The following is a 60948-nucleotide window of genomic DNA, read 5'->3' as shown; positions in this document are numbered from 1 at the left end:
AGATGTTTTAGCAATCCGACATGAGAATGAGATTCTCAAGGCCGTCCTGAATACAAATATCTTTTAAGGCAACAACGTTTTAACTAAGGGTAGGTTATGACAGGTAGTTTTTATACATATACATGTATATCCATTTAGGTATATATGCCGTGCCCAATTCCTGGAATTGACCATTCTCTGGGTTAGAGCAAGAGTGTTGCCCAATGCCCGTGAATGGCTGGTAGCTGGCTGGTTGGCCAGGTAATCCCAGGGAGGGGGTAGTGTGAACGACTGCTCATCCCTTGGGACTGGATGATTGTTGTGCTGTTAATTTTGTTATATATTTGTCATTTATTTTACAATAACTGCAGACCATGGAGCAAAAAAAGCAATATTTGACAATTTGGTGAAAACAAACACCTTCTCAGTCATTTTCAAAGAAGACTACAACAAATAAGTAGAAGATTAACTTTTAACTACCTAAATGTTTGGATGTGTTCCATTGTATCAATATACTGCTTTGCCATCATGATGTCTCTCGTTTGGATTATCTTTTATTCCCCGTCCATTCTCTGAGATTGTGCAAACTGAATAATGAATTGCCCCGTTCCCGGAAATGGGGTAGAGCGGTTGCCCAAACCCAGGGAATGAGCAATTCCGGGAATTGGGCACGACAAATACATCATTTGGGCTGTTGGGACTTCCACGAACAAAGACGTGTTACCGTTTTCGGGACGGTGTCATCCTCCGGCATATCCTGCTGGATGTAGTAAGCGGTGCAGGTGGGTGCGTCCTCGTTGATGTCGGTGATGGAGACGGTGACGGTGGAAGACACGGGTGTTGTTCCGTCGATTGCCGTCACCTCGAGGCCGTAGAGGGGGTTAGTTTCGAAATCTAGGGCTGATTTTAAAACAAATGATAACAGTTTGATGACGGTTTACGTTCGGATTAAATATCTTCTCTGAATTATTTTAATTACATCTGCCATTAACGTAAACCATATGGGGCAATATGAACGTTGCATTTCTACTACCAACGTAAGTTTAGATCAGTACATCCAGAGGAAGTTGAGTAGTCAAGCGACATTCCACGATTGCATTGCGGGAATGTAAACATTGCGAACGTTACCGTGTCGCTGAAAACTTGTTAGTCGAAATGACACATTTTAACCGTCGTAAAACATAAACGTAATGTTTCCACCAGTGATGTCAGCTGCGTGAAGCAACAGCAAACCAAGAAACGGGATGCAATGGTGTAGTTTACTGTAGGAGGCCGTACGAGGCGATGACAACTGACATGCATCGTGACGTCGCTTACATTGTGACGTAAATGTAAAATGGTTCGATTACGAGGGGGCACACTAGAATGGCGCAGTGACGGGATAACGTCATTCAATTGTTACGTCATCAAAAAACTATACCTTTATTGTCTGATAATGTATTTTTTTTTCGATTGTTCTAACCGCTAGGCATCTAAGAAATTTGGATACAAAACTTAATGATAATAACTTACGAGAAATACAGATGTTTTAGCAATCCGACATGAGAATGAGATTCTCAAGGCCGTCCTGAATACAAATATCTTTAAGGCAACAACGTTTTAACTAAGGGTAGGTTATGACAGGTAGTTTTTATACATATACATGTATATCCATTTAGGTATATATGCCGTGCCCAATTCCTGGAATTGACCATTCTCTGGGTTAGAGCAAGAGTGTTGCCCAATGCCCGTGAATGGCTGGTAGCTGGCTGGTTGGCCAGGTAATCCCAGGAGGGGGGGTAGTGTGAACGACTGCTCATCCCTTGGGACTGGATGATTGTTGTGCTGTTAATTTTGTTATATATTTGTCATTTATTTTACAATAACTGCAGACCATGGAGCAAAAAAGTAATATTTGACAATTTGGTGAAAACAAACACCTTCTCAGTCATTTTCAAAGAAGACTACAACAAATAAGTAGAAGATTAACTTTTAACTACCTAAATGTTTGGATGTGTTCCATTGTATCAATATACTGCTTTGCCATCATGATGTCTCTCGTTTGGATTATCTTTTTATTCCCCGTCCATTCTCTGAGATTGTGCAAACTGAATAATGAATTGCCCCGTTCCCGGAAATGGGGTAGAGCGGTTGCCCAAACCCAGGAATATGAGCAATTCCGGGAATTGGGCACGACAAATACATCATTTGGGCTGTTGGGACTTCCACGAACAAAGACGTGTTACCGTTTTCGGGACGGTGTCATCCTCCGGCATATCCTGCTGGATGTAGTAAGCGGTGCAGGTGGGTGCGTCCTCGTTGATGTCGGTGATGGAGACGGTGACGGTGGAAGACACGGGTGTTGTTCCGTCGATTGCCGTCACCTCGAGGCCGTAGAGGGGGTTAGTTTCGAAATCTAGGGCTGATTTTGTTCGAATCTCGCCTGTAGCAGAGTCGATGGCGAAGGCTGATCCAGTGTTGCCATCTGAGAGGTACATTTTGAAATATGACACAGAGACTAAGAATTCACGATGTCTCCATACACGCTTCTAACAATGAAAGTAATCAAGCGATAATTTATTGCATATGATTCCGAGCCATTTGATTGGCTATCTTAGAAAACTGTTTAACAACCGAGTTGATTTAAGCTGCACTCACGAACTCCTGAGCATTGTATAACAATAGTAATGGTATTAGTGAAATATGTCCATAAGTACTGGTTCCTTCAACGACAATTCTAATTCAGCTTAGTATGTAACACGAGTTCTGATTGGTCAATGCTATAAATTTCCGACCGTATAATCATTACGGTCGCAATCTTTAAAACCAATTCACCAAAACCTTTGAATATATTCCTACACTATTGAGGTAACGCTGTGTTTCAGGGCATTGTCATTTGCAGAAGCCCTAGGTCAATTGACTCCCCTATCCAGCTAAAATGGGTGAAATCTGTGTTAAAAAAAGACAAAACAGTATCATAAATTAATTTTAAGTTCAAACAACTTACTCGCAAAGGGCTTTTGACCAAACACTGTTTAGATCATGAAACAAGTTTTATGACGTCATTATGGAGCGTGACGTCACCTGCTGTGACGTCATTTGACAACAGAACTGATAATGGTCCGTAGTTGAGGAATCAGCGGGCCGCTCATTCCTGAGGTGAGGTGAAGTGAGGTGAGGTGAAATTGGGTTTTACGTCGTGCTTGAGAATATTTCGCTCATATGACGACGTGCATGCGTGTGTATGTGTATGTGCGGCTGCTTGTACTAGCCCAGACTTAAGCTGGCGTTATAGTGCTAGCCCACTGAGATACCATGCCGCAGTGAAGCATGAATACCCCACTCAGAGACATTATACTGACTCCGAGCCGACCAGTCCCTGCTGTACCCATTATGCCGAGCGCCAGGCAGGGACCAACAAGTACCATATTTTAACGTCTTTTGGTTTGACGCGATCGGGGATTGAACCCGCAACCTTCCGCTCTCCGAGCGACGCTCTAATCACTCCACCACGGAGGCGGTCCGCTCATTCCTGATAACTAGAGGGTAGTTTCATCATAATTCCGTCCATTTTATCTATAACACTATGATTTATTTATCATTGTCAGATTTAGTAATTGTGCACATAATAAACGTGTTGAAGTTTGAAAATTGAACTACTTTTTCTGGCGATGGTGTAAGTTCAAAGAGTGATATGATTAACCTTTGACCTAGAGGAACTTGGACCTGGTTTAAATAATTAATTTCTTTCACGAAAAAACAGCTTAAAACGAGTGGAATAAGAATGGGGATAACTGTACTGTGTTTGACGAATTGGGGACGTATACCCGTGGTTACGCGTCGCCGATATAACTAACCTTCTAAATTTGCGGCTACATAAACCACCGCTATACGTCAAACACAATTCGTCAATTCGTCAAACGAAGCACAGTTATCCCCTAAATGTGCTCATGATGTTGATCACTGGATTGTCTGGTCCAGACTCTGTTTCTTTACATACCGACGCCATATAGCTGGAATACTGCTGAGCGCGGCGTTAAACAACAAACAAATTCAACGACAAGTGTAAACAATCAAATCTTGCTTATGGTATAAAACAATGAAACGTTTACTTGTTATTGAATAAGAGACTTCGCCGTCGTTGCCGTAATCGTTGTCAGTAGCTGTGATGGTTGCAACAGACGTCCCAACCTTGGTATTCTCCGCCACCTGGAATGTGGTTCAATTTGTAAATATTGTTCGAAATATTGCATCGAAAACAGAAGAGTTGACAAAAGGAAAGGTAGCAATGATAGACACACAGACAAGGCCCAGAGTTTCCTTATGTTGTTGACCATAGTTCTTTCATACGCACTTCAATGGTTCATCATCTGAAATTGTGCAAGGCAAAGCACTGGTAGAAAAGTAAAGCTTTAATTTCATTTGTATTTGAGTGTATTGGGCCAGTGCACTATGTTACAACGCACAGAAAATAAATAGCAATGTTGTAAAAAGGTGACATTCTTGTTGAAGTGTCTATTACAACTGGCCTATTTAGAGTTAGTTACAAGTTGAAACTTTCGTTTCTCCTTTTCGTTATAGCTTGCGAGTCTACAACAATCCAGCATGAGAAATGGCCAATAGAAGTTATTGAAGACACAGACAATCAAGCTCACTTGTAATTCAATGTTCAACCTACTCAAATACAAGCTTGGCATAAATACTGCAGGTTAGAATTGATTTTCAGCAACCCATGTTTGTCGTAAGAGGCGACTTATGGGATCGGGTGGCCTGGCCCGCTGACTTGGTTGAAACATGTCATCGCGTCCCAATTGCATAGATCGATGTCATGACGTTCATAATGCTCTCTGGATTGTCTGGTCCTGACTCAGTTTACAGACCGCCGCCACATATCTGGAATATTGCTGATAGCGGCGTTAAACGACAAAGTAAACTAAACACTTCGGAGATTCCTCCCACTATGAGCTGTCACGCCGAGTACTGTTAAGTTAGCGCCAGACCAAACATCACTGACTTACTAAACTGTGAAACTTTTAGAGAAGTACAATAATATGTGTTAGTGCGGCATATTCGTACCAGCTGATATGAAAGTCGATTGGTCCAGACTCAATTATTTACAGACCGCCGTCATATAGTTGGAATATTGCTGAGAGCGGCGTTAAACAACAAATCAAAAATATCCAAACAAACTACTACCAATTCTGTGTACTGGAATGCATTTGCAATGTAACAGGTATGACTTACATAGACAGTGGAAGACGGAGATGGTGTGTGCAAAACAGGTGGGTGCTGGTTGACGGCAGTGACGGTGACAGTGACATACGTCGTCCCTGTCAACTCCGGCGCCCCTCCATCTGTCACGATGACCGTAAGGGTGTAGTAGCCAGCGTCATTTGTCGGTTGGTCGAGATCTATCGGACTGGATAGCTGAAGCTGTCCATTCGTTGTGCTGCTGAACTCAAACTTAGGCGGTACAACGTCACCACTCGCGACTGAAAATGTCAACGTTGACGTTGCGTCAGCGTCAGAAGCCGTTCAGCGTTAAGATAGACGTTCCCGCAGGTGAATCCTCAGGTATTGATCCGGTAAGAGAGCTGGCAGTGAAGACAGGGGCGTTGTCGTTGAAGTCGACGATGTTGATGGTAAGGGTGTCTTGAACAGATCTTGGTGTTGTCCCACCGTCCGTCGCCATGACAACCACTGTGTAGGATGTGACACTTTCTCTATCCAGTGTCGTAGCCGTCGTGAGTTTCCCTGTGGATGTATCCAGTGCCAGGTCGCCGGCTATAGTGGTCCCAGCGTCTAAACAGTATACACGTGCGTAATGTATTTACTTGTAAATGAACATCGTTAGCAGGAATCCTAAACACTTTCATTCTTACCAACAATCAAAGCATGGGAGAACATGCCGTACACAGACCATTAATATTCACATCAACACAGCAACACCACAGGGTTTCCGGGATACCAAGAGTTAAGGGAAACTGGTGTCCTGCTGCCAATTGCAATCACTAATGAACCGACTTCGTACATAAATATACATTCTGCTATGTTAATCCGGTAACGCTTCAATGTATTGTTGTCCTCGGTGCACAAACAAAAATTGTCAGAGAGCAAACAATAATGTTACAATGGACATGGCCAGCAAGAGTGAGTGAGTTTAGTTTTACGCCGCTTTAGTGATAATCCAGCAATAGCACGGAGGGGGACGCAAGAGATGGGTTCACTCATTGTCCCCATTGAGGAATCGAACCCGGGTCTTGGGCGTGACGAGCGATCGCTTTAACCACTAGGCTACCCCACCGTCCCTGGTCATCCCCATGACAGGCGATGTCAGCGTCTCAGCCGCAGTGTTGTAAAGAATGTATAAAACTCGTGTTTAAGATTCTAAGGTCTTCTACAAATTTAAATATGTTACCAGTTGTCACGGAAACAAGTTGATATGTCAACGCTCCATCTGTTCCCAGGTCAGCGTCTGTTGCTACTATAGTAACAATGGATGTCCCAAGGGGAGATAACTCTGATATGGAGAAGCTATTTCCTGCTGGAATATTGGTTCCCCAAACGGGATCAAAGTCGTTCACGGGGCTAACCTGGAATAGGAAACATCTTGTATCACAAACAGTTTGTTATTTACTTTTATGTAATTGTATTCAATCATATTAATACGTCAAATCATTCAGTTGTACAAATTACAGGCAACGAAGGACTCATTTCATCTGATGTTTTCAATTTCAACATTGTTTTCAAAAATGAATATTCTAAGACCCGTGAAGATCTTCAGCAACCCATGCTTGTCGTAAGAGGCGACTAACGGGATCGGGTGGTCAGGCTCGCTGACTTGGTTGACACATGTCATCGGTTCCCAATTGAGTAGCTCGATGCCCACGCTGTTGATCACTGGATTGTCTGGTCCATGCCCGATTGTATTCAGACCGCAACCATATTGCTGGAATATTGCTGAGTGCGGTGTAACCATCAAGCAAATAATCAAATATTCTGCTGGTGGCAATCAACATCTCACCACCAACTATTTAATACTTACTGAAGTTATGAAAGTAGACGTTCCCCCCCCAGGAAAATAAATAAATAAATAAATAAATAAATAAATAAATAAATAAATAAATACAGTACAAGACAACAAAAGAAAAGGTACTTCTCCAAATTGTCAATTCCTTTAAGGCAAAAATATAAGTTTGAACTAAAAGAAAGTAAAATGGGAAAAGAGAAACAAATTCATCAAACAGTATAAACTTTTTAAAAATAATGAAAAGCACTTCTACAGGCAACTTAAAACAAGTGGTGATGGTGAGCATGATAAAAGGCCTTCCATGGATGCCAATGAAAAGGTTTTGGAAACAGTTGTGGTCTGTACCCGGCAACTGTAACCTTGAGGCACCATGGGTCCGTGATTATGACCATGCAATGCACGAGAAAGTAACTAGGTCGTTTGTCTGTTACTTCTCACCAGATTGCCTGGAAAGTGTTATCAAACAGTCCAAATCTAATACAGCTCCAGGGCCTGATGTCATTTGAAACCGGTACTGGAAACTGTTCCCCTGTGTCCAAACACCATTACTTCACTGTTTCAATACTCTCGTGGACACAGGTGATGTTCCTCCATGGTTCTGCAAAGGTCGCACAATACTCCTTCCCAAAAAAGGAGACTTGACTGATCCCAAAAACTTCCGCCCTATCACATGTTTGAATACACAATACAAATTATTCACAGGGTGTTTGACAAACCTCGTGTCATCTTACTGTTCTTCCAATGATATAATTTACAGAGAGCAGAAGGGGCAAGAAAGGGATGCTGGGGGTGCAAGGATCAACTTCTTGTACAGAAAATGATTTTGGAAGAGGCTAAAACATATCACCGCAACCTCTCCATTTGCTGGATTGACTACAAACAAGCATACGACTCTGTCCCTCACGAATGGATTCTGAAGTCTGTTCATTGTATTGACCTCCCTGAGCGACTACTTGATTTACTCAAGTCTTTAATGAGTTGCTGGTCGACTCAACTTGAGATGTACTCGCAAGGGCAGGTGCAGACTATTCCAATCAGAAGGGGAATATTTCAGGGGGATTCCTTTAGTCCTTTGCTTTTGTGTCTGTCTTTAAATCCTTTGAGCTTTCTGCTCAATAAAGAGGAGGGTTACCATCCCGGACCTCCTCAGCACAGATCCCCAACATCTCTTACTCATCTCCTTTACATGGATGACATCGAGCTCCTTGCCAAAGGACATACCAATTTGAAAGAGCAGGTTCTCCTTGTCGAGTCTAATGATATTGGCATGACATTTGGACTCTTCATTTGAAACGTGGCAAGGTAACTAATGATGGATCGGTCAAGTTACAAGGGGTTTTTGAGCATCTTGTGGAAGATCAGGCCTACACCTATCTTGGAATGCAAGTTCGAGACAAGCTCCAGGATGCCCAGATTCAAGACAAACTTCGGGCTGAGTATAAATCTCGCTTAAAGAAACAAAGTCAAAGCCACAAATACTTTTGCTGTGCTAGTCCTCTCCTATTCCTTTGGAGTAGTAGATTGGATAAAACAAGATATCCAGACTCTTGACCGCCTGACCAGAAGGACCATGTCTTATAACAGAGCACACCACCCTCGTTCCTCTCTTAATCGCTTATATATGCCAATCAATTCTGGAGGTCGGGGTTTGATTAATGTGGAGGCTCTTCACGATATAATTTTATTGTGTACTTTTGCACATATCTATTTATCGGATGATCTTCTGGTGATGCATGTGAAGACGCATGATGAAAGCAAGGAATTCCACAGCTATATTAAGCGTACCAAGGTTGTTGGACACAATCTATTAATTTGAGGTTGATTTTGTTGATGGCAATGTACTGCTGGACGGTACAGCGATGGGAGTAAACCAGGTGAAGTTATTCACCAAGTCTGCTCAGAGTCGGTCTTTTGTGGAGAAGCTTTCTGAGAAGCCATTGCATCGTGTGTTCATGCAGTGTGTGGAACAGAACAGCAATCTTACCGACTCCTTCGCCTGGATGAAGTCGGCTGGTCTCAAATGTGAAACTGAGGGCTTCCTTTTAGCTGCTCAGGACCAGTCACTTCCCACTCGCAATCGCCTAAATGTGATTCTTAAACAAAATATTTCCATGAAATGTCGACTATACAATGAATTTACAGAGACTGTCCAGCACCTTGTCAGTGGATGCCCTTCCTTGGCACAAACAGCATATCTTAAAAGACATGATGGCAGGGATCGTTGCTTTTACTTCGTCATGCCTGTGGCTTTGACTCCGAGGTCCACCCATGGTACGACCATGAACATGTCCAGGGCGTCATGGAAAATGATGCTTTCAAACTTCTGTGGAATAGGCCCATATACAGCCTCAGAAGAATTCCAGCCAACAAACCTGATCTTGTCCTTTTTGATAAAGCCAATGACTTTATTTATATCATTGAAGTTTCTGTCCCTTTTGACAGCAATGTGGCAATGTGGCAAGATTCAGGAAAAGCATGATAAATATGCGGACCTCGCCTTTGAAATGTCTCGCTTGCATCCCAAGTACACTGTCGTCAGGCTCCCCATTGTTCTCGGTGCCCTTGGTTTGGTACCTTCTGATCTCTTGGCGCAGGTCAGGAGGTTCTCCACCGGGATCACAGCCTTTCTGACACTCTGGGTAATGCAGAAGGCTGCAGTGTTGGGGAGCCTTCATATTCTCCGGAAAGTTCTTGGTGGGTTCGACTAGGCAGTGTTTCCTGGGAGAAGTCCCATTCGCTGTCTGGGCTGCGTGTAAAGTGGCGAGGGCCCTGAGCTGATGATGAGCCTTACCAGCCTGACTGTGCCAGGATCACCCGAACCCTCTCTGCTGCATTTTCATCTTTAACCTGTAAAATAATAAAATATAAATAAATAAATAATTAATAAATAAATAAATTATAAATTCAAACAAACCAAAGGAACAAAAAAAACCTCCACGACGCACACTAGGCATTTACAAATGAATGAAAGAGTAACATAGTTTTTATAACACCCAAAACACATAGCTAGAAACCTTGATGTAGAATGAGACCGTCCCTGTCCGAGGTGTCCCCGGCGCTGGATTGTCCACGGCATAAACTACTAGCGTGTAGTCAGATTTACTCTCAAAGTCTAAGGGGGTGGTCGACGTGGAAACGACGATGCCCGCGATGACGAACTTTGCAGTAGCGTCGTCGCCGGTAAAGATGGAGTAGGTGAGATCACTGTTCGGAGGAGAATCAGCGTCTGTACAGGATACTGCTCCTACAGTAGTACCTGTATATAGAATAATTTTGTGTTTGGTACCGGTTAATACCCTTAAACGAGAGAAATGTGTTTTTGTAAATACATACGGAAACTGTTTCGGAAGCAATTCCTAAGTATAACAGGCCACTAAGTCAGATAAACAGTATTATCGTAACGTTTGAAATGCGGTTCTAACTAGCTACTGTTCCGTTGTCGGTGAAAGTTATCGTACGTTAATTGTCGCATTGGCCTTTAAGCTTATAATCCATTCTAACCCTAGTTTTCATGGAACCAATTTATTTTACACAAGCTACAGCTGATGCAGGAATGAGTGACATAGATTTGTTTTGTAACGATTAGATGAAAATTATTAAGGAACAGTATTTGCGGCTCAGTTTGTAGCATCACCTCCTCCTGACCCTTCTGGTATAGTGACAAAGACGGAGTCCGGTGAGCAGATCGGACTGTTGTCGTTGATGTCGGTGACGGGGAAGGTGACGGCCTGTGATGCAGTGTTGCCCCCACTGTCTGTCACCTGCACGGTGACGTCTAACGAGGTGAGCCCCACGTCATAGTCGATACGGTCCCTGATAGTAATTGTACCGGTGATAGAGTCTATCTGCAAATACTTGGTGTCTGTGCCTGTTGAGGATTATTATATAGAGGTTTTTATATGTATATAGACAGAGATTTCTATATTCATACGAATATAACACATATATTGAACTCCTCTAAAATAAAAGTTGCACAGTTTAGTTAGTGAGTGATGTTTGGTTTGGCGCTAATTTAATAGTACTCGGTGTGTCAGCTAAATGTCGGAGGATTCTACGTAGTGTTTAGTTTAGCTTGTTGTTGTTGACATACATGAGGATAATATTGTCTTTATGTGTTGTTTAACGCTGCAACATTCCAAATATATGGGGCGGTCTGTAATAAAATCGAACCTAAAGTACTGTCGGAAATAGAAAAAAACTGTTTTTAGGCTGTTACTCTGTATCCCTAAAATTTACACAATTGCAAATAGCATATGTCGAAATAACCCACGTCGGCCTAGCTGGGCGTTCAGTGGGATGCGTAATACGATATCCAGAAAAGCATGTTTACTCGTAATATCGGGCAAAACTTAAACTTAAACAATAGATCAGACTATAGACGGCAATTAGGTCGCTCAGCCAGGTATGACGACGGACCGTCGACTCACCTGGCATGAAATGCACGTGCTGCCTTACGGGAACAAGGGGTCATCTCAAAGATATTTTGTGCTTTTTCGTGTGTGTTGACTATGTCTCATCTATTGATTAACATATTACATGTCTTTCTTTCATTTAGTTTCATATAGTTTATGTTGAGATATGTAAAAGAGTATGATACCCGAAAACCATAGAAACGCATCGTAGTATATAGGTGGCATGACCACCCGAAGATCGACAGGACTGAATATTATTTGTAAATTGTTATGACGTGCCGTGTACCTCCCCAGTATAATTGCCCTAAAGAATTATCTTATCTTAGCTGATATCTCTCTCCCCAAGCCTGACCCCAGGTTTTGCTTTGAGACGGCCCCTCCTTTCTGTTTCTTTTTATAGTGACAGTGAGACTGCATGGTAGCTACATCCTTAATAGTTTCGGCATAAAAGTTATGATTTTTTACGTCAGCTATCGTTTATAATGAATCTACGTCTTATTTCAAATTGGGCATTTAGAAAGTGTCCTTTGTAATACAATATCGTCGCACACTAATTTGCATAAAGCCATGGTCTGTTCCAAATAAGTCTTTTTGGACTAAGAAAAAACCCGCATTGCTCATTTCTGCACTAATTTCCCCTCAGTAAAGTTCCTTTCTCCGTTTCCTATCTCTCTACCACCAAGACTGTAGTTAGGCCGAACTTAGTTTAACAGATATTTCACACTTTCACATATCAACTACATAAATTGTGGAGATAAATGAGAAAATACAGTTTTTTTCTATTTCCGACAGTACTATAGACCAGATAATCCAGTGATCAACAACATTGTCATCGATCTATGCAACTGGGATACGGTGACATGTTTCATCCAAGCCAGCGAGCCTGATCACCCGATCCCGCCTCTTACGAAAAGTATTGGTTGCTGATGACCAACTCTAACCCGGATCTTCACGGGTCTCTCCGCTTAAATTCCTGCCACTTGCATGAAGCCCTCGAAGAGGATAGGGTGACAAAAATAGTTCCGCCAAACATGAATTGGGATTGGTGAATTGGGATTCGAACCCGGGGATGTCTTATTCGATCATGACATCTTACCTAATAACGAAAAATATAGCTTATCCCCGTCCAATATCTCCGAGTCCGTTGCCGTGAACGTTGCCACATTGGTCCCCACAGTCGACTCCTCCTGTATAGAGGGAATGGGCGAGGGGGCAGTGAGTGTCGGGATGACGTCGTACACGTTGCTGATGAAGACAGTGAGGACTCTGTCGGTGGACCCACTCCCATCAGTCACCCTACAAACAAACAACTATATGTAGTAGTAACCAGCCTTTTAAACCGTAAAACATTTGTTCAACAAAATACATTAAACACACATTTTGTTTGATTAGATAGTGATTTAGTGTTTACTGGTCGAGCTTGATAATCTTATAATGTGAATAGGTTGTAATTTGTCATTAGCGTGGGTCTAGGACAGCTGTGACAGGCCAGGGCCTTGATTTTCGAAGCCCTCTTAGCGCTAAGACAGTCGTAAATTAATATTAATATATGCACTTACGACTATCTTAGGGCTGAGAGAGCTTCAGAAATCTAGGCCCCGATCTCCTTTAAACAATATGTATCATTGTATGGGTGTATAAATGTGAGGATATACAGTGGAAGCCCTCTAAACCGACATTCATTGGGACATCAGGAGAGCTGAGATACCGGATGTCGGTTTAGAAAGCATTAATTACTATAGGGCGGTCCTTGTGCCGAAATACGGAATAGACCGACGCTGGATTAGAGGGCGTGTAAATGATCATAAATTAACTAGCTTCTGTCGGGACCAAATTCTAGGGCCGATATTGAGAGCATGCCGGAATGGAGGACTGCCGGTTTATAGGGCTTCCACTGTATACTTGTATGTATGTGCTGGGCGGGGTGGTTGCGTGGTATGCATGGGTGAAGATAAGGGGCTGGTGGGTGTATGTGTGTGTTGGTGCGGTCATTGTATCCAAATTGCGTAGATCGATGCTCATGTTGTTGATCACTGGATTGTCTAGTCCAGACTTGACTATTTCTAGACAACCGCCATATAGCTGGAATATGGCTGAGCGCGGCGTTCAACAACAAACAAAACCCACAGTCTAAACGTTTCTTAAAACTGGATGTTTGTGAAGCTCCAAACGGCCTTTTCAAAACCCGCTCTTGCTGTTTGTATGAAATGTTGCCTTACTGAATGGTCAATACAAATGATTTGGTAGACTCGTAGTCAACGGTCCCTGATAAAGTGACGCTGCCGCCGATGTTGATGTCGAAGGGAGCCGCGGCAGGGGTCGGGGTATAGGTCCACGTTATCCCCACACCAGGAGTAGGGTCTACTGTGAAGACCACAGTCCCAACTGTCGTGTTCTCTGGAACAGTCACTTCACTCGTACCATCGGCCTTGGGATTTGTGATCGCTGGCTGGCCTGTGGAAGATCGGAGAGATGGTGAATTATTTATTGAAATAGACCGGTACCGATTGCAGTGCATTCATTATTTAGATGTATGGGCCCAGACAAAGCATACATTCGAGTTTCCATATCCCTTCAGTCGATGCATTAGCTCTCCCTCTTCTCGTCCAAGTACCGTAGTTCTTGGGGGCTATTGGAGACGTCTTAAGCAGCAATTCCAGATTTACACATTGACAAGTTGGGCATAAAGGAAGGCCGAGGATATCAAAACAAGCAGCCTACTCTCCCTCACGTGCTTGGATCAGATTCACTAGAAATATCCAACACATTTATTTTTAACAAATCAAGGCTATGAATTGAAAGTGGTCGGTATTTAAAAGAAAAATTGTTATTCCAACCCAAGGAGAAACGTGACGTATGAAAGGCATTTGTCCAACACGCGCAACCAACTGCCAAGGGAAACAACTCTCAGCTATGAAACTTAAAAACCCACTAATTAATATTTTCGTATCATTACAGTACACATTTGTGCACCGTTATCGAATCTCTCATAGGCTAGAGACATCCAGGTATTAAGATTTAAAAAAAGAAGAAAACAAAACAAAACCCCGAAACAACAGTTATTCTATGTTGATGTATTCAATATAGGCACCATTATTACTTCCTTCCTACGTTTGTAGTGTTTCGGGGGTCGGTGGGGTAGCCTAGTGGTTAAAGTGTTGGCTCGTCACGCCGAAGACCCGGGTTCGAAGCCCCACATGGGTACAATGTGTGAAGCCCATTTCTGGTGTTCCCCGCCGTGATGTAGCTGGCATATTGCTGAAAGCGGCGTAAAACTACACTCAGTCAGTCAGTCAGTGTAGTGTTTCGGTAACTGTTTTAGCATAGTTACGTTTTGAAAAAGTTTGTACTGTATATTTAGCGTGCCTCCCACGTACAGTTCACAAAATATCCCCAGTTAAAATAGTGAGATTAAAATCTGTGTGTTCTGAGACAACCAAATCATCTCCTTCAGAGTGGCATGTACTGGTTCTTGGAGTGTAAACAACGGTAAATATGAATGTGAATGTTGGAACGTCAGCGGACACTTCAATATACGGGCACTAGTGCCTGCTGTTTGGATTTCCTATTATAATATTTACACAACAATCCAAGAGGATCCAAGTCGTTGACTGGGTTTAGTTCACTATCTAATGTGTATGTTTACACATTAACTGATAGTATACTAAAGCATTTTCTAGTCTCCTGATATCACTTTTGTAGAAATAACATTTGCAAACATGATATGGTACTACTAATATTATAGATAATATACAACATACATGTTCTTAACAGAGTAAAATAAAATACAATATCATAACAGTGTTCGTTTTACAATGGGTGTAACCTCTGTCAAATGTGTATCGAGGAAATAAATATATGACTGATACTTTGACAGTTTCAAAAAGGAATTTTAATTATTGTTTGATATTGTTTAGCTTCATATCATGGAACTGTATAACGTTCGTCATAAAGTTAAAACGTTAACGAATATAATTTACTGTTCGATGAACGTAAATAGAAGAGCCAAATTGGAAATTATCCCGTCAAACTGACGGATTTAATTGATTGTTGAACCTTTCTATTTGCCATATTATCATTTACAGCTGCCATATTATTTATTTGAACTAACATCATCAAGTACCAGTTGCACTTTGAATACTTACAATCCCGAGACAGCAAACAAAACCAGGCTTAAGCTCTCGACGTATTGCCAGTGGTTATGCCACCGCGTCATGATCAAACTGCTTAATGTAGCCGTAGTCATGGTGTTGGCTGAGTGAGTGATTGAGTGAGTACGTGGGTGGGTAGGTGGGTGCTTGGGTGGGAGCGAGCGAGTTTAGTTTTACGCCTTTTAGCAATGTCACGGCGGGGAGCACCAGTTGTTGGGTATGGGATACTGGGAGAAGGACGTGTATTGCAGGTGCACGTGGTGGGGTTGCAGGGGTACGCACCGAGCTAAACCCTTTTCTTATCTGGCCACATATTGGTGCAACATTGGCAGATTAATAACGTTTATACGAAATATAGTCCTTTCTAGGTACTGGAAGACATAGACATAGTCTTTGATGCATGTATAACGAGTGAGTTTAATTTATGTGGCGTCGGCAACATTTCAGCCATATTGTGAATGTATAACGATAAGCAAATATCATAACTTTATGTCCACTTGCAACAAAGACAAATATGTAAATAACGAAAACTGGATGAGAGGCATGAATGATTATTATGCAAATCGGAACGAAAACTGTTGAGATAGGTGTAGGATAGTGGATATTTATTATCTACAACTGAATATCTTCAAGATGGGATATAGCGAAATTAGCTTTTACTCTTAAAAGGTCAGTTTAAGTAAGTTAACACTGATCGATAAATCGAAACATCAAATGGAATTGGGAATCAGTCTATCTCATAAACTGAGAAAAAAGCAAAAGAAATACACTAAAACATGTCCAAATAAATAAGGGTCACATACGTCATAGCAGGCACGAATACAATTATTACTAACATACCCCTCGTATAGATATAGAAAATGTATAATACGTCGGTACCAGTGTCATCTATTGTTTGGACTACTACAAATCATAATAGTTTTTCCAGTTATCATGCGGATGAAAATACCTTATATTTATCATGCGTATTTACACGTGCTAAGTTAACGTTGAAGGTAATTAGTACACTTGTATTTTTGTCCTATGAAATGTTCCCACCACAACCGTGAAAACATTCTGAATACACTCTGGTACGCATGAACAACCCACCTACATGTATGGAAATCGAATAAAAGTCAATAAAAGCGATAAAATTTAATCTTTGAGCTCAAATAAAACCGCGGTATCACGTGAATGAATATTGTATCTACCTAGGCTTGACAAACCTCCCACATAGCAGTCTTCCATCTTCATACACCATCTCGAAACATACACAGGATAACCTCCTTGTCATGGGATGCTTTTCCTAATTTCCATCTTCGACGAAACTATTATCATCTCTAACCATTGTTTTCCTTGAATATGCCCGCGTATATATTTGGTCAGTGATAAGTTAGTCGTACAGCGACACTCAACAGTTCCAATTGGAACTTGTTTCAAGAAATACCTTAACTAACACACAAGCGAAAAACAACGGGGAATTGTCGACGCATTTTAAAGGTATCCAATCCTCTTTCGCGGCAATCCACATGACCGTGCGCCTGAGTAATCGCCCTTTATCAAAGGGACACTACTCTATGAGACGAAAATCTTGTTTGGTGTCTCTGCTGCCAGTGAGAACATTACGAATTGTAGTCAAAATGAAACAAGGTACATGTTATCAACTACGCCCTTGTCATACGGTAGTTTTCGGTATAAGGACTATCACTTTGTTATGACAATGTAATCACAAATATCCCTCAGTTGTGGCTGGTCGATTTACAAGGACGACTCCATTTGTCATGATGATTTGTTCGTTTGTAAAGCAGTACTTACTTTACAGTCCGTAAATGTCCACCATTTGTTCCGATTACACAAACAGTTTACAGTTATGTGAGATACCTACCTGGCCCTTTGTATTGTCCATAAATGTTCCCCATGAATATGCGATAACACAAATAGCTTACAGTAATCTGAGATTAAAGTAGGATTGAAACAGTAACATACCACTGGTGACGGAGACTCCCGAATACAATAATACAACAAACAGCCACTTCATCTCGTCTTCATGCACCTGAAGATAAGATATTTTTCATTTGTGTAAAATATTTCTAAAGTCATTCACAAAATTATGTTCTATCTATTTTTTTTCCAGAAAGATTCGCTATTGTATACATTCTAGCAATTGGATCAGATAATTTTCCATTTTTTCAAATAAAATAAACGTGTTAAAATTTAACGTCAATATGCGGAACTGTTTAAGCCAAATAGCGACGAGACCAAGTTTACACATATACACAAATCCATTATCAAAACGAAGGCACACCCAAAAGCAAGTTTTTCTCCACACATTTTAACATCACAATATTGTCTTTTTAAAATTTAGAACACGGGCTGTAACAATAGTATTTATAATTTTTAAAAAGTGCAATGACAATAATATTTAAATCTATAAAACGCTCTAACAGTCCAAATTAATAAACAAGCAATTCGTAATTATGAGATCTGTTCACACAGGTTTTCAATTTCACGAAATCTCTTGTCACATTAAACGTATATGGTACATATGATAATGAAGCTAATGAAATGGCATTCAATATTTGGTAATCAAACGCCTAAAAGTATTAAATATAAGGGAATAATACTGGTAATATACTCACCACCCATTACTATGTTGAATAAATTTCTAATCCCCAGAGAAAGCCATACTCTAATCTTATCCCAGTGTATGGTGTACCCATATGAAGATATGTGAGGGGTGTTTACCTATGAGAGAGCACTTCAACCCTATCTGTGTGGGGTGGGGGTAAACCTTTCATATAATGAAGTCTCAAGTTGAAGTGGAAATATAGATTATATTCATAGATAGGCCATTGGGTGTAATTGCTTGATCACCCCAGCGTTTAGAGGTAGAGGGTTGAATAATTCAGTTTATGAATGCGAGGGACACTGGGTTTCACCCTGAGTTTCGTGCTGTAATTGTGTTCCCTCACAAAACAACCCAGCAGGACACCAGAAACTGGTTTGAAATGATGACCATTTCGGGAGAATCGAATCCGGCATTTACGAACCGACGCTTTTAGATAAATGTCACACATTTTCCCATGTTTTAGACATGTTTATCGCTCATACAGCAAAGCCTCCTAGTCATGACGTCACCAGGTAGGACCTTTTACATGCAAATTATTTCAAAATACATGATATCGTATGTCAATATACATGATATCGTATGTCAATATACATGATATCGTATGTCATATACATGATATCGTATGTCAATATCCAGCATTTTTCTCGATAACAACTGAACACAGTTCATACTGTCAATACATCAGGATATTTGAGACCATTTGTATTACAAGTTTACTACTCCCAACAAAGTAAAGGTTCATCTTATTTTTGTCAAATGACTGAATATGTTGTTATGTGAGATGTTCTTCAACTTCTTTTGGGGTATAACTTCGGTATTATTTTTTACATCAACATCGGGTGTTAAGTTCTTTAGAGATTATATACGTATGCACGCACTTAAGCACGCGCACAAAAACGTAGACACCGGTGATGTGAGCTCATTTTCACTGCCGTTCATAAAAGCCTCTCTCTCTATAGGGCAGAGGTTATATGTAAGTGCAGTAACAAGTACGGGTCAAGTAGTCCAGGAGACAAGCCGAGTGTATAGAAATCACACGCGGTTTTCTGGCTGAACATGCAGAGCATTGTTATGTTCTGATCTTATATCCAATTCCATAATGAATATAATGATCACCGGTGGCAAATCTGAAAATATCCACTTCTGCAGGTGAACTGTTGATTAAACCGTTGTGAATTGCTTCTGATCGTCGCTTTTTGCATGACTAAATTTTGCTTTTGTTTGTTGTCTGTTTCCATGAAAAACTAGTTCCATCGACAGCTTAAAATATGTATCATATATGTTCCAAAACATGACAAAGCGTGCGTAGCATCTAAAGATTTTATTGAACAGTGAAAACAGCTAAATAAACAACAATATCACATATCAATCCAACAGTAAAAAGATAGTCTTCATCAAACAATTCTTTTAAAAACATAGATCTCAATAAATAAATTTCTATATGAATATAAATAACGATGAAATAACAAAATAGAGATTCACTAGGACGTGGACGGATATTACGATCGTGTGAGAACATAACTTAATTAACAAACTATATTACATTACAATAATCCATAATTGTGGAACATAGTCGATATTTGATCAAAGTACAAAACAAGAGAAAAATATCCTGTAACAAATGAAAAACACTCAGACAAAATTTGCCATTGTCACTACGCTACCAAACTGATAAGGAAACAGTTTTACAAATAAATTTACAAATTGTGAGGTGGTGCGTTTTGACCTGAACACAAAATCAGGCCTGAGATGAGAAACAGCAGTAAGATAAGTGTAACGGGTGTCTGTCCTTCGGGACAGTGAGGTAGTGATATGTCAGTTTGTTATCAAGGGACGTAACTCAGTGTACTGATCGGTGATTACAGTTGTCATATAGGGAACATAAGATGGAAGACTCCAAGTCGTGAGTTGGGCGTAACTCTGTAAGAGGACTTAATGAACCGTTATATGCTACAGAGTCAATAAATGTGGGGGAAAAGATTATTCAGGTCCCTGACGTTTACCGGAAAGGGAAGCATTGCTGACACACGTAGAAATATAATCCGGTTTCAGTCTGCAATCATAAGACCCGTGAACATCTGGTTTAGAATTGATCTTCAGAAACCCTTGCTTGTCGTAAGAAGCAACTAACGGGATCGAGTGGCCAGGCTCGCTTGCTTGGTTGACAGATGTCATCGTATCCCAATTGCGTAGATCGATGTTCATGCTGTTGATCACCTCGATTGTTAGGTCCACTGTCGATTATTTACAGACCGCCGCCATATAGCTGGAATATTGCTGAGTGCGGCGTAAACCTAAACTCACTCACTCCCCACTACAATCATTCCCCACTCCCCACTACAAGTTTCGACAGTAAGGGACGGAACTGTGCTTGAATCCAAGCATCTAATTCATCGAAAGCATACATACATGTCTACAAAGATTCTCAGTATCTACATAAAGTTATTGCAGTAGGTAGAGACCGATCGAGATTGAGGCTGTGAATCCAGGTTATGGCAGAAGTAGTCGAGTTATCTCCCTTGCTATGTAGAGTCTCAAGGCTGCCTGCAGTGTCTGTGTCAAGGACGGTTTCTACACGTTGCTGTCTCTGGCTACGACTGCTTTGCCCTCCGGTGTCGACAACCAGCGTCTCTCATAGGTCCGAGTATTGTACTCGTACACTTTGCCAGTAGCTGGAAGTAATGAAACACCCGGTTACTATAGTGATAGCTGCTCAAAGATTGATCTGTCATACATCAGTTGTATAATAAAGACGATGTTAATGCATTAAATTTATTGATTATGATTCTATGATTATATAATATTGTCTATTAACTGTGTGAAGCCTAAAAACACATTTTATAAAATACACCAATACCGTGTAAACAAATATATCTGAGGAAGAATATATTTAAATTTTAATTTTTTATTTTAATTGAAAATGAATATATTATCGTTTGAAAACATTTTTTCTTAATGGCAATTGTGGGCAAGAACATGTACCCACTGTCCAATGCTAGTCGTAAAAACAATTAGTAGATAAACGCGTAAAAAAACAATTGAACAGCCGGACAAGAACAAGACGCGACTAAAGAGTTAGGCGTTTCTATGGAAACTCTTGTCACTGCGTCCATATGACGTGTATTATTGCTTATACTGTCCTACTCCATTATGTAAGCCTTTGTCGATAGTGCTGACAGCAGCGGCAATCAAGTTACGTTCCTACAGCGTCCCTGACTAGTCGTTGTTCGATTCTGTGTTGGTATTACTGCACCATTGTTTCGTCAGATGGACAGACTTACCTGGATCCACAGCTGCTCCGTCGAACTGTCTGCTGATGACGATGTGGTCGGCTGGTTTGGGAGACAGCAGCACAGTGCGAGGTGTTCGCGGAGGACTCACGTTACTGTACGTTCTTCTTGTCTCCATGGGGCGGAAATACTCTTCCTCAGCCGTCTCCATCCGGGGCTAGTGAGAATATAAAGAACATTGTATACCCTATATAGATACAAATATAGGATCCTTGCATATAGTGCTGAGACACTGCTAGTGACAATTTATATCTTGATGCCTTTATTTGTTTTTTTTTTTTGCGTTACAAGGCCCTGTTACTATATTCCAGTGATATCGTGGCCGATGACACCACACCACCTTGTACCCCTATCAAGAATCGAAACCGGCCACATTAGAAGTGATCTTGAATCTTCAGTCGTAAGAGGCGTGGGGCATTAGAAGAGCATATACATATATATATACTAAAAATACATAATATCATGGCATTAAGAGGACAGACAGTGTTGCAACAAAACAAATACACTTTTAAGATATAAATTAACATGTTTTCGAAATATTTGCATAACAAATTGACAAAAGGTAATTAATTTGTTCAACCATCTGATTTTCAGCGGATAGTACCAATTTATAATTCGGAACGTTGGGATATTTACGGTAATAAAACGACATACAAATATTTCTGTTCTGTAAACCGAGGACAGATTAAAATACAATAAAACTCACTGATATCTCTTGTGTCACATAATGAGCATAATCTATTTACTGATGGTATTTTGTTCCATCTACCCTTTTCATCTTGGAGTCTATATGATTTGATGTTCGAATATGGCATTTGGTATTCTGTATTTATTTATATTATTCAATATACGTATGAAATATATGAAAGCTTATATGCAGTACCTTTTTAGGTATATTTTCTTTTTTCGCTTCTCCATATTTGTAGATATTGATAATGTAATCCTGTGTAAATAGATTTATTTGATAGGAAGGTATAGAATTCGTAGACTGATGTCAGTCACTGGATTGTCTGGTCGAGACCCTATTTTCAGACTGACGTCTTACAGCTGGAATATTGCTGGGTGCGGTGTAAAAACCGGTAGAAACAAACAATCAAAAATAGCCAACTGACATGAACCAAGGACAGCTGATCATTATGAATAATGAATTCTGCCATCTACCGGCCGTGTGCGAAATACGCTTTTTGCCGGAAAGTGCACATAAAATCTCAGAATCATTATCACATACCGGCGTCCTGGGAACAGCGGCAAACGCAGCCGGTGGATACTGCTTCGTTTTCTTCACGTCAAGATCTGGGACAGTTGCTGCAGAGAAGTCAAAAGAGAAGTTATATATAGGCTGTTGCATCAACTGACCAGTAGGTATAATGCTTCTTTATGCTGGCAGGCAGGTGTAATGTTTCGTTATGCTTACGTTTAGTTTGGAAGAACCTGTTCTGATTCTGTTCTTTTCTCTCGGGCTGTTTTGTCGGTGTTATCGGTCTGCAACAAGAACGCCAAGTTTTACAGTGCAGATTAGCAAAGGCATGACCTGACGCATTCATTCTTGTAGATATGCTCTTATTGTTCTTATGTTTATAATAACAGTAAAACAACAGGAAAAACAACATCACCAGCAGGAACAACAATAAACATAATACCATTGTGTGCATATTCCCTTACCCTGATACTAACTAACAAAGTACAACAGATTTATCCCGGTCAATGGACCACTGTACTCTCGAATTTCATTTTCAAATTCCTTTTGGTCAAGAAAAAGAGCAAATCTGAAAGTGTTCCATATTAAATATGCAAACCTTCTCTTCTTCCTGTACCAGAGGATGGCGAAGATGACGGTGCCGATGAGCACAGCAGCCAGGATGCTGGCAATGACGATGAAGACGATACCGACTGTTGTCTGATGCCAGGGGGTGACAGTCTCAGAGAAGGGACCGGCGTTCTGGATGACAAAGTAGTCCCAAGCTGACCCTACATAACGCGAAAAATAATATATGAATTAAAAAGAGTTATGAAATGCAAGTATGCAATTTTCATGATGTAAATCAAATATTTTTGTCCTTGATCGAGTAAATCAGGTGAAATCAATCACCAAGTCTGCCAAAGTCGGTCACTTATGGAGAAGTTTTCTGTGAATAAACACTTCACGGGCATTTTTGCACCGAAAAGAAAAAAATCCCATTGACGCCTTCACTGGATGAAGTCGGCTGGTCTTAGACATGTAAAGGAGGGTTTTCGTTTTGCTGCTCAGGACCAGCCGCTTCCCAGTCGCAATCGTCAAGATGTCATTCTTAAAGAAAATGTTCACATGAAATGTCGACTGAGCAATGAAGGCACGGAGACTGTCCACTGCCTTGTCAGTGGATGTCCTTCCTTGGCAGAAGCAACATATAAAAGCATGATTCAATTACATGCATCGCCATGGCTATGGATTGTCCATGTTCAAGGCGTCACGGAAAATGGTGCTTTTAAACGTCTTCGGAAAAAGCCCCCATACAACCTGAGACAAATTCCTGCTAATAAACCTGATCTTGTCCTTTTGGAGGCAACCAATGAAATAGTGTATAAACGTGACATTTCTGTCCCATTTGACAGCAATGTGATTGGAACGATTCAGGAAATACATTATATGTGGACCTCGCCCTCAAAATGTCTCGCTGAAATGTTAAATCAAAGGCTAAACTTACATTTCTGGCTTTTAGTATATCACTTGATGTCTCTTGAGACACATGAACCTCAGATTAATAGAACCGACCCCCAGTGAGCATGACTAAACACTTTGTATTGTGGCTTTATAATAAGGAACAATGTTCATGGTAATTCTCATTATGAGGATTTCACTGTTACAAACAACAAACGTATTTTTACACCAAATATCCTCTCGATGTAAAAGCCGATAATCCGTAAATTTCCCTTAATGTATTGATTGCTCGTATTTCTTATTTCTGTCGAATGAAGCGGCCATAAAATCGGTTAATATGCTGTTCACCGCCTTCACGGTCACAGAAGAAAAACACGTGAAGCTTCATTACTTTGACACACTCAGTCGAAACTGATCAGCAACTGATGACGGAAGAATGATGTTGTATGCTGTTTCATAAATGATTCTTGGGCGGTGGGGTAGCCCAGTGGTTAAAGCGTTCGTTCGCTCGTAACGCCTACGACCCTGGTTCGATTCCCCACATGCGTACAATGTGTGAAGCCCATTTCTGGGGTCCTATGTCGTGATATGTATGGAATATTGCTGAATGCGGCGTAAAACCAAACACTCTCACTCACTATAAATGATTGCACTCAGGCAGAGATCAATGTCATGTGACCGACAGACGACGCAAAAGACAAGGAACAAGAAATATTTTATCTTCTGCGGCTGATGTTTTGTCATTACTAAGAGGAGATCCCATCGATATCTGCGGTTAGAGGCTTTTGATGTAGCTATGGAGTTAGCAATGACGACGCATGGGCTTTAAACGTGCTGAATCTCACATGGTTGCCATTTGCTTGGTAAATAAATCATTGCATGTCATGATAACCCACCTTGCAGTGCTGGTGATGGAGTCCCGGACGGGTCAGATGCAACAACACTGGTGACATCACTGGAAGTAACGAAAGTCTTGCCTTGGGCTAGGTTGCTTGCCGACTCAGTCGAGTTGTCCGCAACAACCACGAGGCTGATATCGACTGGACTGAAAGAGAGCATACCACAGGCACTGTTAAATAGTATCTACAGAGCAAAAGTACCAGAGGATCTGCCTCAGTTGGGTTTCATTTACACAGATCATGGTTAACGCTCTAATTCTGATTTATATAAATTGGGATGACATTTTGTGGAGGATTTATATAAAATGTGTTGACATTTTTTAGAAGCATTTAGAGAACTCGTTCAGTTCTTGAATTTGTAGTGGCCTTATACATTTCCATGTCATTAGTGTCCACCTTAGTTATTTAAATAACCTTGAGGTGAGGAGTCTCCGCCGTGTTGGTGCTGCTACTGCCGTCTCGCCTGACCTCTCCGTGATGCACCAGATCCGTACCAGACATGAAGGATATCTGGATGACATCACCGCCTTGAACTGGGACACAAACTGATCCTGTCTGAGGAGGAAATCTGTTTTGCTTATGCCAAGTTTGATAACGACGGCCACTGTATTGGGGTCGAATGTATCCACCCGAATTGATGCTGCCGGGCTGGTTGATTGTGAAGGAACACCACCATCGTTCCCCGAGGCTTCCAGAACATACTTGGTGTTGACTGATACTGGGGTCTGTAGCGTCACAACACCTAGATACAATAGATATTTACATGAATTGAACATGCCGCCTTTTTGGAATATGTGAACCAGTGTTATGACACTCAGACTGTACATTATTAAAACATGTAAAGAGTGACACAATCTAACGTTGATTGATAAATGGTTTGCATTACCTAAACTAGCATCGGCCGCTAAGAAGAACACATACTGGCTCTGGGAAAAAAGGGACATTTTGTCTGCATGGTTAGTGATGTGTATCATTGTATCTACATGGTTAGCGTTCGATATCGTGTCTTTATCGTTAGTGTTGTGTGACATTCTGTCAATATAGTTAGTGATCTGTATCATCATGTCTGCAGGTTAGTGTTTGATAACGTTGTGTCAATATTGGTAGTGTTGTGGAGTATTTTGTCTGTATGGTTAGTGTTGTGTATTGTTGTGTATCATTGTGTCTGCAGGTTAGTGTTCGATAACTTTTCGCGTCTATTTTGTTAGTGTTGTGTAAAACTGAATGGTAACGGCCTCAATGTGTGGTTAGTTGTGCATATTCTAGGTTAGTATATTAGCAGTCTTGTTCGAGATATGTATGCACTAGATTCACATTAATAGAAACGAACATACTGCTTCAGTCAAGACTATAAATAGTGGAACTACATCAGCCATATCACGTCATGGATAAATAGATATAAATACCTGAACTGGCACCAACAGCAAAGAAAAATCCATAAGGGTTCTGGGAAAAGACGTAGAACACCTGTCCATTTAATCCAGAATCAGCATCAGTGGCAGTAAGAGTCACAATAGTGTTGTCACAGGTGCCAGTGTAGGCAATCTCAGTGTTGTAAAATGTAGAGCTGAAGACAGGAGCATTGTCATTTTCATCGATAACTGTGATGTACACCACAGCTGAAGCAGTCAGGGGAACTGTCCCATTGTCAACTGCTAAAATGGTTACATTGAAGTCCACGTCCACCTCTCTGTCCATAACTGACTTGACACTTACAATACCTGAGGCAGAATCAACTGTTAGGAACTGGTCACCTCTGACCCCTTCAGGAGTTGAAGTATCGATTGACAGAGTTATGGCACCATTGTGGGCGTCTGCATCGGTGACTGTAACAGTTAATATGCTCGTTCCTGCTGCTGTGTTTTCATTTACAGATCCTGTATACCGTAACGAGTTGAAGACAGGTGGGTTATCATTTAAGTCATCAATCACGATGGTCACATTAACATCTCCAGTTAACTGAGGAGTTCCACCATCTTTGGCACGACATCTGAAACTGTATGTGTCAATAGTTTCTCGGTCCAGATTCCCTGCTGTAGTGATCACTCCAGATGAAAGGTCGAGGACAAAATGGGACGCTTCACCAGTCCAGAAGACAACAGTTTCATATGTCAGTGCTGCATTTATTAGGCTGTCTTATCTGTAGCTTCTACTGTCCCAACAGATGACCCTGAAGGAACATTTTCGGCTATGTTAAATGTGTAGAAAGACTGTTTGAAGACTGGATTGTTGTCATTGATATCATCAATCACTATTGTAGTGGTAACAGAAGCAGTGAGTGGAGGGGTTCCCTTATCCGTTACATGGATGACGAGGTTGTAGGAGGCGGTTCTCTCCCTGTCCAGTGAATTCTGAACTTGAACAATACCACTTCCCAATTTCAATCTGAAATAACAATTTCACACTGCATTAAATATGCCGATTATGACTGGTCTATTGTCATAACATATAATTACGTTATATATGCAACATGGATATATATGATACAATGATTACAGACCTTGAAATCTCCATCAGTGTTTCCAGACTCGATAGAGAACACAAGTTCAGCATTCACACCACTATCTATGTCAGAGGCTGCAATAGTGAAGACAATGGTTCCAGAACTTATGTCTTCACTCAGATTAGTTGAGTAACTTCCCGTGATGTTAGGTTTGTTATCGTTTACATCGAGGAGGTTGACTGTCACAACTGCTGTTCCTGTATTAGCTGGTGTTACCTGGTCGATGGCCAAAATTGTTAAATTGTGGCTGAAACATATCAGGAACATTTAGAATTCTTACTGTTCATTGAGTCAATTAGATAAAAGTGTATAGACTATTCAGTCATATTTGCTTGGTAATTGTTGAAGTCCGCACTCAGCAATATTCCAGCTATATTGCGGCGGTTTATAAATAATCGTGTCTGGACCAGACAATCAAGTCATCAACAGCTTGAGCATCGATCAACAGCTTGAGATACGATGACACGTCAACCAAGTCAGCGAGCTTGACCACCCGATCCCGTTAGTCGCCTCTTACGACAAGCATGGGTTACTGAAGATCAATTCTCACCCAGAATCCAGTCATAAATATCACTATTCTAACTGTTATATACCTTGATTGTTCAGAGGGTAAGTGTATATAGACACAGTACCTGGGAATAGTTTCTCTGTCTAACAAAGCTTTTGTAGATATTTGCCCAGATCCTGTATTGACTTCGAAAAAGGCATCAGTGAGACTGTAGGTGAAGACGTTGTTATTGTTAGCAGATGAGTCAGCGTCTGTGGCATAGACAGTCGTCACACTTGTTCCCAAAGTAGCATCTTCTGACAGACTTTGAGTAAAGAAGTCAGGTGTAAATGTAGGAGCATTATCGTTAAGATCAACAACCGTCACCCTGACGACTCCAACAGTAGATAGAGCAGGCGTTCCACCATCTATTGCTTGTAGAATTAGGAAGAAAACATGTTTTGTCTCATAGTCGATGTTCTGTGTTGTTGTAATAATACCACTGGAGGAGTCAATTGCAAAATATGCTTGTCCATCTCCAGATGTTATTGAATATGTAACTTGACCATTTGTACCCGAGTCTTTGTCAATGGCGGTTACCGTTTCTACTGACTGACCAATCGCTACATTTTCATTCAAGAGAGGAGTATATATAGATTTAGTAAATACTGGATACTCATCATTTTCATCCTGAAGTACAATTTCAAGCCAGAATGACCCGGTCAGACCACCTTTGTCTTGTGCTTCAACGGTAATGTTGTGAGTGTTGGGAGGTGTGTCGTAATCGAGAACGGACGATGTATACAGTTCTCCTAACTGTGGACTGCAGAAGAAAAGCTCAGGGATGTTTCCATTTGTGATACTCCAAGAGAATTCCCCATCAGTTCCTGAATCACCATCTGCAGCACTTGCATTGTAGAAGTTGGTTCCTACTGGGATTAGCTCGCTCACTGTGATGCTATCATTGGGGACAGCAGGAATCGGAGCAAACTCGTTTTGGGATAGTACATTTATGATGATTCTGCCATTTGATGTCAATGGTGGTGTTCCACTATCTGAAACTTGTATGACAAGATCATACATTGTCAAAGTTTCAAAGTCTAAGGCTGCATTTGAGAGAAGTTCGTTTGCCACAAAGTTGAATACACTTCCCGTATTTCCTGAAACAATGGAGTACACGGGTGTTGCATTTGGAACATCATCATCATCTCGGGAAGTCACAACTGCAACTGTAGATCCACTTGGAGCTGTCTCAAGAACATCTTTGATGTAGAGGATTGGTACAAACACAGGGATGTTATCATTCACATCACCAACTGTTATACTGAGATCCACCTCAGCACTACGCTCAGCCCCTGAACTAGCAAAGTCATCAGTGGCACGGATTCTCAAAGTGTATGAGGTAGTGCTTTCTCTGTCTAAATTACCAACAGTTTTAATTTCTCCCGTTCCTTCATCAATACTAAAATGACCAAGATCATTGCCAGATGGTATTGAATACCTAACCGTTCCATGAAGTAAACCCTTATCGGTATCTGTAGCTGTTACTGTGTACACAACAGATCCTATAGAGACATCTTCCTGAATAGGTACAGGCGTAACTGGAGTAAATACTGGAGCTGCTTCATTTACAGGTGTCACATCTAAAGTTACAGGAACGGTGATAACTCGTGCAGTACCCCCTTGATCGGATACTTGAATTTCCAAGTTGTAGGAAGTTGTAGTTTCATAATCAAGCAACGCAAATATGGTAACCACCCCAGAAGCAGCATCGATGGTAAATTTACCCTCTCCATTGCCCGTTGTGATACTGTAAGCCAGGGTGGGGGTAGAGGAATCAGCATCAGAACATGTTAGACTACTAACAGTTGTTCCAATACTGGAATCTTCTGGTAGTGTGTTGATATAATTGGAAGGAGCACAAATTGGATCATTGTCATTTACATCAAGGACTAAAACTGTCAGCTGAGTTGTTGCTGTGCGACTTCCAGCTCCTGTTCCATCAGCAACTTCTACTGTCAAGGAATATGTGTCTGTGGTTTCCCGGTCAAGAGCCCCCTGAAGAACAACAGTCCCCGATGTTGGATCGATCCAAAATTTGTTATCTGCGTTTCCTAGAGTTATGCTGAATGATAGAACAGAATTGGAAATATCATTATCATTTGCATTAATGTTCTTTATCGTAGTTCCTAAAGCTGTGTCCTCACTGAATGACTCGGAATAGGGTCCGGGTGGAGCAAAGACTGGGTCATGCTCGTTGACATCAGATACTGTGACTGTTACAATGACATCGGTAGTAAGGGTTCCATCTGAAGCTTGTACTGTGAGGCTGTACGCACTCAGTGTTTCTGCATCAAGACCTGCATTGACTGTGACCACTCCTGATGTAGATCCAATAGCAAATACACTACCAGTGTTGCCTGCTGTGATTGTGTACACAACGTTATTGTTAGGAGGAACATCAGCATCCGGACAGGACACAGTGGTAACAGACGTGGATAGAGCAGCATCTTCTGGTACACTGCCAGAGTATACAGATGAGGTACAAAGAGGATAGTTGTCATTGACATCAGTTACAGTTATCGAGACAGTAGACGTTCCAGTAAGACTTGTGGGGGTCCCTTTGTCCTGGGCCCTTACTTCCAAAACATATGAAGATAATGACTCCCTGTCAAGAGATGCCTGAACAGACACTACTCCTGTCACAGAGTCCACAGTAAAGTGGCCCAGTGAATTTCCTGTTGATATGAAGTACACTACATCTCCTGAAAAAGACAACAAAATATACATTAGAGAATTATGAAGTGATTAAACTCTTGAATTGATTGATAGATTATACAAATACATATTTCTGGAGATATCAGTGATTTGATGGCATTAGGATATTGGTGGCTGAACATGGCTCATCCAATTCCAATCAAATACTTTAATCTATAACATGGCCGACTACCATTCGATCCAGCATCTGCATCTGTTGCTGCTACTGTCACAACAGCTGTTCCAGGGCTAGCATCTTCAGCTACGCTGGGCGTGTACGGGTTCTGGCCAAACGCAGGGTGTTGTCATTCTCGTCTATAAAAAGATAAAACAGCAAATAATAATATGTGTACTTTGTTCCTATATACTAACACAATGATGAGCAAAACGATCTAGTTCCTATTTACAATGCATTTGTGCTTGCTCACACCACCTACCTGTGATGCTGACAAAGACATGGATGACTGCAGAAAGTGCTGTGGCTCCACCATCTGTGACAGTAACATTCAGAAGGTATGACGCAGTCGTCTCCCTATCAAAGGATGCTGCTGCAGCAACAGAGACCAGTCCTGTAGAAGCATCCACATCAAACAGGTTACCTGGATCCCCTGCAATCTTGGCATAACTGAGCACATTGTTAGGAGCGTTTATATCTAAGTCTGAACACACAATTTGTTGAACGGATGTTGTTGGCGCTGTTGATTCCGTTATGGCAGTTGCGTAGTATGCCTGAGTGCAAGATGGTGTTGCATCATTCACATCAGTCACTGACACCGTTAGGATGTAGGTACCACTCAGGGGTGATGGATTAGTTCCAGCATCCGTTGCCTGGATTGTAACAGTGTATGATGACACAGATTCAGCATCAAGTACGTCGCTTACAGTCACGACGCCAGTCGATGGATCAATTATGAACTTCCCAAGTGATCCTGATATGATACTGTAGGTTACTTGTCCATCTGGTCCAGAATCATTATCCGTGGCATCAAGGTCAATAACAACGTGCCCCACTACACTGTTCTCAGGGACAGTTTCTGTGCTTGAAGCAGGGGTGAACGTTGGAGAATTTTCATTGATAGGATTGACAGATATGGACACGATGACGTCACTTGTCTGTCCCCCACCATCAGTGGCCCTCACTGTGAGAGTGAAGAGTTGGGTCGTCTCAAAGTTCAAGCCAGTGTTGTCAGTAATTGTAATAACACCGGCTGTAATACTAAAAACAGTGCCCGTGTTGCCACTTTCTATGGAATAGGTAATAGTTCCAAAACCTGCAGCATCAGCATCTGTTGCTGTTACTGTAATCACAGTCGTCCCTGTGGGTGTGTTCTCGTCAACGTTTGTTGTATATGTTGATGGATTAAACACTGGCAGGTTATCATTGACATCTGTTATAGTGAGTGTCAAAGTTTCACACGTTGATTTGATTGCATCAACTGTGCCTGAATCCGTAGCACATACATCAACAATCACAGTTGGATTGGTTTCTCTGTCTTGTTGAACCTTCAGAGTTATTACTCCGGTGGCAGATCCTATGATTAAGTTCGTTGTGTCTGTCAGGGAATATGTAACACTATTTGCAGTGTCAGCATCAGTTGCAGTCACTGCAAGTATTGTAAATCCTACTGCCTCTGATTCTGCCATAGAAGGGTTGAATGGCGTTCCAAGAAATGCTGGAGCAGCCTCGTTGACGTCTGTCACTGACACAATGACTGTAGCTGATGTTGTTCGGGCAGGAACACCACCATCCTCAACTCTTATTATAATTGAATGTGAAGTGGCAGTTTCATAATCCAAACCTGTTGTAGAAACAACACCACTCGCATCAACAGAAAACGAACCACTCCCAGCAACAGCATTCACGGATTCTATAATGTAGGAGAGTGTACCACTTGCTCCTGTGTCCAGGTCTGTGCATGTCAAAGTAGCTACATTGCCAGTGTAGTCTTCTCTTTGAATGGTAGTCGTGGAGCTAGGGGAGCATGTTGGTGTGTTGTTGTTGTCGTCAACGACGTTGATTGTCACAGTGACGTCTGAACTTCTAGCTGGTGTTCCACCATCAGTTGCTGTCACAGTAAGTGAGTATGTACTGGCAGTTGCAAAGTCAAGATTATCTTTGAGGGTGAGAGCACCATCAGATGCAAGGGCAAATGTGGCGTGTGTTGCCATGGAGTAAGTCAGATCTCCATCTGTGCCACTGTCGGCATCCGTTGCAAGGATCTGATGGATGAGCGTCCCAATAGCTGTGTTTTCAGGGACTGACTTGATGATAGTTGTTGGGGTAAACACTGGGTTATGCTCATTCACATTAGTGACTGTAACTGATACAACTGTGGTAGCGGACTTGGATTGTGCATCCCCTGCTCTGTCGACTGCCTTCACTGTCAGAGAGTGGGACACAGCTGTCTCATAGTCTAACAACTTGGCTGTTCTTATCTCGCCATTGCTGACATCGATCGTAAAGTCACTGTTCGTATTTCCACCTGTAACAAATGAGGTGATGTGTTTTACAATGGTTTCCGAAAAAACTCCAAAAGAACATTAGCATAAGACACACTTAGTATTGATAATGCTTTACATTTTACATACCGATAATCGAGTATGTTACTTGTCCATTTCCTCCAGTTGCAGGGTCATCAGTATCAGTTGCAGCAACGGTGACCACGACACTAGCTCCAACAGCATCCGCTTCAGACACACTGCCACTGTAGAGAAAACAGATGACAAATCACGGAGACATTAGTATTAATGTCTTGAATTCCATGGATATATCAAAAATACTTTTGTGTCTGATAATGGTTTGGGTCCAATACAAGATGAGTGGAGTCAGTGGCATAGCATCTGTTGAGAGTCATCAGTGTGCGACGTAGAGGGAAAAGGGTGTATAAGTACCTGTACGATCCAGAACCAAACACAGGAGTGTTGTCATTTTCATCTGTGACGGTCAAACTGACAGTGGCAGTTACTGTGGTTGTTCCGTCTGTTGCTGTAACCAGGAGGTCGTGAGTTGCATCCGTCTCTCTGTCCAGTGATGACACAAGCGTGATGACGCCTGAGGTTGAGTCCAGCGCAAACAAAGGGTACGAAGCTACAAAGGCATACGTGATTTGTCCATCTGAAGTGGAGGCGGAGTCTGCATCTGTTGCAGTTACCTGTGCTATTGTGGAGGCCAGTGCCAGATTCTCACTGTGGGATACTGGATATATCACTATAGTAACAAAGCAAAAATATGTTTGTAGTGAACAGCAACTGAAATATACCACTAGATATACCACTGGGTGTGAAATTAACAATGCATGTTGTGAAAAGCTAAAATGGCTGCAGAAGAACCCTGAATAATCACAGATCACTTTCTTGGGAAGCCTTTTTTAAAAATGTCAAAGCAAGGTGCTCATATATGAGTACACATGAATCTGAGGATGAAACGGCAACATGAAACTGAAAGGTGAGCGGAATATTTGGCCGACATATGCATCAAATTTCCAAAATCCCAGATGTATATTTAAAATATTGCTTGTCCAAGATCTGATTCTAAGTAACTTTCCAAAAATGTGTTTACATTATCTATCTCAAGAAGGAGTACTCTGAGATCTGAATATTTGGCTTTGAAAGGTATTCCCTCTCTATTAATTCAGTTTTATATGTGAGACTACTTACCTGGTGAAAACACTGGCGGAGCCTCATTGACGTTTCCAACATGAATTGTTCCGGGGATAGACACGCTATTTGTGGTGTCAGATACTGTAACAATTACATCATATTTTGTCACACCAGAGTCAAAGTCAAGGGGTGACTTCAACTGAAGAATATTTGAACTCATTTCGAACTTGATCGTATTTCCAGTTGACAAGGTGTATGTTACAGTTCCAGTAGTGTCAGCATCAGTACACGTGAATGTGTTGACACCGAATCCGGCGACCTCGGCTTCACTGACTGTCACAACGAAGGAATTCTGAGAGCAAGATGGTGTATTGTCGTTTACATCTGTGACTGTTACAGTAAGTGTAACTGTGGCAGTCCCAATGTCTCCACTTTCCGTGGCTTTGATGACGAGATCATAGCTAGCTTTTGTTTCTCGGTCCAAGTTAGCAATAGTCGACACTCTCCCTGTATTTGAATCTATGCTAAACTGATTACTGAGGTCACCACCCTGAATAGAATAAACAGGACTTCCAAAAGCATTATTTCCATCAGGGTCTGTGGCTACAACATCAGCAACGGATATCCCAATGGCGCTGTCTTCAGCAATGGTGGCGGAAAATGTTCCAGTAAATGTTGGTGGGCCATCGTTGACATTGACAACGTTGATGTTAACAGTGACTGTTGTTGACTGTACAGGACTTCCGGTGTCAGAGACTGTGATGGTCAAAGTATGGCCAGTGTTTGCCTCGTAATCAACAGCACCTGAAATAGTCAAATAAGTTTCATTATGAAAACTAAGATGACTCAGATGTTTTCGATACCCTTTCACAGGATACATATAGATTCGTTGTGTCTAAAATGTAGATCTGAAGGACGAACAAATACTGGTACCAGAGTGATAGTCATAACAGCCAAAAAGATTTGGTTAAGGTCTGTAATCTCTGCTGCGTGTGAAGTCTTTGGGAACAATGGTGCCATCGCGATTTGGTAGTGATTTATAAACACATGCCAATAATCTAGTCAGAATGCCATTATGTCTTATGAATATAAAAATGGTTTTAATCGCACATCCACCCTTAATGTATTGCACTTTAAGATGACATACCTACCTACAGCTCAAATATGAAAGTGAAACATACGTCCAGTCACCTATAGATATTGTTATCACATTTAACTCACTTGTTATTGTTACAGCGCCTGCTGTTACGCCGAAGTGAGAACCTGGACTTTGCACAAGAGTGTAGGTCAGTGATGTTCCATCTTCAACATCTGAGCATCCCAAACTTGCAATAAGTGTCGTTGGAAATGTAGCTGAAGCAGAGCAAATAAGAATCCATTAATTCTAATGGACATGAATAATACAGTGTGCGGAAAACAATAACAACATCCTGAAAGGTAAAGCAAAAACAAAATTGACGACAAATAACGTTTTGGTGTAGCTTACGACACTTCCACGTGTATAAAAAGACCCGCGAAGGTCCGGGTTAGAATATTCGTCTTCAGTAACCCATGCTTGTCGTAGCAGGCGACTAACGGGATCGGGTGGTCAGGGTCGCTGACTTGGTTGACGCATATCATCGGTTCCAAATTGCGCAGATCGATGCTCATGCTGTTGCTCACTGGATTGTCTGGTCCAGATTCGATTATTTACAGACCGTCGCCATATAGCTGGAATATTGCTGAGTGCGGCGTAAAACTAAACTCACTCACTCCACGTGTATAAAGTCTTACCGACATCCTCTGCAACATTCTGGGACCAACTGGATTGAGTGCAGGAGGGGATGTTGTCATTGACGTCTGTCACACTGACTGTTACCGTGCCAGTCCCCTACAAGACCGACAAAGACAACAAATAAATATGTATGTACTAAATGGATCAACAACCCGTTATGAACACAGTCAGCTGTTATGGGATATACATGTGCATACATATGTGACACTTGCCTGAAGTCCGCCGCCATCTGTAGCTGTGAGGGTGAGGAGATAGAACTTGGTGCCAGCAGGAAGAGCATCGTAGTCCACACTGGAGGCCAGGGTGATGACAGCAGAGGACGGGTCTATGCTGAACAGGGACAGGCCTCCTTGGGTTACTGAATATATTTCGAAGACGAAATGCACAAATCTTGACACAAATCTTGATGTTTTTCAATGAGAAGTTATTTGGCCAATAACTTGATATTTTCAACAATAGGTAATTTGGAAGAAATTTACACTCGGGTATATAAAGTACAGTTGTAATACGTCATGTACAACTGTATATACTGACATAGTCTGAATCCTTGTCAAGCGAGTGGTCACATACCGGAATTTTGTCCTTCCGGACAAGTCAATATTGAAAGTAAATGCAAGCATTTACGATGTTTGAAACAACTCTGGAAAACTATGTATGGATGTTAACTACAGGATACTGTTCATTGATATGTTGTACACATATAAAGTTAAACTACATGAAAGATATCTATCAACAGAATTTTACATTTCTGATTGTATGGCAAAAAATACATATCACTGAGCATATCGACGAAGTTGCTCACCAGTGCTGATAGCATACGTTGTGACAGCGTGGGGAACGTAGTCGGAGTCTGCGGCAGTGTAGGTGTGGACTGTAGTTCCAGGAGAGTCACTCTCAGATACAGACACTGCAGGGAATGGTGTTGCAAAGGTGGGCGTGGCTTCATTTACAGCACCGACACTTACGTAAACAGTGACAGTCCTGGAGTTGGTCCCGTCACTGACTTGTATCTGCAGGGTGTAAGATGTTGTGGCAGAATCGTAGTCCACAGCTGAAAAAACATACCACAATTTACACCAACAGGCTGTACAAACGTCATACATGTTACGTTATATCCTAGACATACCCCTATAGAACAAAGTGCGTTGTCAGTGGATACATATGGTTTATGGAGGTAATGGTCGTACACTGAAACAGGATTAGGCATTTAGTTGCGTTTGCTGCACCCTCCCCAGTCAACAGCAGTCCGATTGCATTTCACAGGGACCAGCCATCTGCATTGGAGCTTGTTCAGATCCGCGCATCACCCCTAAACAGTGCCTTAAGAGTTGACGTTGCGGTTGTACAGCGGTTACGCAAATGTAATTTGATCGTCCTAGGCATGTGACGTCAAACATGGTCGTCCTCACCTGGGGTGATCAGATTTCGCACCTGTTTCAAGGCACACGTGTGAATTGTCAGTGTATTACATCTCATCACCCGTGCAACAGCCATAGTAGAAGCATGCCTCCCTAAAGCATCTTTCAAGGATTGTTAATGTGTTTTTCTAATCACCAGATTTGAACATTTGCACACGTGTTAGTGGCAAGGCAAATGAAATTTTGTTCACCTGACCTGAATTTGTTCACCCGGTCGCGTGTTCACGAAAGAGCGTGCTGCATGCACCCCGCGTGGTTCACCACAGTTGAAATAGGCGGATACCTCAGGCTAGGCCTGAGTATTGTGTTACTCACCCATATTAACTACTTTGTACAACCAATTTTCATAATAATTCGTTTCTCCAAGTGTGAAGTTTCGATTTTTATTTAATAAAGTAACAACACAAAAGGCTGCTCTTTTACACATCTTGAACATCTACCTATACAAGGCCCCACTGAAGTTATATGTTTAAGAAAGAACCACCGACAATACAATGTCATCTTACTTGCAGCCAGCGTTATAGTACCACTGGCAGCATTGAGAGCGAATTTTCCGTCACCGTTCCCTGATGTGATTGTATACGATAGGACGTCACTCGCATCTGCATCTGTACACGTCAGTGTGGACACCTACAACCAGTGGACACATTACAACACAACACACTATGTTGACAATGGAGCCTTGTTACATCATATAGCTTGCAATGGTAGGCATAGTAAGTGGATTGCTGATTCTGTCTTGTCCAGAAACAAAGTTTTCTTTGTGAAAATTGTGGAGCGGGTGCTCCGGTAGATCAGGACATGCAAGGACCTTTTGCTGACATGTGGTGTCATCAATGTCTTCACAATTTGCCTAGTACATCGCATGTCATCTGTTTCGAGATGTAAGGTTTTAGTACTTGACAGGAACTCTTCAGGATACCTGTTCAAGGGTCTTCTAGTTTGTTTGGATGTTTCCTTGCAGCACATTCGTCAGTATGACTACCACTACGAAGAATGTAGTCATACTCGTCCTTTTGAGGGAAACAAACTCACAAATGTGATGACAAAGACAGTTTTACGAAAGCCACACTGGCGAAACATTACCAATATTGATAATATAAATTGCACATGTTTCATTCCAAAACATTACTTGCAAAGATGTACTATGAGTGCCATTATTAGTTCCTAATCACCCAATGGACATGTTGCATAATAATCAGGTGCAAATCTACAATGATACAAAGCTCAAACATACATACCGCATCATTGACACTGCTGCTCTCAAGCACAGTCACGTAAACCGCATATGAAGCACAGGAAGGCAAGTTGTCGTTGATGTTGGTAACTGTGACTGTCACTGTTGTTATTGCCGACCTCACAGTGCCTCCGCCATCACTAGCAGTCACTTGAAGCGTGTAGGAAGGGGGTCGTCTCAAAATCCAAAGGTTTCTGTAGTGTGATGATACCAAATGTCGGATCGATGCTGAAGTCAGTGTTGGTATTGCCATCTGTAATACAGGTGGTTTGAAATAATTAAAGTCACAGGTATAAAATGAAAAAAATGTAACCGATGTCAACAAAATGCCTGGTGTCACGCCATTATTCCAGAAAGGACGGCGATGATACAGATACTTGAAACGATAGTATATTTCCTTACTTGTAATAGAATATGTAATCTGTCCGTCGATGCCAGCATCAAGATCTGTGGCGGCCACAGTATCAATTACTGTCCCTACTGCGGTGTTCTCTGCAAACTGAAACAACAGTCAATTAACAAGCTAACACGGCAAAATAGCAGATGAAGAGGATAATTATGAAGTGGCAATATATAGACTACTGGGTCACATTTTAAAATACCACCACGTACCGAGACAGTTGATGGGAAGCCAGCAGCAAATGCAGGATCGTGGTCATTGACTGCCACAACGGATACCGTCACAGACGTCGTTCCAGTCAGCTCCGGTGTTCCACCATCGGTCACAATGATCCTGAGGACATAGTAGTCAGGGTCATTGGCTGGACTGTCAAGGTTGATTGCAGTTATCAGTTCAAGACCAGATGCACCGAACTGGAATCTAGTAGTGTCCCCAAACTCTATCGCATATGCCAAGGTTGACGTTGCATCAGCATCTGTTGCCGCTACTGCTACTATTGTTGCACCTGCTGTCGTTGCAGTTTCCAGAGGAGAGTTGGAATATGGGGCTGATGTAAAGACGGGCCCATTGTCGTTGTAATCTGCTACTGAGATTGTGAATGTTCGGTCTACTGTCTTAGCAGGAGTTCCTCCATCAGATGCTCGAACTGTCACATCGTAAGATGCAACCGATTCACGGTCGAGGGACGCAGTTGTTGAGATTTTCCCTGACACGGAATCCAAGTGGAAAATCCCGCTTACAGTGCCTACACCAGCTGCAGATATAAACATAATAATACCTTGTCATCAGAATAAAAGATCTTTTAATTTCTGTCATCATGAAAGTAAGTTTGAAAGAGAGGATGATTTAATCAACACATATGAAATTGACATAATTGTATATCCTTGAAAAATAATGCATAATACAAATAATACGTAATACAAATGGACCGCCGCTATATAGCTGGAATATTGCTGAGTGCGGCGTAAAACTCAACTCACCCACTCACTCATAATACAAATGCCGAATGAGGAAGGTGTGGTGTTGTCAAAAGACACAATTTCTCATTCGTGCATCGCATGGTTGATTCACGCAAAGAAGGTTATATTAAGTAAATACCTGTTTGTACGTTTTACGATATTGCCGACATCCCCCTTTAAAGGCTACTGGGACAATACACTATATGTCAAACATAAACAAGAAATGATGGATGGAAATGAAGTAAAGGATATGAGACTCAATTGCAAACAGTTTCCCCCACCTCCAGTTGTTGTCACCAGTGTGTACGTGATTGTGCCATCATTCCCAGCATCTGAATCTGTTGCTGCTATGGTAACAACAGATGTACCGACGTTGGCATTCTCTGACACGGGATACGGTGTTCCTGATACGAACGCAGGCACGAACGTTCCCCATGCCGGTGTGCCTTCATTCTCTGGTAGAACCTGTTGGATGGGATCAGCAATGTCATATTACATATAACTGTACAGAATAGGAACCGTGTGTATAGAATACTATCGCCTTACATATTTCAAGCGGGGGTAACAACTTAGTAATTTCATCCCGAACTTCTCAAAATAGCAAATGACCGCCAATCGTGAAAAACACTCAATGTGAACTTTCCAAACACATGGAACTGAGAGAACAAATTAATTTATAGAGTTAAAAGTTCGTTTGATTTTTTTACGCAGCACTCAGCAATTGTCCCGCTATATAGCGGTGGTCTGTAAAGAATTGGGTCTTCTAGATCGAAGTTCTTGAAAGGCATTTAGAAGTTGAAGAACATGGATACGTGACCCGTTTTTATGGATAACAACTTCTTTTTATTCTTTTATGCTACGTATAAAAATCCACTGATTGACGTCATGAGTATTGATCTAAGCAACTGGGGTACGATGACATGGATCAAGCAAGTCTGGCAAGCCTGACCACCCAATCCCGTTACTCGCATCACGAGACAAGCATGGGTGACCCAAGACCAATTCTAACCCGGATCTTCACGGGTTCATGACTTAATTAAATGTTCTTTCAAACATTGGTGGCTAGCTAGCAATTAGAACTGATGTTCAACCAGTAATTGAGACAGTAGCCGCTGTATTAACTATGATAATTTATTTATGTTATTATTGATTAAACACGTTCACATGTTTCCATTATATTTCTTACAGAAACAACAACTGTAGCTGTGGCTACGTTCGGCGTTGCTCCACCATCGGCAATGTTGACGACAAGGGTGTATGACGTCGTCGTTTCGAAGTCCGTCACTGTTGCCGTCGTCAGAATGTTCATGGCAGTGACCTTGAACTTCTGGGTGGCATCATCTCCACTGACGATGGTCACTGTCATATCACTGTTCGGGGAGGCGTCGTCGTCGGTACACGTTAAAGCAACGACGGTAGTGTCTGTAACAACAGGAATACACTTGATATCTCAACAAATACATTCAGAAGTAATTAGTCAACGTCTTCTATGCGTTCTATGAGCAAATAATAGATTAAACCGGATGGTTCATATGAAACATTAAAGAACTATACCAATAAGGTGAAATCGACAAGGAGCGCTCAGTATGAGAGAAAATCCTTCGTAGGGTTTTCGCTTTATTGCGCTGTTTACATTATGGCCTATAAATTTCACCAGCCATAGTATCACAGGCTTAGTGTGTATCGGTAACGGATCTAATTTCGGGACCTCTATGATGATTAAGTGAAGAAATACAGTCCCATTGGCAGTTTTGTAACCATATCGTAACTAAAATAAATCATACATCGAAAGCAAACGTGTCTACAAAAGAGAATAAAACATTTATAATATTTCAGTTATAGATTTAAAACAAGCATGTAACCAGGGACCAAGGAGAACTTTTACTGCCTACATGGAACCCAGCTAGATTTACACCAGGCCATCGATAATGAATTTGACTTGCACAACGTGGACATAATGGACGACAAGTAACTACAACCAGGCACTTCTTCACAACTTTTTGACCGCCTCCGTGGTGTAGTGGTTAGAGCCTCTGCCCGGAGAGCGGAAGGTCGCGGGTTCGATCCCCGACCGCGTCATACCAAAAGACGTAAAAATATGGTACTTGTTGGTCCCTGCCTGGCGCTCGGCATTAATGGGTACAACAAGGACTGGTCGGCTCGGAGTCGGTATAATGTGTCTGAGTGGGGTATTCATGCTTCACTGCGGCATGGTATGTCAGTGAGCTAGCACTTTAAAACCAGCTTAAGTCTGGGCTAGTACAAGCAGCCGCACATACACATACACACGCATGCACGTCGTCATATGGGCGAATTATTCTCAAGCACGACGTTAAATCCAATTTCACCTCACCTCACCTCACCTCACCTCACCTCACAACTTGTGGGTCCGAACCTGCCATGATGCCAGTAACGAACGATTCCAGAACATACCGTAAGCAATGACTTGAGTTTTAAGTACGTTCATAGCCGGCAACCATGATGTTAATCAGCGATACACTTCATGGACTACACAACGTCCTTGTCAGGACCAGCTCAACCAGGCCGGTTACTCAACTATTATGTCGATACAATGTTTCATGATTTGATGTAAAATGCCGCATTTTATGGTACATATTGAAGGGATTCCGGAGTGGCTACTCACTGACTGGAGGGGTCTCTAAAACTTCTGCGAAGATTTATCGGGTCTGGACTAGACCATCCAGTGATCAACATCATTGAGCGTATATCTACGCAGTTGGGATACGGTGACATGCATCAAACAAGTCAGGGAGTCGGACCACCCAGATGGCACTTTTTGACTCATACGAGAAAAGCAGGGGCCTTATTCTCGAAACGTTCGTAGCCCTAAGAATACTTAACTTTGATCGTAGCCAATGTGTTAAGAATAGGCTTAAGATGGCTACGAACGTTTCGAGAATAGCTAGCCAAATGTTGCTGAACACCTGTTCTTGAAGACACGGGTCAGACTTTAAAGTGAAATGTCATACTCACCGACGGGAGAGTTCTCTGTAACATCGGCGAAGAATGCAGACGGTGTGCATGTGGGGGTGTTATCGTTGATGTCATTCAACGTCACACTCAATGTCCCGGTAGTGGGCTGACCAGCACTGTCGGTCACCGTCAAGGTCAGCTGGTCAAAAACTTTGATTGCACCCGAAGCATCTCTGTCCAGTTTCTGCGAAGTCTTTATAGTTCCAGTGTTGCTCTCGATAGTGAAGTAGGTCGCGTGGACTCCTACAGCATTTATGTATGTCATACAATAAGTTCATCCTAGGATAACGTACATGTGCAAAAATACATTGTACTGTCAATCGATTGATACATTTAGGGATTGAAGTTAGAATATCTTAATATTTGCCTCACATTAACGTTTAATTTAAACTGATTGTATACTCATGCCAATAATGGTTGTCACCCCCTTCAATTTTTTTAATTGGAGAGTGGGTGTGGGGTGGGGGTGTGGGGTGTGTGTTTGAGGTGTGTGCGGGGTTGGGGTGGGAAGGGGGGTGACAACCATTATTGGCATGGGTATATTACATATCACTAATTGTTTATGACACGGGTAAGAATTTATGATCAACAACCCGTGCTTGTCGTAAGAAACGATAAACGAAAGCGATTGGTAAGGTTGATTCATGTCATCGCATCCCATGTCTGTTCATGATATCAATCACTAGACTGACTTGATAATTTACAGCCTGCCTCGATATAGCTGGACTATAACTGAGGAAGTCGTTCAACGCTAAATAAACAGAACAAAATATATATGCATCTACTTAGATGTAGTATTGATTTTTGTTGTTATTGCTGTCTTCACAAAGGACCAGGCAATCCACTCACTGACAACATAAGCTGCCATTATCGCCTTTGCTGGCCGGCAAGTCAACGAACCTGACCACCTGATACACTAAGTCACCTTTTGTGACAAGCACTGGAATTCCCAGTGAGTTAACGATCTTCAAGATCATAAGATCATGTAAACATATGCATATGTGCTTGAGGAAGCTTATCGGGGAACGAGTCAAAAATTAGAAAGAAATACACACACATTTTACTATTCAAATAATTGTTGAATGTTTGTTGTTTAAAGCCACACTTAGAAATATTCCAGCTATATGGCGGCGGGCTGTACATAATCGAGTCTGGACCAGACAATCCAGTGATCAACAGCATGAGCATCGAACCACGCAGCTAGGATACGATGACACGTGGCATCCACGTCAACGAGCCTGACGAATAGATCATGTTAGTCGCTTCTTTCGACAAGTATGGGTTGACCGATCATATCTAACTAAGTATAACATTATGGTTTAACATGTTGACATCGGTATGTACGTATGCGTGCATGTGTGCGTGCGTGCGTGTGTGGTTTGTACCCCGCTGTTATTTTCAGCACATCATTGTGGTGATAGGCGTGACAAGCCAACACTTTAGCCGCTGGACTATTCCCCATCCCCACAAGTCAGGAGTTAGATCACAACCTGTCAGTTGGTAGGACAGAGTGTCTCCGGCGTCGTTATCTGTTACAGTATATGTGAAGGGCACGACAGTTCCAACGTTTTGTTTCTCGTCTATGGCGATGACCGTGGCTCCGCTAATCACTGGCAAGTTGTCGTTGAGGTCGGTAACGTCCACGTTCACGGCTCCTGTTGTTGTCGAGGTTCCATCACTTACTCTGAAGTACGGAAGTCTTTGAATGGATGCAACGCACTAATAGTAAAACATACACAATCATGCAACTGCCTAAATGGCGTTCTGTCATATAATATTATACGTATATAAATGAAGTGACAGATACATATGGTCAGGCCCTAATACCAGTAAGACCAGAAATGGGCTTTACACATTGTACCCATGTTGGGAATCAAACCCAGTCTTCGGCTTGAAGGTCCGGGCTAGAATTGTTCTTGAGTAACCCATGCTTGTCGTAAGAGGTGACTAACGAGATCAGGTGGTCAGGCTCGCTGACTTGGTTGACACATGCCATCGCATCCCAGTTGTGTGGATCGATGCTCATGCTGTTTATCACTGGATTGTCTAGACTAGACTCGATTATTTACAGACCGCCGCAATATAGCTAGAATATTGTTGAGTGCGGAGTAAAACCAAACTCACTCACTCAGTCTTCGGCTTGAAGAGCGAACGTTTAACCACTAGGCAAACCCACCGTCCCTGTCTCCATTGGTTGACTAAACTATCCTCAAGTATTTTCTGTTAAAGAGTGTGTACACATTTTAAAAGCATGTATATTGTCTAAGACTGCAATTACACATGTAAAAAAGCCCAACTGAACTTACGTCACAGTCAGTAGATAAAAGGTTGTTGTTTCATAATCCAAGGCCCCGCCTACTTGCAGCTGTTGACCCACAAGTGTAAAGGGCACTGACGTAGTGGTCAGTGTAAAGGTCAGGGCGTCTGCTTCCGGGTCAGTTGCTAGGATACCGAACACTGAGGCCCCTGTTCCGGTGTTTTCAGCAATACTGACGCGAGTACTGCCATCAGTTGCTATGTTGTCAAATGTTGTGGCGGCGCCTGTGTTGGAAAATATAAGAATGTTACATATGTTACACAAAGGTGAGCTGAGCCCTAACTTACCCCCCTTAAAACATGTGTACCATAACACGTTCTCTCACGTATCTAATGAACTATAATCATCTCTTTTTCATATCGACGATATGAAAATAACTGGTGACAGCCTGTCTACTGAATCTTCATTTCAGCTGATTCTTTCAATATCCCAATAGTAGTGGCAGTAGTGAGTGAATGAGTGAGTGAGTTTGGCTTTACGCCGCTTTTAGCAATATTCCAGCAATATCACGGCGGGGGACACCAGAAATGAGCTTCACACATTGTACCCATGTGCGGAATCGAACCCGGGTCTTCGGCGTGACAAGCGAACGCTTTAACCACCAGGCTACCCCACCGCCCCAGTGGCAGTAGTAGTCGTAGTAATAGTAGTAGTAGAAGGAGCAGCAGCAGCAGTAGTAATAGTAGCAGCAGCAGCAGTAGTCGTAGTAGTAGTAGTAGTAGTAGTAGTAGCAGCAGCAGCAGCAGCAGCAGCAGTAGTAGTAGTAGTAGTAGTAGTCACATCGGCAATATTTCAGCCATATCGTGACGAGAAGGAGCAGCAGCAGCAGTAGTAATAGTAGCAGCAGCAGCAGTAGTCGTAGTAGTAGTAGTAGTAGTAGTAGTAGCAGCAGCAGCAGTAGTAGTAGTAGTAGCAGTAGTAGTGAGTGAGTGAGTGACGAGAAGGAGCAGCAGCAGCAGTAGTAATAGTAGCAGCAGCAGCAGTAGTCGTAGTAGTAGTAGTAGTAGTAGCAGCAGCAGCAGTAGTAGTAGTAGTAGCAGTAGTAGTGAGTGAGTGAGTGAGTTATTATTTAACGTCACATCAGCAATATTTCAGCCATATCGTGACGAGAAGAAGCAGCAGCAGCAGTAGTAATAGTAGCAGCAGCAGCAGTAGTCGTAGTAGTAGTAGTAGTAGTAGTAGTAGTAGTAGTAGTAGTAGTAGCAGCAGCAGCAGCAGCAGTAGTAGTAGTAGTAGTAGTGGTGGTGGTGGAATTGGGTTTAACGTCGTGCTTGAGAATATTTCGCTCATATGACGACGTGCATGCGTGTGTATGTGTATGTGCGGCTGCTTGTACTAGCCCAGACTGAAGCTGGTTTTAAAGTGCTAGCCCACTGAGATACCACGCCGCAGCGAAGCATGAATACCCCACTCAGACACATTATACTGTCTGTAGTAGTAGTAGTAGCAGCAGCAGCAGCAGCAGCAGCAGTAGTAGTAGTAGTCACATCGGCAATATTTCAGCCATATCGTGACGAGAAGGAGCAGCAGCAGCAGTAGTAATAGTAGCAGCAGCAGCAGTAGTCGTAGTAGTAGTAGTAGTAGTAGCAGCAGCAGCAGCAGTAGTAGTAGTAGTAGCAGTTGTAGTAGTGAGTGAGTGACGAGAAGGAGCAGCAGCAGCAGTAGTAATAGTAGCAGCAGCAGCAGTAGTCGTAGTAGTAGTAGTAGTAGTAGTAGCAGCAGCAGCAGTAGTAGTAGTAGTAGTAGCAGTAGTAGTGAGTGAGTGAGTGAGTTATTATTTAACGTCACATCGGCAATATTTCAGCCATATCGTGACGAGAAGGAGCAGCAGCAGCAGTAGTAATAGTAGCAGCAGCAGCAGTAGTCGTAGTAGTAGTAGTAGTAGTAGTAGTAGTAGTCGTAGTAGTAGTAGTAGTAGTAGTAGTAGTAGCAGCAGCAGCAGCAGCAGTAGTAGTAGTAGTAGTAGTGGTGGTGGTGGAATTGGGTTTAACGTCGTGCTTGAGAATATTTCGCTCATATGACGACGTGCATGCGTGTGTATGTGTATGTGCGGCTGCTTGTACTAGCCCAGACTGAAGCTGGTTTTAAAGTGCTAGCCCACTGAGATACCACGCCGCAGCGAAGCATGAATACCCAACTCAGACACATTATACTGTCTCCGAGCCGACCTGTCCTTGTTGTACCCATTAATGCCGAGCGCCAGGCAGGGACCAACAAGTACCATATTTTAACGTCTTTTGGTATGACGCGGTCGGGTAGTAGTAGTAGTAGTTGTAGCAGCAGTAGTAGTAGCAGCAGCAGCAGTAGTAGTAGTAGTAGCAGTAGTAGTGAGTGAGTGAGTGAGTTATTATTTAACGTCACATCGGCAATATTTCAGCCATATCGTGACGAGAACATTTGACATTGTAATAGAATATATATATAGTTATTATAAAAACCTGCCGACGAAGGACAGTAAAAATACTAGACAATCACAGATATCAATATAAAACTAGCGAACAAAGCTAAAATATTCCAATTAAAGAAGACAATACAATGTAAAAATGGGCTATAGATCGCCAACAACTGAAGGTAGATCACCATACTAGGAACCATGGGGACTTACATTACTTTTGCTACCTGCACCGACCCTAGTTGGATTTACACCATCCCTTCAGCCATTGGCGACAGAAGAGAAATCTAGCCATAAATTAAAAACACACTTATTCTACGATTAAAAAGCAGGTACACTTAGATTGACTAAATGTTTTGGGACTTACGTACCCTCTCAGGAGGACAATAATTTTACAATACTTCAACCCCCTTTGAGGATACAGCCACTAACAATCTCAGTTGCTAATCTAAACTACCAATAATAAAATATATATCTATTTACAAATCACTCAACAAATCTAATTTTTTTAAAAATGCAAGAATTAAATGAGAACTGACATTATTAAAAAGATCCTTCAGAGTTTTGGATTTGAAATAGATATCCCTTGTGATGGAATATTCAATACAGTCAAGCAAGACATGCTTGACTGTGATCCTTTCATCACAAGGGATACAAAACGGAGGATCTTCGCCTTTCAATAAATATTCATGAGTATATCTGGTGTGGCCAATGCGACATCGTCGCATAATGACCTCTTCAAATCTGGACTGACAACCCAAGTAAGTGTAACCAATGTACGGTTTTATTGCATGTAATTTATTAATACCTACTTGGGTGTCCCACTTCTTTTGCATTAGATCGCGGATGTATGTTCTAATGCTGGCTTTATAATCTGAATATGGGATAAGAAGTGGTGTCACTGATTTGTTGAGGGCTGCCTTAGCAGCAATATCAGCCATCGTGTTCCCAGAAATGCCAACGTGGCTGGGTAACCAACAAAAGACGATGTCGCATTGGCCAGTAGCAAGTTCATTGTACAATTCAAGAATTTCTAATAAAAGTGGATGTTTGCAAGAAAGATTTTTAATAGCCTGAAGACACGAAAGAGAATCTAAAAAGATGATATATTGTTTATATCTACGGTTTTTATTAATATATTTAAGAGCTGTTAATATGGCGTTTGCTTCTGCTGTGAATATAGAGCTGTTATTTGGTAGTCGAGAAGATATTGTTCGGGATCCTATGACAGTGGCACATGCCCCCGCGCCACCATCCTTGGACCCATCTGTAAATAAGGATTTATGAGTATTATATTTATTTTTTAATTGATTATATTCTTGTTTATATTGTAATTCATTAGTTACAGATTTCTTAAACTTTGTCAGAGTTAGGTCAACTTCAGGCCTCACTAGTTGCCAAGGAGGAGAAGAAAGAAGACGGGAAGGAGATATATTTTCCAGCTAAATGCCGGCAGCAGAAATGAAGGGCTTAATTCTGTGCCCAAGAGGCGGAACAAGAGACGTTTTTTTGTTGTATAAATCCTCGTAGAGGGGATTAAAGACACAGTTAAATGCAGGGTTAGACTCGCTAGAATATAGTTTAGTTATGTATTGTAAAGATAATTTGATACGACGTTGTGTTAGAGAGGGCTCATCTGCTTCAACATATAGACTGTCAATAGGAGAGGTTCTAAAGGACCCAAGACAAAGTCTTAGGCCTTGGTGGTGGACAGAATCAAGTAGTTTTAGGTTGCTTTTGCAGGCTCCACCATATACGATGGAGCCATAATCAAGTTTCGAGCGGACCAATGATCGATATAGGTGGAGGAGGGTAGCTTGATCCCCTCCCCACTTAGAATTGGAAACAACTTTCAACAAGTCAAGTGCCTTCAGGCATTTAGTTTTAAGTGCTTTAATATGTGGTAGAAACGTTAAGTGTGAGTCAAAAATAATACCCAAGAACTTGGCCTCCTTCACAACTTTGATAGGAGTGCCATTTAGAGATAGTTCCGGGTCTTTATGAGGCTTATATTTTCTACAAAAGTGTAGACAATTAGTTTTTGACTTGGAAAATTTAAAACCGTTTTCAAGACACCATTTATGTATCTTATTTAAACACAGCTGCAGTTGCCGTTCAATAGTATGCATATTCTTACCACGACAAGAAATATTAAAATCATCCACAAAAAGTGATCCATCAATAGAATCATTTAAAACCTTGGATAAACTGTTAATTTTGATGCTAAAAAGTGTGACAGACAAAATACTGCCTTGTGGGACACCCTGATTATAATGGTCAGACAGGGTAGAACCAACTCGGACTTGAAATTGCCTGTCAGCTAAAAACTTGGATATAAATTGAGGCAAACGGCCTCTCAATCCAAAATCGTGTAAATCTCTTAAAATACCATGTTTCCATGTAGTGTCATATGCTTTTTCTAAATCAAAAAAGATTGACACTGCATGTTGTTTATTAATTATGGCATTTTTTACAAAAGAGTCTAAACGCACTAAATGATCGATGGTACTACGGTTTTTACGGAAACCACATTGTATATCAGTTATAAGGTTATTGGTTTCCAAGTACCAAACAAGTCGATTGTTGAACATGCGTTCCATGGTTTTGCAAACGCAGCTAGTGAGTGAAATTGGTCTATAATTTGAGGGATCTGTATGATCCCGTCCAGGTTTAGGTATGGGAACAATAATAGCATCCCGCCACGACGAAGGAAAATTTCCAGATGTCCAAATGTCGTCAAAAATGTGTAAGAGCGTCTCTAAACATGATTCAGGTAAGTGCTTCAGGAGTTGATAATGTATGTTATCAGCCCCTGAAGCAGTATCATGAGCCTGATCAAGAGCAGTATGTAGCTCATGTATCGAAAAGGTCTCATTGTAGTCTTCCCCATTATCTGAATTAAAATTAATAGCTTTCTTTTCTTGCTGTTTTGATATTTTTGGAATTCAGGTACATAATTAGATGAGGAAGAATGTTTAGCCAACGTCTCACCAAGTTTATTAGCAATATCAGATTTATTAGTAAGTAATTCGTTTCCATCTTTGAGATGGTGAATGCTAGACTTAGAGCCCTTACCCTTGATTTTCTGGATCATATTCCACACCTTGGATATAGGTGTGCGAGAATAAATTTTTGATATATAATTTCGCCAAGATAGGCGTTTACTTTGCTTAAAAGTACGTCGTGCTTTGGCGTTTAAAATTTTATATTTGTCCAAATTGTGGACCATAGGATGGCGACGGAAATAGTGCTCGGCTTTCTTCCGTGCCTTCCTAGCCTGTTTGCAGTCATTGGTAAACCATGGTTTTCGTACGTGAGGAACTGCAGAGGACTTTGGGATACACTCATCAGCTATGTTATTTAGTTCATCTGAAAAACATTGTATGGCATCAGGAATGTCATTGTAAAGTTCAGGTTTGAGTTTGTCAGTACAAAGATTTTCATATAAAGGCCAGTTAGCCTTTTTAAAATTCCATCTTGATGAAGGAAGAACATCAGATGGATTCACAGGTTTCAGTATTGTTGGGAAATGGTCACTTCCACAGAGGTCATCGTGGACTGACCATTCGAATTCACTCAATAGGTTGGAGTCAGTAATAGACAAATCAAGAGCTGAATATGTTCCGTATTTGAGCCGTCATTATAAATGCATAAATCATTATTGGAAATAAATTCCTCAAGTAATTTACCTTTGGTGTTTGTATGAGTGCCACCCCAGAGCGGGTTGTGGCCATTTAAATCACCCATGATTATACAGGGTTTAGGTAGTTGATCATAAAGAGCTTGCAAATCGGTTAGTTGTACAGCCGATGAAGGTGGAATGTACAAAGAGCATAAAGTAAAAGCAACCTGTAATGTAAGTCGAACTGCAACCACTTGAAGATTTGTTTTAAGTGGAACTGGGCTATGGATCACAGTGTTCCTCACCAGGATGGATGATCCACCAGAAGCTCTATCACCCGGAGGAGAAAAACAGTGATATGCATTGAACTGACGGAAGTCAAAGTTATCTGTTTGTTTCAGATACGTTTCTTGGATGCAGAACGCTGAAGGTGTAAAATCTTGGTTTAATAGATGTAAATCATTTAAATTATTCCGGAGTCCTCTACAATTCCATTGAATTATAGGTGAGGACATTATTTCTTCGGTGGATGAACAGGAGATCTACCCCTTACCTTCCTTGAGGGTGACAAGCTATGAGTCCTACTATGGCTATGGTCGGACACATCCATGTCCTCAAGGGATCCAAACTTATTATAAAATTGGACCTGGTTATTTGACCCCTTTCGGGGTCTGTTGCTTTGACTCTTTTTGTTTTCATAGTTAGGTTTGGATGGATTTTTCACAGTCGCTTTCGCACTTGTGTCAGATGATTTAGATGGTTGGTTCTGAGATGAGGATTTGTCTTTCTCAGAAGATGCCTTCGACTGAATGATGGTTTGTGAAGGTGTGGTTTGAACACTGGAAGTCACCTTTTGAGGTCTCGCTTGAATTTCGGAAGTTATCAAGGTTGGGGCAGAAGTCCTAGCCCACGTATAGTCGGTTTGGCAACCAACTGAAGTACATGAGACATGTTTTGATGTAGAAGCCTGAACAGAAGCAGAAACAGTGGCAGCATAACTCGGACCTGATTGTTCTCGTGTAAGAACAATCTGTTTTGCTTCAAAGAATGACACGTTTCGCTCATGCTTTACTCGCGAAATTCTTGATTGCAACTTCCAGGAAGGACATTCCTTGGATGAAGAAGGATGGCAACCCGCGCAGTTGACACAAACAGGTGTTTTGTCACAAAGACTACTGTCCTCGCATGTTCCCGCACATCGATGACATGCAGCTGGATTGTTGCAAGACTTGGACCCGTGACCATACTTCTGACAAGTGTAACACCTTAAGGGGTTGGGGATAAAAAGTCTCCACCCTCAAGTTGCAATAACCTGCTTTCAGAGATTGTGGGTGAACTGGCAAACAAAATGTAAATAGGTAAGTGTTAGTTTTGATAACTTCGTTATTCTTTTTGACTGTAAAGCGTTTGACCTGACTTACACCTTGGGAGTGCAGTTCAGTCATGATATCAATTTCGCTCATGTCTGAAAGGCAACGTCCAGTATCCCGGACGATGCCCTTGCTGCTATTTAGCGTCCTGTGAGGGGGACACCTCCACAGGAACATTTGCTAAAGACGTTGTTTTGAGCAGAATATTTGACTGTATTTGTTTCCTGCACTCGATTAGCAAGGAACCAGATCTCAACTTTTTTATTTCCTTTACGTCTCCGGCCAAACCTTCAATGCCCTTTGATACAGCAAAGGGATTCAATTTTAAAGAGCCACCGTCGGGATCACACATAACTAGAAAACGAGGCCAATTATCCGGATTGTTAGAGATTGCTTGACCGTCATCATCTGAAGACAACGAATCGTCAGATTCGTGTGAGCGTTTTTTGAGTGGGGGTGCCATGATAGAAATATATATGATTCGTCCTCCTAGCTCCCCACCCACCATGGAGTGTCAACAAGGACGATGCCTCATGTCTGTGGATCTCCAGCAGACGGCACCAAGGATACTAGGAGGGTATACTCAAGCAGAAAAAATCTTGAAAAGATAAATCCCACCAGATTGGCCAATGAGCCACCGCCTTCTGGGCATACGACTCTAGGCAAAGTTCATGATAAACATATTCCAAAATTAGTGTAAAGGAACAAAGGCTGCCAAGACCGAAATTTCAACAATTCCAAATCAAATTTTGTGCAATTACATATAATCAATGCACAGGGCTTGGCGTGACCAGCCGATTGATAGAACCGGGCCAGTTCTACCTCCCGTCTAGGTGAAGTTAGGGCCGAAGTGGTGTGTTGGGCAAAGGAACACTGTTCCTGGAACCAGTGCCCTCAACCACCAGACTCCCTTCCTCCACCGACACAGGGGCGCAACCCACGGCAAACGGGTTGGTGGACCAAATATCCCCCCGGGTCCACAACGGGGGGTTGAAGGGCGCTTAGCGTTACCCAGCACCAACCACGAGGAGGTGGCCCTTCATGGGTGCCAGCAGTAGTAGTAGTAGTAGTAGTAGTAGTAGTAGTAGTAGTAGTAGTAGTAGTAGTTGAAGTGCTAGTTGATTCTCAGTTTGAAACTAATCGCTGTAGCAGGAGCAACGATACAGAACATCAACGATGCAGAACATCAACGATGCAGACAATAACTGTCTACCCAGGAAGTAAAAGGATGCGACACATATGAACCACCCCCATGTGTGAAGCACTGTCGAGGTCAGGCTGGTTCACACTCTATTGGCTGTGAGAGATCAATTCAGTCCACACATGCGTGCAGACCAGCGTCTTGGTCATAATTCCGCCTGTGGTCCGTCACGCAACAGTGGGACTCGTACAATGAATAACGTAACAATGCCACACCCTCGCACCCTACTGTGTCATTGTGTTGTTGTACTCCATTGACAGGTGATAAAATCATTCATACTGTTCAATTTAGTCTGCAAAGAACAGGTCAGATTAGTCTGTCTCACAGTCTCTGAACCACATTATTTCCCTACTGTCTAGTCCCCCCTGCAATGTAGTCTGTCTCACAGTCCCTGAACCACATTATTTTCCCTACTGTCTAGCCCTCCCTGCAATGTAGTCTGTCTCACAGTCCCTGAACCACATTATTTTCCCTACTGTCTAGCCCTCCCTGCATTGAAGTCTGTCTCACAGTCCCTGAACCACATTATTTTCCCTATTGCCTAGCCCTCCCTGCAATGTAGTCTGTCTCACAGTCCCTGAACCACATAATTGTCCCTACAGCCTAGTCCTCCCTGCAATGTAGTCTGTCTCACAGTCCCTGAACCACATTATTTTCCCTATTGCCTAGTCCTCCCTGCAATGTAGTCTGTCTCACAGTCCCTGAACCACATTATTGTCCCTACTGTCTAGCTCTCCCTGCAATGTAGTCTGTCTCACAGTCCCTGAACCACATTATTGTCCCTACAGCCTAGTCCTCCCTGCAATGTAGTCTGTCTCACAGTCCCTAAACCACATTATTTTCCCTATTGCCTAGCCCTCCCTGCAATGTAGTCTGTCTCACAGTCCCTGAACCACATTATTTTCCCTACTGTCTAGTCCTCCCTGCAATGTAGTCTGTCTCACAGTCCCTGAACCACATTATTTTCCCTACAGCCTAGTCCTCCCTGCAATGTAGTCTGTCTCACAGTCCCTAAACCACATAGCGGCACGTGGACATAGATAAAATGAAAATAAAATCAGACGAACCTACCTTGTACTACTTGATGGGCCAGACAGAGGACTATTGATCCTGTCAACAGCACGTGATGCGTGGGTGTGTGTGATACAATACCCGTTAAACTGACCTACTTCAGCTAAGTCCGCGGTAGATCAGTCGGTTGAGTGGTGCGGCCCATTATGTATAGTCTGCGCAAGCTGTACATGTGGGTTCGTATCCCACCGTCGCAACTTTGTGTGATGTGATACACAATTCCCCTTGGGAGGAAGCGCAATACATTTCTATTTCTCCCTTGGGGAATTGTGGCTGCCGGGGACATTTTACTAATTTTTCATAGTAGGGGTAATGGTAGCAAGAGCTAAGGGTCCGACCAAAGCCTTATTTGTGGAATAAGGCTTTGCAGAGGCTTTTGTTGGACTTGGTCCAGGACAATCATTACCTCTACTACTCATCAAAAGACTCGCTTTGTGCGTCGGAATTACAGGATCAGATTGTTCATTTCCGAGATAAACAGTATTTAAATAATACTGGCATGGCATGACAAGCTTTCGACAATATTTTTAAATGACAATCAAAAGTTACCTGTTAGGCATGAACACCAATTACTAGCGTACAATTATTCTCACAAATATGTACTCGATACGATCTTTGCAAACACTACCTGCAATTACATTAACACAATCCGGTACATGTGAACTCCATTGAGTGAGTGAGTGAGTTAATATTTAACGTCACATCGGCAATATTTCAGCCATATCGTGACGAGAACATATGATGAACTCCATTGAGTGGTGCAAACTATAGCCACTGCTCAAACTAAAAATCTCATCATAGTGTATACCATGTCTTAAGTTTATTATATATTATACACAAAAATAGATTTCTACTTTTATTGCTCTTCAGTAACATGTATAAACCACGTACTATTCAACAGGACGTATTGCCCACGGAAAGTATATTAAAAATCACGCATGACCTGTGTCACATAACGTATCGATATTAATATCAAATAACCTCCAAGTACAAAGACTTAATTTGTCTCCACCCCTTTAAGAGTTTATGTTGTGTCTAATTATACCAAAGCTGCACAAAAACGTCCCGATATGACGCCGAGCACGCACAATGCCGTTGTTACCCATACAACATTCGGAACAAAGTCTCTTTCAAAGGGTGGAAAAAGTTCCCTTTTGTGCCTCCCTACATATCCAACCTCCTGATTATACACGTGAATAGGATAGGATTTACAGACATTGCCTAGCAACACTGAGGTGGGCGGATAAACTGATACACAATTAAGCTAGAGGATAATAGCAGGCAACATAGAAGAGGACACTTTTACGTCAACGTCGGGTAACGTCAGTGTCACGTTCACCGCGAAACCCTGGATGATCGGGCTGTAATTCACAGCGATAAAGCCGGTGTAAAAGTCAGCACAGGGCCGTTATAGGATAAGGTCAATCTGTAGGATAAGGATATCTCACCGTCATCAATACTTTAACTTTTTATATCACCGCCTCCTTGGTAAACATGCAGGTCAAGCTCGACCACAAATGTACTTTTGTCCGGTCAAAATGCTTACTATTTTTACTTTAAACCTTATTTAAAAATGAATTATCTTATCAAAATAAAAAAAATCTATTTTGCCAATTCGTTGTAACAGCACCGTTTCTTTACACATAAAGACGTTTGCCTGATATACTGACGTGAACTCAAAAATATTTTCAACTTTCCATTTTCAAAGACAATAAAATACGTTACAGTGGATGCCTCTTTCAACAGTATTCTTTTCGTAAGAGGCGACTATCGGGATCGTGTGGTCCGGCTCGCAGACTTGGTTGACACATGTCATCGTATCCCAGCTCATGCTGTTGATCACTGGATTGTCTGATCAAGGCTCGATTATTTACAGACCGCTGCCATATAGTTGGGATATTGATGAGTGCGGCGTTAAACAACAAACAAATAAACAAACTAAAACAGCAGTGTTCTACATAATATGGAAGGTAAGCCTGTGCCAGACGTTTACCTCACGGGTGAAACCCAGGAGCAGGGAGTAATATGTTACAAGTTATTGGACGATGAAATATGATAAAACGTTTATATTATCTTTTGCACAATTTATCGAAGAGTTATCTCGAATTTTGTGAGCTCCATATGTCAGTTGAAATTAATGTAATTTTATCACACTGATAGGGCCCCTATCGACAACTTTGACCTGATATCGTCACTCCGCTTGTCTAAATCCATTTTCACTGGTATCTGAATTTTGAGTCTGGATTATGTTGTATAACTGACGTGAATATCTTGACTGAAGAGGACCATTTTAAATACCAAGGTACCTAATGTCATCACTGGACAGAAAATCGTTAGCTGATGTAATCAGGATTGTACCGATAAAGAACCTATCGATAACTATGACCAGATATCGCCACACAGCTTGTCTGGAACTTAGATACTAATGCATAAACAACGATCCTTGAAATTCGAGTGGAAATGTCGCTAATTTCTACAGGGGCGCAGTTTAATATCATCGTTCGTAATCTCAGCATTGAATACAAAATTTACGAACGTGGAATTAGAGCCATGTACGACATAATTTGTATACACAAAGGTCATCCGCTACTAAGAACGTCCAAAATATACACCGCACAGACAGGCATGTGTTAAATGTAGATGTATACAATTTGTACATACAACGCTGACCAATAAAAACAGATATAATCTTTAGCAATCATCATGTGTTATTTGTTATTGTTACCACAAGTTACACCATGTGTGACATATACATTACCGCATTATTTTAATTAAAAAATTCTGTTAACTCTACACTTCATTTCAAAGCATGATCACTAAGGTGTTGAGTTGGGACGTAGCGGGATTGACATACTTCTTGTTAGTGTCCTAGCTGCGTGAGTGATCATAATGATCAGGGCCTCCTTTCACAAAGCACTAAGGTGATCGTAAGTCACTAAGGTAACCTTAGTGCGATGTTAAAGAATGGGAGTTAAGGTTAACCTTAGTACAGGTTGCTTCGTGAAAGGAGCCCCGGATTGGTCACACTTAAGTTCGTACTAAGGTATGTGTGTGGACCTAAATCTACCACCATGTATGGTTGGGATAATACGGCTGTGTCATTATTGATGTCATAAAGTGTGACTAGAAGGTAAAATATCGAGAATGGCATAGAGTAAACTAATTCAAATACACCATATTTTTCGTGTATAGAATTCTGGAACTTTTCTATCTTCGAATCTTCACAGAACAAGCGCCAATAAATAACTTTTCTGCTCCCATTTGTTCTGCAGTTCTGATTCAGGATCCGGTTTAATGAGGTCGAACACCCTATCGCCACTATATATAAGGACACAGTCACAACGCAATAATCATCGGATTAAGTTCATTCAATGCCATGTATATCGCCCATCATTCGACTGTTTTCTAGTGTGACTAGGAAGGAAAAACAGGGTATGGCAGAGTAAACTATTCAAATACTAAATTGGAGATTGTGATTTTCCGGGCTATTAAAAGTACACATGTACACCTGCAAAATGGATTAAAAACCTAAAATATATAAACGTTATTGACATTTTAAGGCTGGCAACAGTCGCCGAAACGCTGCAAACCTTAGCTCTAAAACACAACTGTTATACTAGTTTCCTAACACCAGATCGAACAATCATTTGTAGCTTGTTTCATTTTAGCCACCATTACACCTGGTTGTAAACTTCCATTTTCGCTTGGCAATTTAGTAACATAACATTTCCACTGTAAGAAAAAATAAATAAACAGTTTTAAAAAGGTAACGAACCCTCAGACACATCATGACTTCTTGAACTTTCTTATAATTCTATAGTCGATAGGTAAGAAATTGCGAAATGTTTACTGGTTCTAAATAGTGGTAATATACGCTCACACAAAAAAAATCCTATCTATGCTGACAATCTAACCTTGTTTGGTTGTTATTTCAATAAGTAACACAAGTCACGATAGAAAAATAATAGACTCTATTGTCACACCTACCTGCTCCAAATGTGTAAGTAAGTTGGCACAGCAACAGTAGCAACACCAACACCACCGTCCGAGGTCCTCCGCCCTCGAGGCCTGCCATGTTGAGAGACTCAGCCGTGTCCTTAAACACACGAATTTAGGTGACACATGAAACTATCTCTACATTACACAATAGGTGGTTATTAAACGCCTCTCCTCGCTGACATCAAAATATTAGTTTGCCCAATGTCAAAATATCTTGCTAGACCCGTGTCATAACATTTGCGATTATAAATATTATGTATTAAACATTTAAACAGAATGTGGGTCTAAGTTAAGCTTAACAAACACCTCCTATTTAGGGGGTATGCATAAAGAGGCGGATGGTATTTACCTAGTCTAAGTGAAGAGGATTCTCTCTGTATTACGGACTAAAGGTCTTGGAAAAGAAGATCTTCCCTTCTCAGTTTAATCTGTACGTCCGAGAGCTAACGGCTTTTCATGCCATCAGCTGTTGTGGCGTCGGTGTAAATAACGAGGGTGTGTAAGGCGGGTATTTCTGTGGTAGCTTTCTACTCGGCGGCGAGAGTGATTGAACACACAATTGATCACAGACTGTCGCAACAGTGGGCTCGGCCTAGGTTGGTTGATCGTTTTGGAACTCTTTCACATGAATCTGTCCACTGTAAGAAAAGAAACGATGACGGGCAGGAATCTTCAGTTTTAGTCCAGGGTGGACATTACGGCATTGTGAATCAGTTGGGTTTTCGAAGTTTTCAGAAGTACTGAAATACCATGTAATGGAGGAAAGCACCCAAAACACACCCTTTGTTGTATGCGAGGTGTTGTTTAACGCTGCACTTGTTCTAATTACATGATGGCTGTCGGTGAACAAAAGAGCCTGGACAAACCAGTGGTTGACATCGTGAGCATTGATCAGTGCAATTGGGATACAACATGCAATCAAGTGAGTGAGTGAGTTAAGATTTAAAGTCACATCGGCAATATTTCAGCCATATCGTGAACTAAAACTAGTTCTAAATTTATAATACATACATATAATATATAAAGCCCTGTCAACGAAGGACAGTAAAACCACTAGATTATCACAGATTGAGTTAAAACTATCTAGCATATATCTTTAAAAGTAGAAAATTATTTCTGGACAATACAATGTAAAAATGGGCTATAGATCGGCAACAACTGAAGGTAGATTACCATACAAGGACATGCAATCAAGAAGGCCGCCAACTACTCGACTGATTTAGTGGCGTCAAAGAGGGTTGCATGTGCTTTATGTGTTTGTTTGTTGGTTGTTAACGCAACACTCAACAATATGGCTGCTTTTTTGTAAATAACCGAGTCTTGACCAGATAATCCACTAATCAACATCATGGGCATCGATCTACCCAACTGGGTACCGATGACATGTGTCGACTTAGTCAGCGAGTCTGAGCACCCGGTCCCGTTAGTCCCCTCTTACGACAAGCATGGGTTGTTGAATAACGCTACTAAACCGGATCTTCACGGGTATGTTATATGTGAAACCCACGAGGGCATGTATAGTGCTGACGAACCAAGGATCGTAATGGGACGAGTGAGTGAGTGAGTTATTATTTAACGTTACATCGGCAATATTTCAGCCATATCGTGACGAGAACATATTTGACATTGAAGTGGAAGATATGTATATTATAAAAAACCTGTCGATGAAGGACAGTAAAACAACTAGAATATCACAATTAGAATTAAAACTAGCGTGGAAAGTTTAAAACTAATAGCACTATTGGGACAATACAATATAAAAACAGGCTATAGATCGCCAACAACTGAAGGTAGATCACCATACTAGGGCGTAATGGGACGAATCTGGGATGGATCCCGTCAAAAAACACTGAGGCACTTA

General features: G+C 41.6%; 1 protein-coding gene across 1 annotated transcript; it reads right to left on the bottom strand.

Annotated features, from left to right (window-relative positions):
* Nucleotides 1-4313: 4313 nt before the first annotated feature.
* Nucleotides 4314-59163, bottom strand: LOC124258547 (protocadherin Fat 4-like). The gene is given in 36 exon segments (XM_046692615.1): nucleotides 4314-4328; nucleotides 5203-5490; nucleotides 5492-5760; nucleotides 9563-9623; nucleotides 10003-10244; nucleotides 10623-10856; nucleotides 12497-12696; nucleotides 13620-13854; nucleotides 21441-21606; nucleotides 22678-22754; nucleotides 22864-22931; nucleotides 23246-23417; nucleotides 24984-25132; nucleotides 25401-25728; nucleotides 26393-27064; nucleotides 27290-27371; nucleotides 27487-27736; nucleotides 28122-30741; nucleotides 31171-33216; nucleotides 33323-33438; nucleotides 33626-33941; nucleotides 34391-35137; nucleotides 35555-35686; nucleotides 36107-36203; nucleotides 36320-36465; nucleotides 36910-37158; nucleotides 38032-38155; nucleotides 38767-38912; nucleotides 39165-39261; nucleotides 39375-39916; nucleotides 40403-40586; nucleotides 41308-41543; nucleotides 43116-43358; nucleotides 44606-44834; nucleotides 45475-45656; nucleotides 59076-59163. Coding segments are annotated over 36 exon segments (12048 nt in total).
* Between the last annotated feature and the right edge of the window lie 1785 nt (nucleotides 59164-60948).

This window comes from Haliotis rubra, unplaced genomic scaffold (genome assembly GCF_003918875.1).
Source record: "Haliotis rubra isolate DU_JTF1 unplaced genomic scaffold, ASM391887v1 Scf698, whole genome shotgun sequence".
Classification (NCBI taxonomy): Eukaryota; Metazoa; Mollusca; class Gastropoda; order Lepetellida; family Haliotidae; genus Haliotis; species Haliotis rubra.
This window is presented reverse-complemented; position numbering and strand designations above follow the sequence as displayed.